Source organism: Oncorhynchus keta, chromosome 4 (genome assembly GCF_023373465.1).
Source record: "Oncorhynchus keta strain PuntledgeMale-10-30-2019 chromosome 4, Oket_V2, whole genome shotgun sequence".
NCBI classification, from domain to species: Eukaryota; Metazoa; Chordata; class Actinopteri; order Salmoniformes; family Salmonidae; genus Oncorhynchus; species Oncorhynchus keta.
The window spans coordinates 41,498,861-41,550,285 of record NC_068424.1 but is presented as its reverse complement, the minus strand read 5'-3'; the positions used below and the strand labels follow the sequence as shown (position 1 = coordinate 41,550,285).

General features: G+C 41.6%; 1 protein-coding gene across 2 annotated transcripts; it reads left to right on the top strand.

Moving 5' to 3' along the window:
- Window positions 1–1,649: 1,649 nt before the first annotated feature.
- Window positions 1,650–47,596, top strand: LOC118383509 (solute carrier family 22 member 4-like). Of its 2 annotated transcripts, XM_052506958.1 has the most exons (15): window positions 1,650–1,896; window positions 12,682–13,012; window positions 24,421–24,641; window positions 24,819–24,883; window positions 25,854–25,906; window positions 26,005–26,051; window positions 36,206–36,309; window positions 36,671–36,825; window positions 36,962–37,133; window positions 37,240–37,381; window positions 40,211–40,302; window positions 40,413–40,627; window positions 46,627–46,809; window positions 46,996–47,131; window positions 47,242–47,596. In XM_052506958.1, the coding sequence occupies exons 4-15, from the start codon at window positions 24,870–24,872 to the stop codon at window positions 47,327–47,329; spliced, it is 1,401 nt and encodes a 466-aa protein (XP_052362918.1). In that variant the 5' UTR covers window positions 1,650–1,896; window positions 12,682–13,012; window positions 24,421–24,641; window positions 24,819–24,869; the 3' UTR covers window positions 47,330–47,596. The 2 variants fall into 2 exon arrangements, with proteins under 2 accessions (XP_052362918.1, XP_035625906.1); XM_035770013.2 differs by lacking the exons at window positions 1,650–1,896; window positions 12,682–13,012; window positions 24,421–24,641; ... (1 more) ...; window positions 25,854–25,906; window positions 26,005–26,051 and adding an exon at window positions 35,588–36,116.
- Window positions 47,597–51,425: the final 3,829 nt, after the last annotated feature.

Below are 51,425 nucleotides of genomic sequence, written 5' to 3'. Positions count from 1 at the left end.
TGCCTTAAATTAACTTTTGACTTTTCAAATAAGTACTACAAGTTTAAACTATTCAAATACTCACTTTTCTAAAAGGCTACAAAAGTCACATGGATTTAAATACAAATGAATTCCAATTAGCGACATTGTCATGTAATAAAGGGCATTTGTATTAAAGAAAATAAGTAATTTACTTTCACTTCTCATGCCGAGAGGAGAATTTCAACTAATAGTAGACCTTGTATATTTAGTCTCCAACACCATTTGCAACAGGACAATCTGGTTCTTAAAGTATTTAGCTGAGCGCACTGTCAGTAAGAGCAATCTGTTTTCTTCTAGCGCCGCTAAGCTTTCGAAGCTGGGACCCATTCAGGCTTTTACAGTCCTTCAAATTGGGGCTGGAGCCGGAGAGGAAACACTAGTATCCTGTATATATAACTTCTTTCTGTCTGGAAAAAAAGAGACAGAGCAAATGGAAAGCAAGCTGTGGCTGCCAGGAATCAATCTCATCTTAAGCCGTTAGATTGAAAGAAGGTAGTGAAAATATAAAAATCGAGTTATTTGAATTGTTGAAAGTTTTTTTTATGTAGTGTAGATTTTATTCCTTACATCACCGATGTTCAGTTTTAAAGAACTTTTAACATATTATGCTCTCTTTTGAAAGTCTACAAGGTGAACTACAATAATAAAAACGACTGAATATTCACATCATGATAAAGAGAACATGATGTATGAATTAAAGAGGGGGGGATATGTTTACTTGTTTTGGGTCCTAAGGAAAACTTGACCTTGGCTAAGATCCAACACCCACAATTCAATTCTAATCTTAACCATTAGACTTTAAAACTAATCCTGCACTGGAAAATGGGGTGATAAAAACATGTTTTTGAAGCCCATGCATCTAGATGGATCTAGACTTTAGTATTTCCCACTCCATCTATTGGAAGAATAGCATTACTGCAGCAGGAGATTGAACTACTCTGGTCTTCTACAGAGGCACATTAAAAGGGTTCTGATATGTTCCATGACACAACCCCCCAAAAAACAGCTCAAACAATGTCAGTCTCTTTTCTTTACTGACAACCAGGTAAATTATGGTGATATTAAAAAAGAAAAACATAAGCTTGAAACAATTATAAATGATCAAAGTCATGTTGTAATCACAGTACAAATGTACATTAAAATGTTTAAAAAAACAAGTGTTGACAAAACAACCAAGACATCAGACATCTATTGTGGAAGAACAGAACATTAAACTTCATATCAAATCCATAAAAATATAAACATCTGCTAGTGAATCTTTTCATACTTACAAGAGACCTAAAAATATTTATGGGAACTATTTTTTGTTTTTATTCTGATGAATTGTCAATAAGCTCTTTATATATATCTTTTTTTTAAATGACATTTTAGCAGCAATTATACTTCAGGTATAGAGGGAATTGTAAATGGAAGTACTAGTACAGTATTTAAGCCTGTTGTTTCAGCTGAGCAGCAAAGTGTGCAGCTTCCTTGTTTTCCATTATGTTGCCCACATCTAGCCCATGCAAATGCCACATTTGCATGCATCATAGAAGAGTTTGCAGTCCAGTCAGAAAAGGTATTGACACATTTTTGATGCCCACAAAGGGAACAATAACATCTGTCAATATTGAGTTTAAGTCTGCCATCCCCTGGAAATAGGTGAGATAAAGGAAAGATAAACAATTTACCAACTGTATAAGGGCACAGGGCAGGGCACAGGGCAAGACCCAGAAGCAGACACAGGTGGACTAGCAAAAGAGAGATACGAAACGGCAGGTGCACAGAAAACCACACTGGTTGACTTGATAAGACAAGACAAACTGGCAACAGACAACCAGGGAACACCGGAATAAATACCCAGGGACTAATGGCGAAAACGGGTGACACCTGGAGGTGGGTTGAGACAATCGCAAAGACATGTGAAACAGATCAGGGTGTGACAAACTGGTATGATTATGTTCATTCCAACTCGTGGAGCACCTTTATCATTCTCCCTTTTATATCAGCGAAGTTAGGGCATAAAAATGTTTTGTAAGTCTGCTGTGTAATGATGTTATGTGTGCTGTGTAATTGGTGAAAGGTTGTCTGACCTGGTTCCAGCCCTAGAGACGTCCAACAGTTCCATCGCCATCTGTCTGATGATCTCCAGATTCAAGATCCGAAACTTTGATCAGTCTACTGGTATCCTTTTCCTTTGGCACCTTCTGCCAGGAAAACAGCCAGTCCCAAAGTGACTGAAACAAAAAACTAATCTGATGTTAGGCAAAGGAGCTGACAGGGTCATTTTTTATTTCAAATCACTAAGTCATGTCTGAGCTCTTTCCAAATTCAACAACCAAGCCTACCCATTACCAGATTAAATTCTGTGTCTTCACATTAATATTTTGATAATGTTTCTGGTGGTGGTCTTTGCAACTCACTACTCTATGTCTGTTGATCATTGCTCTGACCACTGCCGCAAACTGCAACTCAGGGTCAACAAACTCCCAGAACTTGGGGCATCCCTCCGGGTAACTCATCCGGATGGAGGTCCGGTTCCCCATGTCTTTACTGTTGTTCCGTAAAGGACCACTATTTAGCCTGTGGAGCAATGAACACTGTCAGCATGAGGGTGACACAGATCCACTCATGTAACGATTCACTCTATGGATGAATCAGCAATCACTTACAATTAGAGTATATAACAATTATACACTTCTTACTTAGGAATTTAAGCAAATCGAATTGTAATTCGTCACATGCTTTGTAGACAACAGGTGTTGGTCTAACAGTGAAACACTTACTTACTTACTTCCTAACAATGCAGAGAGAAATAAAATAGAGAAATAATAGAAAGTAAAACACGTAAAAAAAACTAAAGTAATAATAGATACACAATGAGAAACGATAACTTGGTTATTTGCAAAGTGTACCAGTACCGAGTCGAGGTAATTGAGGTAGATATGTACATACCAGCCTTCCTGATTTAACTTTTGTAAACTACTGTACTTATAACCCTTTCCTGTCGTCTACAATGCAATGCTCTGGAAGGAGATACGGTGCCTTCAGAAAGTATTCATACCCCTTGACTTTTTCCACATTTTGTTGTGTTAAATGGGTTAAATGTAGATTTTTTATCCCTGGCCTACACACAATACCCCATAATGTAAAAGTGGAATTATGTTTTTCAAATGTTGTACTAATTAATTAAAAATGAAAAGCTGAAACGTCTACAGTCACAATAAGTATTCAACCCTTTTTATAGCAAGCCTAAATAGGTTCAGAAGTAAAAATGTGATTAACAAGTCACATGATAAGTTGTATGGACTCTGTGTGCAATAATAGTGTTTAACATGATTTGTTAATGACTACCTCATCTCTGTACCTCACAATTATCTGTAAGGTCCCTCAGTCGAGCAATGAATTTTAAACACAGATTCAACCAAAGACCAGGGACTTACCCAGAATCAATCAATCAAATGTATTTATAAAGCCCTTCTTACATCAGCTGATCACAAAGTGCTGTACAGAAACCCAGCCTAAAACCCCAAACAGCAAGCAATGCAGGTGAAGAAACATGGTGGCTAGGAAAAACTCCCTAGAAAGGCCGGAACCTAGGAAGAAACCTAGAGAGGAACCAGGCTATGAGGGGTGGCCAGTCCTCTTCTGGCTGTGCCGGGTGGAGATTATAACAGAACATGGCCAACATGGCCAGAAAGACTCACAGCTATAATTGCTGCCAAAGGTACTTCTACAAAGTATTGTCTCAGGTGTGTGAATACTTATGTATACTACTGCATTTCATTTTCAATAAATTAGAAAAAATGTGTAAACACATGTTTTGACTTTGTCATTGTAGATGGGTGAGAGAAAAAAATGTTTCTATTTTGAATTCAAGTCAATCGGTATGAATACTTTCAGAAGGCATTTTAACTAAAATGCTTCGTCTGAGATGATGTCTGGCCGATAAGATCACTTATTAATATTATAGGAAGAGAACCATACACCTAAAAAAAGTCTAAAGTTCAAGGTGATATATTGTTATCTTTAAACAAAACAGGTAGCTAGTTGGCTAACATTAGCTAGCTAACAAGCTTTTTATCACATTATCACTAATTAGCTAAAGTTGGATTCTTAGTAATGCTGGCTTCAAGTGCACATGGGAAATGGGAAACTGGGAAGCGCTAAGTCGAACATGACAGTGTTCAAATGCTTTTGAAGTTGGAACAATTCTTCAACCAATAACATTATTTTATCTAGCTTTATAAGCTAGGTAACGTTGCTAATAATGAAGTAAACTGACATTGAAAACATGGTCAAACTAGCTTTACAGGTTTTGGTTTTCCATTTATGTTTTGAGGTTGTCACCTTATAACACAGGAGCACGAATGGCACACCAATTGGTTACCATCTCGTTAGTGGGAAGGTGTTTCACCTGTGCTGGCCCAGGTGCTATTTAAGAGTGTCTGGCCCAGTGTTCCAGTTGTCTTGAGAGATGTGGAGGGTCAAAACCTTTTATTTGGCTCTCCCTATTTATTTGTCTCTCATTCCTTTGTCTGATCTTCCCTGTTTTAGTGTTGCTCAACTTTCTGGTTTGCTTCCTGTCTTTAAGTTTGGTGTGGGTTTTTCTTTTGTTTTTCTCTTCTTGGGGAGATTTAGTGGGAGCTCATGGTGGCTGTCATGCTCTAGACCTCACGGTATAATTAACTTGACAATGGAGACTGATGTACTATTACTTTTAGCTTTATATCCTAAGTATGGTAAGAACCAACATTGTGTACACATCAAACTGCAAGACCGCTCATTTACATATCCCCTTGACCTTCAACCTTGAGTGACACTGATTGACTGTTAAAAACAACAGAGTTATGGACTATCATTAGGTATATAGCTCCATATACTACATCGCACTCAGCTTACAATTAAACAACTTTTTAATAATACTTTTTTGTTTATAGTCTTTTTTGCTGTAGTGCTCTAGTTTGTGAGTCTCTACGAAAGAGGGGTGCTTTGTCATTTGTCATGTTCCATCAGTGTTCATTTGTGTCGTCTCTTCAACCTCCTGGTCTGAATCAGAATCAGTGATTTGTGACTTTTTTTTTTATCCCTGTACCTGGCTGTTCTGTCAGGTCTGAGATGCTTTCTGTTTCTGCGGTAGCGAGCTCCTGCAGGTGTAATGATATCATAGGATCTCGGATCATCTCTGATTCTCAACACTGTTGCTGGCTGCCATTCTTTTGCCATCTCTATGCACACTTTTCCCCTCCCGGAACAAAGTGGTGACATTGTTTTGTCATAGCTTGTCTTCTGCTGCAGCTGTCTGTTTTTAAAGCCATGAATCCCCATCATTTTTGGGAGTCACTGGCTGAAGGGCTGCTTTAGGTAGGTTGGAGTGTAGGACACGTCCAATGAGCAGCTGAGGTGGGGAGTACTGCAGACCCGTGAAAGGTGTGTTTTGCAGGTTCAGGAGAGCTGCGTGAGGGTCAATACCTGTCTATGCTGTCGACTTCAGCATGTTTTTTACTGACTGAATGGTCCACTCAGACATTCCATTTGACTGGTGAAACCCTGGACTAGTAGAATGAATGATTTTGAAACCCCAATCTTTTGCAAACTGGGCCATTTCAGCACTTGCAAATGGTACATGATCTGCAGTCAGTTCAGCTGCAATACCATGTCAAGCGAACACGGCTTTAAACTTTGCTATGACAGTACCTGATCCGGCAGCCTGAGCACCTCTGAATTTTTGGAGTAGAAGTCCACTATCAGAAGGAATGAGTGTCCTTGGAGCTCAAAGATATCAGCAGTGATTTTTTCTTTGACATGGAGAGTCAAACACTGTGTGTGGTAGGATTGATTCCTTTAGGTTGTTGGGCAGTTTTTCTTGACAGGAAGTGCAAGATTCGACCACGCATGTGACCAATTTTATTAGTCATATGCGCTGAATATAAGTGTGCTCGGAATATAACAGGGGTGTGCTCGGTACCCTTTTCCTGTAGTCCACAATCATCTCCTTTGTCTTGATCATGTTGAGGGAGAGGTTGTTATCCTTGCATCACATAGCCAGGTCTCTGACCTCCTCCCTATAGGCTGTCTCATCGTTGTCAGTGATCAGGCCTACCACTGTTGTGTCATCGGCAAACTTAATGATGGTGTTGGAGTCGTACCTGGCCGTACAGTCATGAGTGAACAGAGAGTACTGGGGGGGACTGAGCACGCACCCCTGAGGGGCCCCGTGTTGAGGATCAGCGTGGCAGATGTGTTGTTACCAACCGTTACCACCTGGGGTTGAGAGCTCTGGCATGCGCTAAGGAGCATTGAATGCCCTGATGTGCAATGTGGAGCCTCTTTAAGTATCATCTCTAAAGTCTTTGGTAATGATAATGTTTGTTTACAATGAGTAGTCAATCTTCCATGTAAAGAGTCTCTGATGTCCCAGTAGGGTTGTGCTTTCAGTGGTGCACTTTTCTTCTTGTCTGGCCATCCATCTCTGTGCATCTCATAGTCTGCATCTGTGACTGCTCCCAGCTGTTGCGTAGTAACAGCACCCTCCAGTGGTTGATGTGCGGAGGCTGCGTGAATTACTTTCTCAACACTGAGGTTACACTTTGTGTGGCATTCTGGGGCAGAGCCCTGATTGGCGTGTCTGCTATCAACATGTCTTTACCTGGGGTGTCGATGTTGTGAATGTTATATTTCTGTATTTGAAGCAGCATCCTTTGAAGACTGGCATGCACCTTTCCAATAGGCTTGGTGATTATAGTCTTGTGGTTTGTGGTCAGATTGAACTCTGACCGGGACACCATAAACATACTGGTGGAAACTCTTCAGTGCGAACACGATTGCCAGGAGTTATTTTTCTGTGGCCATAGTTATGTTCTGCCCCAGACAAAGCTCTGAATGCAAGGGCTATAGGCTGTTGACCTTGCATCAGAGCAGAGTAGGTTAGAGCCTGTAAGTAAGCATTTCAATGTAAGGTCTACTACACCTGTTGTATTCGGAGCACGTGACAAATAAACTTTGATTTGATCCATCTTTGGATGCATCAGCTTGTATTTCAATCTCTTCCTGTGGATTGAAGAATTTCCAATGTTTCTTTCAGCCTGTCAAGCACAGCATATGGGATTTTCCTTCATCCATGAACAATAGGAGGGATTTGGATCAATGTGGATGTGTTGCTGGCCTGGAAACTCAAACCTTTAAACACAGATGCATAGTGCTTGAGTAGCTCTTCCTTGGAGCATGGCATGTACTGTCACACATTTTCTGATGAGGTCAAGCTGCACACAGGCCTCTGCCCAGTAGTGGTGTGTCAAATGCCTCTGTAACATAGAACTGTGGATGGGCTTGTTTGTGCTGCACTTGCAATGCCTTTGGTTTAATGTTTGTACTCATAGTCTGTGGAGGCACTGTCTGTCTCTTTCACTTTGAATTGCTTGGGCAATTTGTCTGCTATTGCTTGTGGAAGCACATAGGCTTCAGCTCCTGTGTCTAACTTAGTTGACCGTCTTTCCTCCTATACTCAAGTTGGGTGCCAGCCAGCATCTTTTTTTGCATGTTTGTGTCACTGCACTTATGAACATGTCCACTTCCTTGACATCTGTCCCTGACCTACACACTCCTGCAAATTTATTTCTCTTGCCACTTTTTTAAAGCTCAACATTGAATGCAGGACTCCTCTTTGGTTTGTATTTTTCCACATTTGCCACACGTTTTTGTCTGCGACTTGCTGGTTAAGCACACGGCCTGCCTTTGTTCTGACTATGCTCGTGATTACTTAACATGGCAGATCTTTTCTTCCCCATAGCATACACAAACTGTTCTGTGCTATTGCTAGCTGACAAAGGTTTAGCCTGAGCTGATGTAAACTTATTTTGCATGGCAAACATCTATGGCCTTAGCTAGGGTTAAATCTGAAATGGAGAGTAGTTTCTCACTTAGTTCACTGTCTGTGACGCAAAACACAATTTTGTCCCTGAGCATTAGATCCTCAGTGTCTTTGAACTCACAGCTGCGTGCTCTCGGTCTCAGTTCGGTTATAAACTTGTCAATACCTGCCTGTTCATTGAACTTGTGTGCCCAAAACTGATGTCTCTGGAACACAGTATTCCTACGTGATACACAGTAGTTTTCAAATGCTTTCATCACCTCGGGCCAGTTTCTTGTTTTCCGGGTCGGCATATGTGATCTCCAGCCGTTATAACAACAGAGATGGTGGTGTAAATGACTGCATTGCTGCTAATCCCAAGCTTGATAAATAACTATCAAGTATGTTGTTTCACTCACTTTAGCCTGCTAACTAGCTACTCGTCTTATTAGCCTACTGGTGAAGTCTACGTTCTCACTCATAGAGCTAGCACTGTAATCTTTTCCTCCGTTTTTTGTTTAACCTTGTGCCACTTCTGACACCATGTATTGCTCTAGACCTCACGGTAGAATTAACTTGACAACGGAGACTGAAGTACTATTACTTTTAGCTTGTATATCTGAAGCCTGGTAAGATCTAACACCGTGCACGAAGGGATGCATCAAACTGCAAGACCGCTCATTTACATATTCACTGACCTTCCCCCTAGAGTGATTCTGATTGGCTGTTAAGCACAAGGGAGTTGTGGACTATCATTAAGTGTATAGCTCCATACACTACAGTGGGTGTCTCTTAGGTCTTTCAGAACTCCTGTCGCGATACGAAACCTTCAGCCCCGCCCCTTGGCCAGCAGCGGGGTGCTAGAGGTGGTTAGCGTCCCGTTTCCTGGATTGGACAGGGCACTATAGATACTTCAGGTTATCTTGGTATAACCAGGACCGCTCGCGTAGCCCTGCCTCTCTTTCTATATCGAAGCGTTGTCCGCGTAGAGAGGTCTTTTGCCTTGTCACTCTCAACGGTCTAGCTCTAGCTGGGATGTGTGAACCCCACCTTTATCCTGTAGACTCTTTGCTTCACCACTAATTGTTCCTTAGGTTGTTATTAAGCTCTAGTCCTACCAGTCTCTATATGATTTCCCTGTGGTTGAGTATTTCCCCTCTGTGATGTATCTAGTTTAAAGTGTGAAGACCTTTAGTCAACTTAGACTCACTACTAGAATTTAGTTTATGTATTCCTCTCTCCGATGAGGAATCGTTGGTTCAACTAAATTTCGAGATTCAAGTTAGACTGGGTTCTCTAACCTGCCCTCAGGTTGGATAGTATTGTCAAATAACCTGAAACCGCGATTCCAGGGCAAGGCACTGTGTTACAACAGTACACGTGTCACTGGGTCAGTCGGAGACAGTCGATTCTAACAATTTTCCAACCGTTCTCAGCAGGTGGTAATTCTGCCGTTGATCTACCGCAGTGTCTGGGGCAAGCAACCCGGCCGGTGCTACAGTGTTCCTCGGTCAATTAAGACTTTGTCACAACGGTACACTCGGTCCAAACGTATGCTGCACACAGGGTCAACTGGTCGATAGGTAAACGGACTCTTACCCTGGTATCCAGCAAGTTAGAATCTTTAAGTAATTTGAGTCAGGTGGCAATTACCCGAAGTCAAATGGTTGTCTAAATTAATTCAGAATTCAAGAAGTCAGACACCAAAGTAATGGCAAATGTCTCTTTTCATACCTTTTGATCACCGCTCAAGTCCCACTTGTGGTTTCTGCACTACTGTGCCTCATAGGCATCCTCTAACCGCAGCAAGACAGTACATATATGGTCTTCCCCTTAAGGCGGTGCCTTTTACTCTATTAGCAGTGCTTCAAGCAGTTTCTCCCATTCTGCAGCTGCGTCAGATGGTGGAGGCCGTTCTACCTGGTACCATGTTGTTGAGGTGTGTGGTTGACTGGCGCCCTCTCCTGGTGACTGTGACAACTCTGGTAGCTCATCAGACCTGCTCATGTCTAACTGTACTGGTGGTACATAGGGTAGTGGCAGGGGGAGGGGGGCACTCCTCCTCATTAAACCCCACCTGTTTCATTTTGGCTGTTGTCAGTGACTCTTTTAGTTACCCCTTCCCTTTGAGCAAAATTACTTAGTCTTCTTGCTGGGAAACGTAACATTAGCTACATTATCCATCTTGATAAGGTTGTAGTTGTCAAACTGTCATCTTTTGGTTGAAATATAAAAGGTCAGTGGTGAAAAGTCGCAGCTCAGGCGCGACATTTTTTTTTAATGCAGTTTCCCAATTGTAATTACGACTTGGAGGGTTATTCAAGTGCAACTTCCCTGTCGGAACTAGGAATTGACTATAACTATGATAGCACGTGAATGCGGCATTAGCTATGTAATGTAACGTTTTTACCCATCAGTGGACGCTGACAGCCAGCGATAGCCAGTCATCTTGACAGTATCATTTAATATTTTATGTTATCTGCCAATATTTTGTTTGATGTAGCTAGCCAGCTAATGTTGATATTGTCAAAAGGAAGTCTTATTTCTGACAGAATAACCAGTTTCTTAACCACACCACACTACTGCCTTTGGAATAACCATTGTGCGGTGAGAAGATTCATCATAGCTTCCAGTATCCTTTAAAAAAACACCCAGAGAGGATGGACTCTATCAAATGATTAGTTATAATATCATTTCTGTGCTCTCGTTGGCCCACCAGAGCAGATGTCATAAATACAATTATAGCTTCTGCGATCAACAGCGGATTCTGGTACCGATACTACACTGAACAAAAATATAAACACAATGTGCAACAATTTCAAAGATTTTACTGATTTAGTTCATATAAGTAAATCAGTCAATTGTAATAAATTCATTAGGACCTAAGCTACAGATTTCACATGACTGGGAATACAGATATGCATCTGTTGGTCACAGATACCAACAACAACAAAAAAGGTAAGGGGGGTTCAGAAAACCATTCATTATCTGGTGTGACAACCACAATCCAGAGAATCCCAAACATGCTCAATGGGTGACAGGTCTGGTGAGTATGCAGGCCTTGGAAGAACTGGGACATTTTCTGCTTCCAGGAATTGTGTACAGATCCTTGCGACATGGGAATGTGCATTATCATGCAAAAACGAGGTGATGGCGGCAGATGAATGGTACGACAATGGGGCCTCAGGAACTTGTCAAGGTATCTCTGTGCATTCAAATTTCCATTGATAAAATGCAATTGTCTTCGTCGTCCGTAGCTTATACCTGCCCATACCATGACCCCACCAACAACATGGGGCAATCTGTTCACAACGTTAACATCAGCAAACTGCTCACCCAAATGGTGCCATACGTCTGCCCTCTGTCCAATACAGTTGGAGCTGGGATTCAACTATGAAGTGTGTCAGTGGTGAACATTATCCCACTGATGTTGGTTACGACGCAGAACTGCAGTCAGGTCAAGACCCTGGTGAAAATGATGAGCACGCAGATGAGCTTTCCTGAGACGGTTTCTGACAGTTTGTACAGATATGATTTGGTTGGAGAAACTCAACGTTTTATCAGCTGTCCGGATGGCTGGTCTCAGATGATCCTGCAGGTGATGAAGCCGGATGTGGATGTCCTGTGCTGGCGTGGTTACACGAGGTCTGCTGGGATTCCTAGGAGTGCATTCTGATGAAGATCATCAAAGGTAAGCGAATATTTATAATGCTATTTCTGACTAATGTTGACTACACAATGTGGCTATCTTTTTGGCTGCTTTGTTGTCTGAACGCTGTACTCAGATTATTGCATAGTTTGCTTTTAACGTAATTTTTTTTTTGAAATCTGACACAGTGGTTGCATTAAGGAGAAGTATATCTCTAATTCCATGTATAATACTTGTATTTTCATCAACATTTATGATGAGTATTTATGTGAGTTGATGTGGCTCTCTGCACAATCACCACATGTTTTAGAACTACTGAACGTAACTCGCCAATGTAAAATTAGATTTTTTTATATAAAAATGCACTTTATCGAACAAAACATACATATATTGTGTAACATGAAGTCTTATCTGATGAAGATCATCAAAGGTAAGCAATTCATTTGATCTCTATTTGTGCTTTTTGTGACTCCTCTCTTTGGCTGGAAAAATTGCTGTTTTTTTCTGACAATTGGTGGTGACCTAACATAATCGTTTGTGGTGCTTTCGCTGTAAACCTTTTTTGAAATCATACACTGTGGCAGGATTAATGTGAATTTTATCTTTAAAATGGTGTAAAATACTTGTATTTTTGAGGAATATAAATTATGAGATTTTTGTTGTTTTGAATTTGGTGCCCTGCACTTTCACTGGCTGTTGGCGAGGTGTTATGGTACCCTCCCACATATCCCAGAGAGGTCTAAGGCACTGCATCGCAGTGCTAGAGGTGTCACTACAGACACCCTGGTTCGAATCCAGCCTATATCACAACCGGCCGTGATTAGGAGTCCAACAGGGTGGTGCACAATTGGCCTAGTGTTGTCCGAATTTGGCCACTGCAGGCCATCATTGTAAATAAAAATGTGTTCTCAAATTACTTGCCTAGTTTAATAAATAAAAAATATATGACCATGGTTTGATTTCATTTGGCCTATTTAGCATAGCTCTGTTCTGCCCTGCTCCATTATGGAGCTCAACAGTTACTGTTTCTTACTTTTATAACTGAAATCTGTGAATCTGTGAATACAATGTATTATTTTCATAGCAGTGTTTATTATGTTACTACTTTGTAATATTGTTTTATTGCTTTATCCTGATATTGTATTCTAATTACTATTAATTCGTCTTTATTCTGTACTTTCAGAAACCATCATTTGCATTTGCCAATAACCAGCATTTGCTAATATCATAACTGGAGCTGGACATCTGACTGAGGCTAGCGTTTGTATGCTGGAGTACACGCCATAACAGTTTTACTGGATGAAAACACATTCCTCTGCTTCCTTCTCCTTGCGCCAGATGGGCAGACTTTGCAGTGACTCCGTGTGCAACTACCTTGAGCAGCAGTTTGAGGGACTTTGCAGGGTAAATCCTGCGCAGTGATTGTCTGCAGCAGGACGACCCCCAGTGAACGGGCGCCAAGGGGTGTGGTGCTCCTCCAGCAGCTCTCTCATTAGGATTTCTCTGTACTTTTGGTAGGCCATTTCTTTACCTATGAGGGAGTGGGGGGGATGAGGGAAGGGAGAGGATGATGAGGGAATGGGTAGGTGGGTGAGATACTGTCACTATGATTGCATAATGGAGCTGTATGTGATTTGTATGTGAACTGTACAGTGGTTCTTCCTTTTACCTGAGATTCCATCATCACACAGTCCTTTGTAGGTGCCCGCTATTACTTCCTTCATGTTGGAAAGAAAGTCTGAACTGTACTGGTTGTAGCCAAACTGACACTAAAAAAAATGGCAAAAATGGAGGGTGGTTGATAGCGAAATTAAATTTGGGTTTAATTTTCAAATATACTTTTTGTTCTTGAATTATTTTGGGGGGATAAAATGTATAAAGTTTTGCGCTCTTTATCAAAATATTTGATTGCAATTTTTTAAAAACGTTGAAGTTTCACGGTGGGAACCGTGAAGAACAATTATTCTTCATTGAAAATAGTTTTGCTCTCGACAAAGAGACACAAATGTACCTCCATATCATATAACAATTTGCCTGTGAATAACCAGGCCTTCATACAAACTTGCTATGCAGAAGCCTTGACGCACAACCGAAGGTGCTGCCATATCCTGCCAGCACACCCACCCGCGAGCCACTCGGGGAGAATGTCGTGTGTAAGAGGGCCAGTTAGGGAATAGCTGAACATTAGTCTATTCAACCTTTACTAAAGAATAGTCTAATATCCGAGCTAGGTGTGCTTACGAACCACATAGCATATAATTACAGAAGTACACTGCTCAAAAAAATAAAGGGAACACTTAAACAACACAATGTAACTCCAAGTCAATCACACTTCTGTGAAATCAAACTGTCCACTTAGGAAGCAACACTGATTGACAATAAATTTCACATGCTGTTGTGCAAATGGAATAGACAACAGGTGGAAATTATAGGCAATTAGCAAGACACCCCCAAAGGAGTGGTTCTGCAGGTGGTGACCACAGACCACTTCTCAGTTCCTATGCTTCCTGGCTGATGTTTTGGTCACTTTTGAATGATGGCGGTGCTTTCACTCTAGTGGTAGCATGAGACGGAGTCTACAGCCCACACAAGTGGCTCAGGTAGTGCAGCTCATCCAGGATGGCACATCAATGCGAGCTGTGGCAAGAAGGTTTGCTGTGTCTGTCAGCGTAGTGTCCAGAGCATGGAGGCGCTACCAGGAGACAGGCCAGTACATCAGGAGATGTGGAGGAGGCCGTAGGAGGGCAACAACCCAGCAGCAGGACCGCTACCTCCGCCTTTATGCAAGGAGGAGCAGGAGGAGCACTGCCAGAGCCCTGCAAAATGACATCCAGCAGGCCACAAATGTGCATGTGTCTGCTCAAACGGTCAGAAACAGACTCCATGAGGGTGGTATGAGGGCCCGACGTCCACAGGTGGGGGTTGTGCTTTACAACCCAACACCGTGCAGGATGTTTGGCATTTGCCAGAGAACACCAAGATTGGCAAATTCCACACTGGCGGCCTGTGCTCTTCACAGATGAAAGCAGGTTCACACTGAGCACATGTGACAGACGTGACAGAGTCTGGATACGCCGTGGAGAACGTTCTGCTGCCTGCAACATCCTCCATCATGACCGGTTTGGCGGTGGGTCAGTCATGGTGTGGGGTGGCATTTCTTTGGGGGGCCGCACAGCCCTCCATGTGCTCGCCAGAGGTAGCCTGACTGCCATTAGGTACCGAGATGAGATCCTCAGACCCCTTGTGAGACCATATGCTGGTGCGGTTGGCTGGCCCTGGGTTCCTCCTAATGGAAGACAATGCTAGACCTCATGTGGCTGGAGTGTGTCAGCAGTTCCTGCAAGAGGAAGGCATTGATGCTATAGACTGGCCCGCCCATTCCCCAGACCTGAATCCAATTGAGCACATCTGGGACATCATGTCTCGCTCCATGCATGTGTTGCACCACAGACTGTCCAGGAGTTGGCAGATGCTTTAGTCCAGGTCTGGGAGGAGATCCCTCAGGAAACCATCCACCACCTCATCAGGAGCATGCCCAGGCGTTGTAGGGAGGTCATACAGACACGTGGAGGCCACAAACACTACTGAGCCTCATTTGGACTTGTTTTAAGGACATTACATTAAAGTTGGATCAGCCTGTAGTGTGGTTTTCCACATTCATTTTGAGTGTCACTCCAAATCCAGACCTCCGTGGGTTGATACATTTGATTTCCACTGATAATTTTTGTGATTTTGTTGTCAGCACATTCAACTATGTAAAAGAAAAAAGTATTTAATAAGAATATTTCATTCATTCAGATCTAGGATGTGTTTTTTAGTGTTCCCTTAAAAGAAATTGAGCAGTGTATGTACCGGTATGTTAGCTAGCTACCTAACATTAGTAGTTAGCCTATAGTTAATATACTGGCAAGTTTGATGGATATCTAACTACCGAAATATAATAGACTTGATTATTGCCATCATTCTTAGCTTAGCTAAATGGTATAGTTGTTGTGTATTCTCAATGGACATTTGGGTGCTTCGAAAATTCGCTATCTACTGGCTATCTACTCCGATTTCAGAGCACTCTCATCTGAGTGTACCAGAGCACAGAATAATGAATTTACGAGCACTCAAAACCCATTGAATATGGCCGGTGTCAGTAAACATCAGCAAAAAAGCGTAATTAAATTGTTTCCAGCAGCACAGTTACAGTCAACAACGCTGTGGTTTACACGAAAACTGCCTAACCAGCTCTGCTAGGGCGAGTAAAATGGTCAGAGTGGTCTCATTTGTGTCTGGAAGTAGCTAGCAAGCTAGCCAAAATTAGCTTGGGTGCTTGACTGCCGTTGTAAGGCCAGAGCTCTCAAATCAACCCTACTCCTCGGCCCGAACGTCCAGTGTGCACTCCGAGTGAAACGGTCTGAATTTACAAACTGACGTTGCTCTGAATTTATGAGTGCAGGGACTCCAGAATGAATTTAAATACGCAAGTCAGTTAAGAACACATTCTTATTTACAAGGACAGCCTACTCCTTCCTCACGTCAGGGAATTGAACCCCGGTCTTCCGCATGCCCTGCCCACACAACACAGAGATTTTTTAGCTATAGTCCAGCACTGTATTGCCGACAGTTACGTTGTACAGCGCCATATTTTCCGTTCCATCCTAACGGAAATCAATAATGTTTTTATTTTTCCTTGAAATAGAACTAGACACTCTAATGTACTTGTCCTCTTGCTCAGTTGTGCATCGGGGCCTCCCACTCTTTCTATTCTGGTTAGGGCCAGTTTGCGCTGTTCTGTGAAGGGAGTAGTACACAGCATTGTACGAGATCTTCAGTTTCTTGGCAATTTCTTGCATGGAATAGCCTTCATTTCTCACAACAAGAATAGACTGATGAGTTTCAGTAGCAAGTGCTTTGTTTCTTGCCACTTTGAGCCTGTAATCGAACCCACAAATGCTGATGCTCCAGATACTCAACTAGTCTAAAGAAGGCAAGTTTTACTGCTTATTTAATCCAGCACAACAGTTTTCAGCTGTGCTAACACAATTGCAAAAGGGTTTTCTAATGATAAATTAGCCCTTTAAAATCATACAACTGGATTAGCTAACACCACGTGACATTGGAACACAGTTGCTGATTTATGGGCCTCTGTACGCCTATGTAGATATTCCATAAAAATCTTCTTTTTCCAGCTACAAAAGTAATTTACAACATTAACAATGTCTACATTTTATTTCTGTTCAATTTCATGATATTGTAATGGACAGAAATGCGCTTTTCTTTCAAAAACAAGGACATTTCTAAGTGACCCCAAACTTTTGAATGGTAGTGCCTTGCAAAAGTATTCACCCCACTTAGCGTTTTTCCTATTTGTTGCATTACAACCTGGAAAATTTCAAGACCTTTGACAGTTTCTTCAAGTGCAGTCGCAAAAACCATCAAGCGCAATGAGGAAACTGGCTCTCATGAAGACCGGCACAGGAATGGAAGACCCAGAGTTCCTTCTGCTGCAGAAGATAAGTTCATTGGTTACCAGCTTCAGAAATTGCAGCCCAAATAAATGCGTCACAGAGTTCAAGTGACAGACACATCTCAACATCAACTGTTCAGAGGAGACTGTGTGAATCAAGGCTTCATGGTTGAATTGCTGCAAAGAAACTACTAAAGAACACCAACAAGAAATGTGTCCTTTGGTCTGGAGTCCAAATTGGAGATTTTTGGTTCCAACTGGTGTGGTTGAATGGATGATCTCCACATGTGTGGTTCCCACCGTGAAGCATGCAGGAAGAGGTGTTATTTTCTGGTGACACTGTCTGTGATTTATTTAGAATTCAAGGCACACTTAACCAGCATGGCTACCACAGCATTCTGCAGCGATACGCCATCCCATCTGGTTTGGGCTTTGTGCTATTATTTGTTTTTCAACAGTACAATGACCCATCACACTTCCAGGGCTATTTGACCAAGGAGAGTGATGGAGTACTGCATCAGATGACCTGACCTCCACAATCCCACGACCTCAACCAAATTGAGAATGTTTGGCATGAGTCGGACCACAGAGTTAAGGAAAAGCAGCAAATAAGTGCTCAGCATATGTGGAACTCTAGTCCACATCAAGTAACTCATGCAAGCAGTAAAATTAGATTTAAAAAACAGATAAACACCTTATGGAACAGCGGGGACTGTGAAGCAACACAAACATAAGTGCATGTACACACACACACACACACATAATAGCATATGCACTATACACACACGTAAACAGATTTTGTACTGTATATATGTGGTAGTGGTGGAGTAGGGGCCTGAGAGGGAGGACACAGTCTAAATGAAGTGTAATGTTTTTCAAATTGTATAAACTGCCTTAATTAAGCTGGACCCCAGGAAGAGAAGCTGCTGCCCCCACATATATCGAATTAGCATAATACAAAAATCCCCAGAAAATGTGTCAGTTTAAGCTAGAGATATCTTCTTCTTTTTTTGCATTGGATGTTTCTCAATCCACACATCTGCCTACAATGCATTCGGAAAGAATTCAGACCCCTTGACATTTTCCACATTTTGTTACGTTACAGCCTTATTTTAAAAATGTATTTAATTGGGTTTTTTTCTCCCTCATCAATCGACACACACTACCCCATAATGACACAGCAAAAAATATATTTTTAAAATGTATTTTGTACAATTGTACAATTGTTTTTTGGGGGGGAATATCACATTTACATATGTATTCAGACTCTTTTACAACCTCGATTACAACCTTGAGTCTTCTTTGGTATGACGCTACAAGCTTGGCACATCTGATGCAACCAGTCAGGAAGCTTGGCCCCAGTGATCAAATCAAATGTATTTGTCACATACACATAGTTAGCAGATGTTAATGCAAGTGTAGCGAAATGCTTGTGCTTCTAGTTCCGACAATGCAGTAATAACCAATGAGTAATCTAACCTAACAATTCCACAACTACCAAATCAAATCAAATGTATTTGTCACATACACATAGTTAGCAGATGTTAATGCAAGTGTAGCGAAATGCTTGTGCTTCTAGTTCCGACAATGCAGTAATAACCAACAAGTAATCTAACTAACAATTCCAAAACTACTGTCTTATACACAGTGTAAGGGGATAAAGAATATGTACATAAGGATATATGAATGAGTGATGGTACAGAGCAGCATACAGTAGATGGTATCGAGTACAGTATATACATATGAGATGAGTATGTAAACAGTGGCATAGTTAAAGTGGCTAGTGATACATGTATTACATAAGGATGCAGTCGATGATATAGAGTACAGTATATACGAATGCATATGAGATGAATAATGTAGGGTAAGTAACATTATATAAGGTAGCATTGTTTAAAGTGGCTAGTGATATATTTACATCATTTCCCATCAATTCCCATTATTAAAGTGGCTGGAGTTGAGTCAGTGTCAGTGTGTTGGCAGCAGCCACTCAATGGTAGTGGTGGCTGTTTAACAGTCTGATGGCCTTGAGATAGAAGCTGTATACACACAAGTGTAAAGGGATGAAGAATATGTACATAAAGATATATGAATGAGTGATGGTACAGAACGCCATAGGCAAGATGCAGTAGATGGTATCGAGTACAGTATATACATATGAGATGGGTAATATGGGGTATGTACACATTATATTAAGTGGCATTGTTTAACTGTCTGATGGCCTTGAGATAGAAGCTGTTTTTCAGTCTCTCGGTCCCTGCTTTGATGCACCTGTACTGACCTCGCCTTCTGGATGATACCGGGTTGAACAGGCAGTGGCTCGGGTGGTTGTTGTCCTTGATGATCTTTATGGCCTTCCTGTGACATCGGGTGGTGTCTGTCACGATGCTGTCTGTGTGGGTGGACCCATTCTGTTTGTCCGTGATATGTAAGCCGAGGAACTTAAAACTTACTACACTCTCCACTACTGTCCCGTCGATGTGGATAGGGGGGTGGCCCCTCTGCTGTTTCCTGACGTCCACGATCATCTCCTTTGTTTTGTTGACGTTGAGGCCCTCACCTCATCCCTGTAGGCCGTCTCGTCATTGTTGGTAATCAAGCCTACCACTGTAGTGTCGTCCACAAACTTGATGATTGAGTTGGAGGCGTGCATGGCCACAAAGTCGTGGGTGAACAGGGAGTACAGGAGAGGACTCAGAACGCACCCTTGTGGGGCCCCTGTGTTGAGGATCAGTGGGGTGGAGATGTTGTTACCTACCCTCACCACCTGGGGGCGGCCCGTCAGGAAGTCCAGTACCCAGTTGCACAGGGCGGGGTCGAGAGCCATGGTCTTGAACTTGATGACAAGTTTGGAGGGTACTATGGTGTTAAATGCTGAGCTATAGTCGATGAACAGCATTCTCACTTAGGTATTCCTCTTGTCCAGATGGGTTAGGGCAGTGTGGTTGTGATTGCCTCGCCTGTGGACCTATTGGGGCGATAAGCAAATTGGAGTGGGTCTAGGGTGTCAGGTAGGGTGGAGGTGATATGGTCCTTGACTAGTCTCTCAGCACTTCATGATGACGGAAGTGAGTGCTTCGGGGCGGTAGTCATTTAGCTCAGTTACCTTAGCTTTCTTGGGAACAGGAACAATGGTGGCCCTCTTGAAGCATGTGGGAACAGCAGACTGGGATAATGATTTGATTAAATATGTCCGTAGAGACACCAGCCAGCTGGTCAGCACATGCTCTCAGGACGCGGCTGGGGATGCCGTCTGGGCCTGCAGCCTAGTTAACAAATTTAAATGTTTTACTCACGACGCCTGCAGTGAAGGAGAGTCCGCAAGTTTTGGTAGCGGGCCATGTCAGTGGCACTGTATTGTCCTCAAAGCGAGCAAAGAAGTTATTTAGTCTGTCTGGGAGCAAGACATCCTGGTTCGCCATGGGGCTGGTTTTCTTTTTGTAATCCTCCGTGATTGACTGTAGACCCTGCCACATACCTCTTGTGTCTGGTTAAAAGCAGTGGTTTGCGCGTTCAGTTCCACGTGAATGCTGCCATCAATCCACGGTTTCTGGTTTGGGAATGTTTTAATAGTTGCTGTGGGTACAACATCGCCAATGAACTTTCTAATGAACTCGCTCACCGAATGAGCGAATTCGTCAATGTTGTTGTTGGACGCAATGCGGAACAAATCCCAATCCACGTGATCGAAACAGTCTTGAAGCGTGGAATCAGATTGGTCGGACCAGCGTTGACTTTGTCTTGATGTACTTGGCTATATGCACTACCCTCCTTGTGGTCGCAGTTGCCATACCAGGCAGTGATGTAACCAGTCAGGATGCTCTCAATGGTGCAGCTGTAGAACCTTTTGAGGACCTGAGGACCCATGCCAAATCTTTTGAGTCTCCTGAGGGGGAATAGGTTTTTTCATGTCCTCTTCACTACTGTCTTGGTGTGCTTGGACCATGTTAGTTAGTTTGTTGTTGATGTGGACACCAAGGAACTTGAAGCTCTCAAGCTGCTCCACTAAAGCCCCGTTGATGAGAATGGGGGAGTGCTTGGTCCTCATTTTCCTGTAGTCCACAATCATCTCCTTTGTCTAGATAACGTTGAGAGAGCGGTTGTTGTCCTGGCACCACACGGCTAGGTCTCTGACCTCCTCCCTATAGGCTGTCTCATCGTTGTTGGTGATCATACCTACCACTGTTGTGTCATCGGCAAACTTAATGATGGTGTTGAAGTCATGCCTGGCTGTGCAGTCATGAGTGAACAGGGAGTACTGGTGGGGACTGAGCACACACCCCTGAGGGGCCCCCGTGTTGAGGATCAGCGTGGCAGATGTGTTCTTACCTACTCTTACCACCTGGGGGCGGCCTGTCAGGAAGTCCAGGATCCAGTTGCAGAGGGAAGTGTTTAGTCCCAGGGTCCTTAGCTTAGTGATGAGCTTTGAGGGCGCTATGGTGTTGAACACTGAGCTGTAGTCAATGAACAGCATTCTCACATAGGTGTTCCTTTTGTCCAGTTGGGAAAGGGCAGGGTGGAGTGCAATAGTGATTGGAGAGGGTCTGGGATAATGGTGTTGATGTGAGTCATGACCAGCCTTTCAAAGCAATTCATGGCTGCAGACGTGTTCTTGGGCACAGGGACTATCGTGTTCTGCTTAAAACATGTTGGCATTACAGACTCAGACAGGGAGAGGTTGAAAATGTCAGTGAAGACACTTGTTGGTCAGTGCATGCTCAGAGTACATGTCCTGTTAAAACCTGTTAAGTCGACCCTCTACTTTTTCGAACATTCTGTTAAAAATCGCGCAACATTTCAGCGCCCTGCTACTCAGGCCAGGAATATAGTATATGCATATGATTAGTATGTGTGGATAGAAAACACTCAGACGTTTATCAAACTGGTTAAATCACGGCTGTGATTAAAAGAACGTATCGAAAAGTGCAGGAATATCTGATCACTGAAAATGGAAAAAAATATCCATCCGACTTCAAGGAATTGTTCAAAGTTGAATCGAATTAAATGAGGCCGAGGTTGCAGTGCCTACAGCTTCCACACGTTGTCTAGAGTCTTGTCATTTGATTCGCAATTGATTCTTGGTCTAACCGAATCAAGGGAATCGATTCCCTCCGGTCTCCGACCGGATGTTTTGGTCGAGCTCTCTCCAAGACATTTTTTCGAAACAGACACCTATAGAATTGACATCGCCTCCTGATGAATTTTATCGCTTATTAACGTGTACTAATACCTAAAGTTGCATTACAAAAGTATTTCGAAGTGTTTTGTGAAAGTTTATCGTCGACTTTTTTCATTTTAAAAAATGATGTTACGTTATGAAACGCTATTTTTTTCCGTTTATCACACAGTCTTCATAGATCGATATCTAGGCTATATATGGACCGATTTAATCGAAAAAAAGACCCAATAGTGATTATGGGACATCTAGGAGTGCCAACAAAGAAGATGGTCAAAGGTAATGAATGTTTTATATTTTATTTGTGCGGTTTGTGTAGCGACGACTATGCTAATTATTTTGTTTACGTCCCCTGCGGGTCTTTTGGGGTGTTACATGCTATCAGATAATAGCTTCTCATGCTTTCGCCGAAAAGCATTTTAAAAATCTGACTTGTTGCCTGGATTCACAACGAGTGTAGCTTTAATTCAATACCCTGCATGTGTATTTTAATGAACGTTTGAGTTTTAACTAATACTATTAGCATTTAGCGTATCGCATTTGCATTTCCAGAGCTCTAGATGGGACGCCTGCGTGCCAGGTAGGACCAAGAGGTTAATCCGTGAACACAGTCGTCCGGAACAGCTGATGCTCTCATGCATATTTCAGCGCCTCGAAGCGAGCATATTTAGCTCATCTGGTAGGCTCGTGTCACTGGGCAGATCGCGGCTGTGCTTACCTTTTGTAGTCTGTAATAGTTTGCAAGCCCTGCCACACCCGACGAGCATCGTAGGCAGTGTAGTAAGATTATGTTCTTAAAAATGTGTTCTAAGAGTGCCGATCTCGTAATGCACTGAGATTAGGAGGGTCAAATCCCACAAATAATTCCTCATTAAAACAACTCATCAGGTGAGTCATGGAAGTATATTGTGTATGTTTTCCATGGTTGTCACAACTTCTGCCGAAGTCATTGCCTCTCCTTGTTCGGGCGGTGCTCAGCGTTCGACGTCACCGGTCTTCTAGCCATCATTGATCCATTTTTAATTTTCGATTGGTTTTGTCTTACATTTACATTACATTTAAGTCATTTAGCAGACGCTCTTATCCAGAGCGACTTACAAATTAGTGCATTCACCTTATGACATCCAGTGGAACAGCCACTTTACAATAGTGCATCTAAATCTTTTAAGGGGGTGAGAAGGATTACTTTATCCTATCCTAGGTATTCCTTAAAGAGGTGGGGTTTCAGGTGTCTCCGGAAGGTGGTGATTGACTCCGCTGTCTTGTCTTGTCTTCCCACAACTGTTTTCAATCCCATTCATTACCTGTTGTGTATTTAACCCTCTGTTTCCCCTCATGTCTTTGTCAGAGATTGTTTTATTGTCAGTGTTGTTTATTTGTTGTGTTGGTGCGCGACAGGTCCTCGTACCCATGTCTGTACTTTTAGTGTTATAGAGCATGTTCCGTGGACATTTATTAAAAGACTCCATTTACACTCCATTTTGACTCTCCTGCGCCTGACTTCCCTGCCACCTATACACACGGCGCTGACAACGGTATTCACATGGTATTCACAACCACCACTATGTTAATAAATGAATCTGCCAAGTGCTTTCCAAGCTTCTCCATGCAGTTCATATTTTCATTGACTATAAAGTTGGAGCAAAGCTAATGCAGTGTCATCAACTTGTGCATTTGGTTGTTGCTGTTTGTGAGACACCAGTTTAAGATTGCATTCTTCAGTGAACTCAAGCATGATACACAGAATGGACTCTAGTAAGTCCAATTCAGCTCTGCTGGCTTGTGTCTTGTAAATTACCAGTCTTACAATGCATCCCTCTAGTGAATGTATGTATTTTTGATAACCGTGCAACACGTCATTAGTACTATTTGCGATCCTAGTACTACAGGACTGAATTGTACATAAGCTGAGAGCCCATGTGACCAATATGATGGATTCATAAACTACAAGGTATTTTGGAACATTATGAACTGTAATGCGGACGTTGTGCTACATATACAGTTTGCTATAATCTTGTGTGCACAAGTAAACCTGTTGGGTTACATGTTTAACATACAAATATTTTCCGTTTTCAAATCTGTCGACTATGCTTCCAACACAACACACCTTTGGATGCCATCGCTCAGTTCAGGAAGCATATTGATTTGTGCAAGAAGAAGATTAGCAGAGCTGGCGTTTGAGCACAATGCTTGGATGTCAAAGCAGTAAGAGGTCAATTCCCACTCCACTTCCATTCTTCCCTGAAGCCATCCTTAATATAACCAATCTTCACCCATTTCCTCACTCCCAGGTTCCAGTCCTTTTGTGACCTGTTTGATGCCCAGGAACACAAGCAGCAAGCAACTCACCTTTGTGCCCATGAGGTTTGGCAATGCATGTGTGACGCAGAAGCCTGTCATTTAAAAGACAGTACAATCATTCAAGCTTACACACATCCACCCATGACAGTTATCATCTGTTGAGACTATTTTGTTATCCCGACCCAGAGACCCTGGAGACAGGGCCACAGGAGTGAGTATGCCCACCTCTACACCAATTTTAGATAATACTAGGTACTGAAAGTTCATATTTTTGTGTTTAAACTTGTGTGTACAGATATTATGTTTTTAGGCGTGAAACCAAGAATGCTGTCTAAGAACAGTTGCTCAGTTTTTTAATATTTTGTATTTGCATGTGTCGATCCCCCAGATGCAGGGAAGGAGAAAGGAGGCATCCTGGCACTGCAAGTGAAAGAGAAGGATGTTCCCCACTCGGTTAGCGCATGTTTATTAATTCACTCATTCATTCACCACGGCACAAACATTGTCATGTTCTACAAACTCTGAAGCCTCTCTCAGGGCACAAAGGCTACACATTGCTGCACAGGGTAGCGCATGCAAAGTCAATGAGTGTAGACCTACGGTAGGTTAATGGATACCAAGTTCTAAACCTCATGGTAAATACACTGACTTACAGTGGAACAAGCCCTGCAAGGTTCTCAGGTCAAGTGAGGTCAAGTTTTATGTTGTATGACAATGAATAAAACCACTAAGCACATCCAATTCAACATTTTGATGCAATTTGATGATACTGCAAATACTGTAACATTAAGAACTGAAAATGACTGGTTTTGACCTGGAATTTTCAGGTTTTCTCCATGAATGCTGAGGTTTGAATATTTATTAATTAAGTGTTAGCATTTTGCCAGGTCTGAAACATATTTTGTTTAGGGCCAAAGACATCCCTCTCTAGGGATGTAAGGCAGTATCTGGTTATAGATTATTCACTTTTAGTAAGAAAACCATGAGAACTACAGCCGGTACATGATTTCTCAGAACAATGTTCTCTTCATCTCCTATGACAAAGGAGGAAATTAAGAAATTTAATAGGATATAGGATTATTAGGCCAAGCAGATACTGATTATTCTTGGTTTAACTTGGTTTATTATGCCAAAAGCTACTTCAAGAAATATTCTGCTGCTTCCTCAGATTGATACAAATGTTCATATCATTTTTTGATCTATAGCCTATACCTTATAATCACTGAATGACTTACATGTATGCCTTTATGATAAGATCTCCATTACCTGCTAATCAATTTATGCCTATTTCATTCCAAGCAAATTGTGTTTGTGTGTGTTTGAGAGTCTGTCTGTGTGACAGTCTGATTTGCTCTTTTCTATGTGTATATGTGTATATATATATCACACACACACACGTGCTTATCATTGCTTTGCTCAGCAGAGCTGTGGCTCAGTTCAAGAAATACAAGTGTCCTCGCATGAAAAGCCACCGGAGTGAGTTCTACCTGGGTTGGAGGGGCAATTTTAAAAAATATCAAAAATCATCACTTGTGTGTGTACATGTGCTCATCAATTTCTCTGTCTGTCGCCAGTGGCGCAGATGGGAGAGAAGTACTACCAAGCCAAGGACTACACCAAAGTAAGCCTTACTCAGCAGACACAGTGGGACAAAAGTCAAATGTGTTACTAAGTAAATTAGGGTATAATATCAAATCCTTAGTGTCAGGGGCGCATGCCTGAGACTTAAAGGCAATTACTATGACTAGACAATTCCTTATCGTTCTGAAAGAAAACATATGTGGAATAGAATTTGCACAATCATGACTGCCAACAATTTATTGAAGTCACCGTTTACTGTGCATTTCAGTGATTAAGCCATAACTCACTTATATTGGCAGTCATATCTGCAATATTATAAATGTAATCAGGTTGAAAATATAAAGTTCTAGGTAAGAGAATAATTGTGCAACTTACCTATCTGTGTTTGGGTCCTGAAAGATTCTTCCTTTCGTTATTAAATACGTTTTCCTTTTCACACCCAAACCTACATTTTTTTATGTAAATGGATTGTTATTGAAGAGTCCAGACACTTTTTTTGTGATATTACTTGTTTTTGATGAACTTACCCCAAAGAGCAAATCACTTCCTCATCCTCGTTGTGCAGTATGGGAGCCCTGAAAATACATTATCAAAGGTTTCAAAAACACCCAAATACATCATTTTAGAAATTGCAAAGCTCTCAGTATAGTGATGCATGTGTTTAGATGTTGTATACATTAATTTTGCGACTAGCAATCCCGGATCCGGGAGCGTAATCATAGCCTCAAACTAATTAGCATAACGCAGCGGACATAAATACCCCTTGAAACTTTTCCTATTCATGAAAATCGCAAATGAAATATATTCAAACACAAGCTTAGCCTTTTGTTAATCACACTGTCATCTCAGATTTTCAAAATATGCGTTACAGCCAATGCTAGACAAGCATTTGTGTAAGTTTATCATGGCATAATGCTATGCTAGGCTCTGCTGGCAGCAGGCAACATTTTCACAAAAATAAGAAAAGCAACCAAATTAAATAATTTACCTTTGAAGAACTTTGGATACTTTCACTCAGGAGACTCTCAGTTAGATAGCAAATGTTCCTTTTTTCCAAAAGTATTATTTTTGTAGGCAAAATAGCTCCCGTTTGTTCATCATGCTTGGCTGAGAAATCGACCGGAAAATGCTACCACTACAATGCCAAACTTTTTTCCAAATTAGCTCCATAATATCGACAGAAACACAGCAAATGTTGTTTAGGATCAATCCTCAAGGTGTTTTTAACATATATATTCGATAATATATCCGTCGAGGCAATTGGTTTCTCATAAGAAGCGATTGGAAAAAGGGCTCCTTTTGTACTTTATGCAAGATTTTTTTGTGGGAGACACCATGTGACCACTTGCTAAATATGGTCCCTTACGGCTATTCTTCAACGGAAATGCGTAAAAAGACGTCACAATGCTCTAGACACCTTGCGCAAGACGTAGAAAACGTAAGCTCATTGGTAGCTCATTCACATCCATATAAGGAGTCATTGGTATGAGTAGGTTTCAAAAAATGGAAAAAATGGATTTTAATCTGGGTTTCACCTTGTAACATCAGTTCTGTGGCACTCACAGACAATATATTTGCAGTTTTTGAAACGTCACAGTGTTTTCTTTCCAAAGCTGTCAATTACATGCATAGTCGAGCATCTTTTCATGACAAAATATCTTGTTTAAACCGGGAACGTTTTTCATCCAAAAATTAAAATAGCGCCCCCTATATCCAAGAAGTTAATGAAGTTTAAACACGCAGTATCTTTAGATCCTTAGATTGCATTCGTTGCGTTGATGCATTGCATTTCCACGTTAGGCCAAATATTAGACATACAATTTGGCTACATTTTGCATAGGATCTCAGTGTTTCCCAAACTTTAACTTCTTAATTGTTCTGAATTCCATTCCCAAGTTGATCAAACATGCCAATTAAAAGCACATTTGTGCTTCCATAATATGCATGATCAGACGATCGCATTGAACAGGGCAGCTCATTCATTCGCAGTGGATACTCACGGCTTGCGAATTCTAGGAGTTCAAATCCTTCCAAGCGAGCTGTCCTTACGATCAGAATGCAATTACAAATAGAACAATATCCAGCGTGTGTCCGAACGGGAGATTTCCTTCCGATAGTAATCCTTCACCGAGTTTTTTGACTTGATTGTAGTGGCTTCCTTTCGTCTTTACCATAGCCACTGCCCAAGCCTGAAGCGGGGTTGTTTGGTACGCATACAGTCCACACTCACGGTTCCCAAACGGCCAAACATTCAATGACATCCAGGGACATGGTGCAACAAAAATGTTTATTCTTCTTATATCTAACAAATAAATGATTCTCCAATCAACTTAAAGCATAGAATACTTGATATGGAAAATACATATTATGACCTGTCTGTATGGTCAAAAAACTATACCGCTCCCCGCATTTTGGAAGGACTCCCTCCCCCGAAGGCCCAACTTCCTGCCTTTATTCGAACACACTTACCACAATACAATGAATGGGCAAGAGGGGGCAAAAACTGAGTTACACTAACAACAAATGAATATATCTCAATCAGGTAAATATAAATCATAAAGGTATGTACCTAATATTTCATCATGTACACTAATATTTTATATATTTACACAAATATACATGGAGCTCCGGATGTTCAGTCTTTTATACAAATATGTCCAAATCTGCTCTAAGACTCTCTGTCTCTTACTGTCTCTCTCTCTCTGTCTCTGTCTGTCTCGCTCTCGGTCTCTATTTGTCTCTGTCTCTCTGTCTGTCTCTTTCTGTCTCTCTCTGCCTGTCTCTGTCTCTCTCTGTATGTCTCTATGTCTCTGTCTCTATTTCTCTCTTTCTGTCTATGTGTCTGTACGTCTCTTAATGTCTCTGTCTCATTCTGTCTCTCTGTCTCTGTCTGTCTGTCTGTCTGTCTATTTCTGTCTCTGTCGGTCTCTGTCTGTCTTTCACTGTCTCTTTCTGTCTCTTTCTTTCTCTGTCTCAATTTCTTTCTCTGTGTCATTCTGTCTCTGTCTGTCCCTTTCATTCTGTCTCTGTCTGTCTGTCTGTCTGTCTGTCTGTCTGTCTGTCTGTCTGTCTGTCTGTCTGTCTGTCTGTCTGTCTGTCTGTCTGTTTCTCTGTTTCTCTGTCTGTTTCTCTGTTTCTCTGTCTGTCTGTTTCTCTGTCTGTCTGTTTCTCTGTCTGTCTCTGTGTCTGTCTCTGTGTCTATGTCTGTTTGTCCCTGTCTGTCTGTGTCTCTGTCCCTCTCTGTTTGTCTCTCTCTCTGTTTGTCTCTGCCTCTGTCTCTCTCTCTGTCTCTGTCTGTCTCTGTCTCTGTTTGTCTCTGTCTCTGTTTGTCTCTGTCTATGTCTCTCTGTCTCTGTCTGTTTCTCTGTCTCTGTCTCTCTGTCTGTCTCTGTCTCTATCTCGCTCTGTCTCAAGCTGTCTCTGTCTGTATCTCCCTGTCTCTGTCTCTGCCTGTCTCTGTCTCTGTCTGTCGGTCTGTTTCTGTTTCTGTCTCTTTCTCTGTCTGTCTCTGTCTCTGCCTCTGTCTGTATCTCTCTGTCTCTGTCCCTCTGTCTCTCTGTCCCTCTCTGTCTCTCTGTCTGTCTCTGTCTCTGTCTGTCTCTGTCTGTTTCTGTTTCTGTCTCTCTATGTCTCTCTGTCTCTGTCTGTCTGTATCTCCCTGTCTCTGTCTCTGCCTGTCTCTGTCTCTGCCTTTGTCTGTATCTCTCTGTGTCTGTCTCTGTCTCTTTGTCTTGGTCTATGTCTGTCTCTGTCTGTCTCTGTCGGTCTCTCTCTGTCTGTATCTGTCTCTGTTCGTCTCTGTCTCTGTCTGTATCTCTCTGTCTCTGTCTGTATCTCTCTGTCTCTGTCTGTATCTCTCTGTCTCTGTATGTCTCTCTCTCTCTCTCTCTCTGTCTTTCTCTGTCTGTCTCTCTTTGACTCTGTCTCTGTCTGTCTCTGTTTCTATCTCTGTTTTTGTCTGTCTCTCTGTCTCTGTCTTTGTCTCTGTCTCTCCTTCTGTCTCTCTTTCTGTCTCTCTCTCTGGTCTGTGTCTGTCTATATCTGTCTCTGTTTCTTTCTCTCTCCCCGTTTCTTTCTCTCTCCCTGTCTCTGCCTGTCTCTTGTCTGTCTCTGTCTGTTTCTGTCTCTGACTATCTGTCTCTGTCTCTGTCTCTTTGTCTTGGTCTATGTCTGTCTCTCTCTGTCTCTCTCTGTCTGTATCTGTTTCTGTATCTCTCCGTCTCTGTCTCTCTGTCAGTCTCTGACTCTGTCTCTCCCTGTCTGTCTCTCTTTCTCTCTCTCTTTGTCTGTCTCAAATCAAATCAAATCAAATTGTATTTGTCACATACACATGGTTAGCAGATGTTAATGCGAGTGTAGCGAAATGCTTGTGCTTCTAGTTCCGACAATGCAGTGATAACCAACAAGTAATCTAATTAACAATTCCAAAACTACTGTCTTATACACAGTGTAAGGGGATAAAGAATATGTACATAAGGATATATGAATGAGTGATGGTACAGGGCAGCATACAGTAGATGGTATCGAGTACAGTATATACATATGAGATGAGTATGTAGACAAAGTAAACAAAGTGGCATAGTTAAAGTGGCTAGTGACACATGTATTACATAAGGATGCAGTCGATGATATAGAGTACAGTATATACGTATGCATATGAGATGAATAATGTAGGGTAAGTAACATTATATAAGGTAGCATTGTTTAAAGTGGCTAGTGATATATTTACATCATTTCCCATCAATTCCCATTATTAAAGTGGCTGGAGTTGGATCAGTGTCAATGACAGTGTGTTGGCAGCAGCCACTCAATGTTAGTGGTGGCTGTTTAACAGTCTGATGGCCTTGAGATAGAAGCTGTTTTTCAGTCTCTCGGTCCCAGCTTTGATGCACCTGTACTGACCTCGCCTTCTGGATGATAGCGGGGTGAACAGGCAGTGGCTCGGGTGGTTGATGTCCTTGATGATCTTTGTGGCCTTCCTGTAACATCGGGTGGTGTAGGTGTCCTGGAGGGCAGGTAGTTTGCCCCCGGTGATGCGTTGTGCAGACCTCACTACCCTCTGGAGAGCCTTACAGTTGAGGGCGGAGCAGTTGCCGTACCAGGCGGTGATACAGCCCGCCAGGATGCTCTCGATTGTGCATCTGTAGAAGTTTGTGAGTGCTTTTGGTGACAAGCCAAATTTCTTCAGCCTCCTGAGGTTGAAGAGGCGCTGCTGCGCCTTCTTCACGACGCTGTCAGTGTGAGTGGACCAATTCAGTTTGTCTGTGATGTGTATGCCGAGGAACTTAAAACTTGCTACCCTCTCCACTACTGTTCCATCGATGTGGATAGGGGGGTGTTCCCTCTGCTGTTTCCTGAAGTCCACAATCATCTCCTTAGTTTTGTTGACGTTGAGTGTGAGGTTATTTTCCTGGCACCACACTCCGAGGGCCCTCACCTCCTCCCTGTAGGCCGTCTCGTCGTTGTTGGTAATCAAGCCTACCACTGTTGTGTCGTCCGCAAACTTGATGATTGAGTTGGAGGCATGCGTGGCCACGCAGTCGTGGGTGAACAGGGAGAGGGCTCAGAACGCACCCTTGTGGGGCCCCCGTGTTGAGGATCAGCGGGGAGGAGATGTTGGGGGCGGCTCGTCAGGAAGTCCAGTACCCAGTTGCACAGGGCGGGGTCGAGACCCAGGGTCTCGAGCTTGATGACGAGCTTGGAGGATACTATGGTGTTGAATGCCGAGCTGTAGTCGATGAACAGCATTCTCACATAGGTATTCCTCTTGTCCAGGTGGGTTAGGGCAGTGTGCAGTGTGGTTGAGATTGCGTCGTCTGTGGACCTATTTGGGCGGTAAGCAAATTGGAGTGGGTCTAGGGTGTCAGGTAGGGTGGAGGTGATATGGTCCTTGACTAGTCTCTCAAAGCACTTCATGATGACGGAAGTGAGTGCTACGGGGCGGTAGTCGTTTAGCTCAGTTACCTTAGCTTTCTTGGGAACAGGAACAATGGTGGCCCTCTTGAAGCATGTGGGAACAGCAGTCTCTCTCTCTCTGTCTTTCTCTGTCTGTCTCTCTTTGACTCTGCCTCTCTGTCTCTGTCTGTCTCTGTTTCTATCTCTCCCTGTCTGTCTCTCCCTGTCTGTCTCTCTCTGTTTTTGTCTGTCTCTGTCTCTGTCTCTCTCTCTTTGTCTGTCTATGTCTGTCTCTGACATGCTGTTCCTTCTTTTTCTGTAGTGTATTTCTGTATTGTTTTAGTGATTCACCATAGTGAAGGCGTAGACTCAGGTTTTCCTGGTCTCTATGTTTTTGGTTGGACAGGTTTCTCAATTTCTTTCTTAGATTTTTTGCATTCTTCATCAAACCATGTGTCATTGTTGTTAATTTTCTTCAGCATTCTATTTGAGATTTTTAGATTTGATAGGGAAGCTGAGAGGTCAAATATATTGTTGAGATTTTCTACTGCCAAGTTTACACCTTCACCTTCACTAGTCTCTCTCTGTCTCTGTTTCTTTCTCTTTCTGTCTTTTTCTCTGTCTGTCTATGTCTGTCTCTGTCTCTCTCTTTCTCTCTCTGTCTCTCTGTCTGTATCTCTCTGTTTCTGTCTGTCTCTCTGTCTCTCTCTCTGTCTGTCTGTCTCTGTATGTCTGTGTCTCTGTCCCTCTCTGTTTGTCTCTCTCTCTGTCTCTCTGTCTGTCTATCTCTGTCGGTCTCTGTCCCTCTCTGTCTGTCTGTCTCTGTCTCACTCTGTCTCTGTCTGTATCCCTGTCTCTGTCTCTATCTCTCTCTGTCTCTGCCTGTCTTGTCTGTCTGTCTGTTTGTCTGTCTGTCTCTGTCTGTCTCTGTCTGTCTCTGTCTGTCTCTGTCTGTCTCTCTCTGTCTGTGTCTGTCTCTGTCTGTCTCTGTTTCTCTGTCTGTCTGTCTCTGCCTGTCTCTCTCTGTCTCTCTGTCTATGTTTGTCTCTGTCTCTATCTATCTCTATGCCTGTCTCTGTCTCTGTCTCTCTGTCTCTGTCTCTATCTCTCTCTGTCTCAGCCTGTCTCTGTCTGTATCTCCCTGTATCTGCTTTATCGCTCTCTGTCTCCGCCTGTCTTGTCTGTCTCTCTCTTTCTCTCTCTGTCTGTGTCTGTCTCTGTCTGTCTCTGTTTCTCTGTCTGTCTGTCTCTCTCTGTCTCTCTGTCTATGTTTGTCTCTGTCTCTATCTATCTCTATGCCTGTCTCTGTCTCTGTCTCTCTGTCTCTGTCTCTATCTCTCTCTGTCTCAGCCTGTCTCTGTCTGTATCTCCCTGTATCTGCTTTATCGCTCTCTGTCTCCGTCTGTCTTGTCTGTCTGTCTCTGTCTGTCTCTCTCTGTCTCTTTATGTCTGTCTCTGTTTGTCTCTGCCTCTGTCTGTATCTCTGTCTGTCTCTCTTTCTCTGTATGTCTGTCTCTGTCTGTTTCTGTCTCTGTCTGTCTCTATCTGTCTCTATGCCTGTCTCTCTCTCTACCTGTCTTGTCTGTCTGTCTCTGTCTGTCTCTGTCTGTCTCTTTATGTCTGTCTCTGTCTCTGTTTGTCTCTGCCTCTGTCTGTATCTCTCTCTCTGTCTGTCAATGCCTCTCTTTCTCTGTCTGTTTGTCTCTGTCTCTATCTGTCTCGATGCCTGTCTCCGTCTCAGCCTGTCTCTGTCTGTATCTCCCTGTCTCTGTCTCTATCTCTCTCTGTATGTCTGTCTCTCTGTTTGTCTCTGCCTCTGTCTGTATCTCTCTGTCTCTGTCTGTCTCTGTTTGTCTTTGTCTCTGTCTGTTTCTGTCTCTGTCTCTGTCTGTCTCTCTGTCTCTGTCTCTCTCTGTCTCTCTGTCTGTCTGTCTGTCTGTGTCTGTCTCTGTCTGTCTCTATGTCTGTCTCTGTCTTTGTTTCTGTCTCTGTGTCTGTCTGTCTCTGTCTGTCTCTCTCTTTGTCTGTCTCTCTCTTTGTCTGTCTGTCTCTGTGTCTCTGTCTCTGTCTCTGTCTCTGTCTGTCTCTCTGTCTCTGTCTCTCTCTGTCTCTTTCTCTCTGTCTCTGTCTATCTCTGTCTGTCTCTGTCCCTCTCTGTTTGTCTCTCTCTCTGTCTGTCTGTGTCTGTCTCTGTCTGTCTCTATGTTTGTCTCTCTGTCTGTGTCTCTCTGTCTCTGTCTTTGTTTCTGTCTCCTTGTCTGTCTGTCTCTGTTTCTGTCTATGTCTCTGTCTGTCTCTCTCTGTCTCTGTCTCTGTGTCTCTGTCTCTCTCTGTCTCTCTGTCTCTGTCTATCTCTGTCTGTCTCTGTCCCTCTCTGTTTGTCTCTCTCTCTGTCTGTCTGTCTGTCGGTCTGTCTGTGTCTGTCTCTGTCTGTCTCTATGTTTGTCTCTCTGTCTGTGTCTCTCTGTCTCTGTCTTTGTTTCTGTCTCTGTGTCTGTCTGTCTCTCTCTCTGTCTGTGTCTCTCTGTCTCTGTCTTTGTTTCTGTCTCTGTGTCTGTCTGTCTCTGTTTCTGTCTCTGTCTCTGTCTGTCTCTCTCTTTGTCTGTCTCTCTCTTTGTCTGTCTCTCTCTTTGTCTGTCTCTCTCTTTGTCTGTCTGTCTGTCTGTCTGTCTGTCTGTCTGTCTGTCTGTCTGTCTGTCTGTCTCTCTGTATCTCTGTATCTCTGTATCTCTGTCTCTGTCTGTATGTCTCTGTCTGTATGTCTCTGTCTGTTTCTGTCGGCCTTTGTCTGTCTCTGTTTGTCTCTGTCTATGTCTGTCTCTATGTCTGTCTCTCTGTCTGTGTCTCTGTTTCTGTCTCTGTCTGTCTCTCTCTGTCTCTCTGTCTATGTTTGTCTCTGTCTCTATCTGTCTCTATGCCTGTCTCTCTGTCTCTCTGTCTCTGGCTCTGTCTCAGCCTGTCTCTCTATATCTGTCTCTGTCTCTGTCTCTCTGTCTATGTTTGTCTCTGTCTCTATCTGTCTCTATGCCTGTCTCTCTGTCTCTCTGTCTCTGGCTCTGTCTCAGCCTGTCTCTCTATATCTGTCTCTGTCTCTGTCTCTCTGTCTCTGTCTATCTCTGTCTGTCCCTCTCTGTTTGTCTGTCTGTCTGTCTGTCTGTCTGTCTGTCTGTCTGTCTGTCTGTCTGTCTGTCTGTCTGTCTGTCTGTCGGTCTGTCTGTCTGTCTGTCTGTCTGTCTGTCGGTCGTCTGTCTGTCTGTCGGTCGGTCTGTCTGTGTCTGTCTGTCGGTCTGTCTGTGTCTGTCTGTGTCTGTCTCTGTCTGTCTGTGTCTGTCTCTGTCTGTGTCTGTCTGTGTCTGTCTCTGTCTGTCTCTGTCTTTGTTTCTGTCTCTGTCTTTGTTTCTGTCTCTGTCTCTGTCTCTGTCTCTGTCTCTGTCTCTGTCTCTGTCTCTGTCTCTGTCTCTGTCTCTGTCTCTGTCTCTGTGTCTGTCTGCCTGCCTGCCTCTCTCTCTCTCTCTCTCTCTCTCTCTCTCTCTCTCTCTCTCTCTCTCTCTCTCTCTCTCTCTCTCTCTCTCTCTCTCTCTCTCTCTCTCTCTCTCTCTGTGTGTGTGTGTGCCATATTGAGCAGTTCAATAATCCACTGTGAATTTAGTTTTGTTGACCTCTTCATGCTAGGTTGAGTATTGTCTATTTATTAATTTTCCTTTACCTTTCTAAGACGCCACCCACTGGGTGTCATGTTTCACTGATCTCGTGGATATCAGTATGACACAGTGACCTGCAGTTTAAAAGATAGACTTGTCTCTAGGTCATTCATAGATAGTTAGTTCAGCATTCCATACTTTACTTGAAAATGAAGGACTATGAAGAAATTACTTCCTTTTTGGGAGAATGGGGACCTTTCCAAAAGGTTATTTTTCTTCTGCTCAGTTTAAGCAGTATTCCTAATGGCTATGTTGGGATGGCCATGGTTTTCCTGGCAGATATCCCCCCACACCGGTGCAGGGTCCCCCAGCTGAACTTCAGTGGTTTTGGACTGGATTTGAATTACTCCATACCATTACAGGAGGTAAAGGGAGAGGTAATTTTAAGTCGTTGTACTCGGTTTAAAGAACAATTGGACTCTGCTACTGGCTTTGGGAATGAGACAGAGGGATGCCTGGATGGATGGGAATTCAGTAAAGAGCAATACAGGTCCACCATAGTGACAGAGGTAAAACATCCTTAGTAGTTTTTATATTCATGTTTCCCTGATCTGGGGAAATGTCTTCATAATCATTCTAACATTATGTCTACCCACAGTGGGATCTGGTGTGTGACAATGCATGGAAAACCCCTTTCACCGTCACAATATTCTTTTTTGGAGTGCTGTCCGGGTCTTTTTTGTCTGGGATCATCTCCGATAGGTACGTGTTCCGGTCTGAACACTACCATCTCATTAGATCCCTCCACACATGATGTGACTTGACAAACAGCGGTGGGATTTATTTTACTGTAGGCAGCTTTAATGGGGAACCAGTAAGACATGTTGAGAAATATATTTGATCAAAAAGTGTGCCAGTGGATGTGGTGGATCAGGCTAGTTGTTCACTACATGAGTAAAAAGTTAGTGAAAACACAGTGATCGATCAATTGTTTATTTGTTTACATTTTATTGCAGCCTCCATCTCTAGAACTTTACATCAAGTCATCCAGTGCATCAATAGTTTCTCAATATTCTACTATGATAATAACAGAGCAAGCAAGATCAAACGTATTTCTCCTCAGGTATGGGAGGAGGTTCATTTTCTTTGCTACTTTGGCACTCCAGACCGTATTCAGTATACTCCAGGCTGCTGCCAACAGCTGGGAGTTGTTCTGTGCCTTATACTTTATCGTTGGGATGGGACAAATTGCCAATTACTGTGCTGCTTTCATACTTGGTGAGTAAGGTCATATACAACTTCAACAACAGTAAAAACAGAATGCAATAACTTGAAAAAGTCAGGCAAAATCCTAAGTGCTTGAGAATGTTGTGAGGTATTGAGCGTTTCCTATATTTATGTCCTTAACCTTTAGGTTCTGAGCTTCTTATCAGAAATGTACGCATCAACTTTGCCTCACTGGGGGTCTCTATGTGCTATGCAATCGGATACACCGCTCTGCCAATGTTTGCCTGGTTCATCCGTAGCTGGAGGATTCTGCTGATAGCCCTGTCTATACCTGGATTTCTTTATATCCCACTTTGGTGGTGAGTATGAGTTAGGTACAGTAATCTCCTTGTCCTTTTTGTGTGACAACATATGTCCTTATCACACACAGTATTTGGGTACTTTATTCCTTGTCTCCTCTGTTAGGTATATCCCTGAGTCTCCTCGGTGGCTGTTGTCTCAGGGCAGGGTAAAGGAGGCAGAGGACATCATACGAGCTGCAGCAAGAAAGAACGGCATCACTCCTCCAGACGTCATATTCAAACCGGAAGACTGTGAACAACTCATGGTACAGTAGTTAGCTACAGTCTGTTTTGAAATGTATGGATGTAGGAAATGTGTGTCAAATCCAAGAGATTGACAAGTATTTTGCAGATATAATACCATGTGCGCGCAAAAGAGAAGCAAGTTCAGAGGGACCTATAAAGTCTTCTTTCAGCTTATATCCAGACAGGGGTGGAAAAAGAACCCATACTTAAGTAAAGAAACATAAAAAGAAAATGACTCATGTAAAAATGAAAGTCACCCAGTAAAATACTACTTGAGTGTAAAAGTATCTGGTTTTAAATACACGTAATATCAAAAGTAAATGTAATTGCTAAAATATACTTAAGTGCCAAAAGTAAAAGTATACAGTGCCTTCGGAAAGTATTCAGATCCCTTGACTTCTCCAACAAGTCACAGCCTTATTCTAAAATTTATTTAAATGTTTTTTTCCCTTGTCAATCCACACAATATCCCATAATGACAAGCTAAAAAAAGGTTTTTACAAATGTTTGCTAATTTCTTAAAATTAAAACTGATATCACATCTACATAAGTATTCAGACCCTCTAGTCAGTACTTTTTTGAAGCACCTTTGGCAGCGAATACAGCTTTGAGTCTTAAAAAAATTGTACCTTTATTTAACTAGGTAAGTCAGTTATGAACAAATTCTTAATTTCAATGACGGCCGAGGAACAGTGGGCTAACTGCCTGTTCAGGGGCAGAAGGACAGTTTTACACCTTGTCAGCTCGGGGATTTGAACATGAAACCTTTCGATTACTAGTCCAATGCTCTAACCACTAGGCAACCCTGCTGCCTCTTTTTGGGTATGACGCGACAAGCTTTGGCACACCTGTATTAGGGCAGTTTCTCCCATTCTTTTCTGCAGATCTTCTTAAGCTCTGTCAGGTTAGACGGGGAGCGTTACTGCACAGCTATCTTCAGGTCTCTCCAGAGACGTTCGATTGAGTTCAAGTCCGGGCTAAGGCTGGGAAACTCAAGAACATTCAGAGACTTGTCTCGAAGCCATTCCTGCGTTGTTTTGGCTGTGTGCTTAGGGTCGTTGTCCAGTCTGAGGTCCTGAGCTCTCTGGAGCAGGTTTTCATCAAGGATCGCTCTGTACTTTGCTCCATTTATCTTTGCCTCGATCCTGACTAGTCTCCCAGGCCCTGCCACTGAAAGACTTCCCCACAGCATGATGCTGCCACCACCGTGCCTCACCATAGAGATGGTGCCAGGTTTACACCAGATGTGATGCTTTGCTTTCAGGCCAAAGGGTTCAATCTTGGTTTCATCAGACCAGAGAATCTTTTGGAGCTTTTTTGGCAAACTGCAAGCGGGCTGCCAGGGGCGTTTTACGTCTGGCCCCTCTATCATAAAGGCCTGATAGGTGGAGTATTGTAGAGATTTAAATATGTATATATTTTTAAACTTCTATTTATCTAGGCAAGTCAGTTAAGAACAAATTATTATTTTCAATGAACTTTCGGTTACTAGTCCAACACTCTAACCACTAGGCTACCTGCCACCGCTAGAACCTTCTTGCCCTTCGATAAGTTACTCCCATCTCCACAGAGGAACTCTCGAGCTCTGTCAGACTATCACCTCCCTGGCCAAGGACCTTCCCCCCCGATTGCTCAGTTTGGTTGGGCTGCCAGCTCAAGGAAGAGTCTTGGTGGTTTTAAACTTATTCCAGTTACGAATGATGGAGGCCAATGTGTTCATAGGGACATTCAAATGCAGCAGACATTTTTTGGTACCCTTCCACAGATCTGTACCTCGACATAATCCTGTCTCAGAGCTCTACGGACAATTCCTTCGACCTCATGGCTTGGTTTTTGCTCTGACACGTAATGTCAACTGTGGGACCTTTTAATAGACAGGTGTGTGTCTTTCCAAATCATGTCCAATCAATTGAATTTACCACAGGTGGACTCCAATCAAGTTGTAGAGACATCTTAAGGATGCTCAATTTCGAGTCTTATTGCAGAAGGTCTGAATACTTATGTAAATAACGAATTTCTGTGTTTAGTCTTTTATAAATTTGGAAACATTTTGAAAATCTTTAGCTTTTTCATCATGGGATATTGTGTGTTTGCGGGGGATTCTTTTTTTTACCAAAATGTGGAAAAAGTCAAGGGGTCTGAAAACCTTCTGAAGGCACTGTCAATCATTTAAAATTCCTAATTTTAAGCAAACCAGATGTTCTTGTTTTTATTTTAGTTTACAGATAGCCAGGGGCATACTCCAACACTAAGTGTTTGTGTTTTGTGAGTCCACCAGATCAGAGAGAGTACGGACGGATATTCTCTTGATAAGTGCGTGAATTTGACCATTTTCCTGTCCTGCGACGTATTCAAAATGTAACGGGTACTTTTGGGTGTCAGGAAAAATGTATGGAGTAAAAAGTACATTATTTTCTTTAGGAATGTAGTGGAATAGAAGTGAAAGTTGTAAAAATTGAAATAGTAATATCCACATACCGCAAAAAATGACTTAAGTAGTACTTTAAAGAGTATGTCTCCTTTATTAAGCACTTTACACCACTACATCCAGAAAATAAACCTTGTGAAATACATTACTACAGCAGGTAATTACTAGAGCACAGTAAATGTTGGCAAAGACCTTGGCTGATCTCCCTAGACCAATCTAAAGACATGAACTGTCATTATTCAAATACACTGATAAGTCAAGGTGTCTTGCTTAGTGACTTATATTTGTCTATGCATTTGTCTTTATTCAGCTGTGTGTGTTATTAGAATGTGTGTGTTAATCAATTTGCCATTTGATAATTACATCCAATATTGGTCTGAAAAATCTATTACTAACAGCCTCATTTTTGGTGTGTTTCTAGGAAAACAAGGAAAGTCAGCGACTGTACACATGGCTGGATCTCATCAAAACAACTAACATAAGGAACATCACACTCATCAGCATTATTATTTGGTAAAAACTATTTCCACTTACAAAAAAATACTAATTCCACTGACATGTTAACCATTTTCCTCTAATTGAAAGATTTTTCATTTCTTAAAGTTATCTAATCTTCTACCCAGGATTGTCATATCCATGACTTACTATGGGATGTCCCTAAACACCCCCAACATGGATGGAGACCCTTATTTCAACTGTTTGGTGGCTGCATCCTCAGAATTTCTGGGTTATGGAAGTATCTGGTTATTTATACGCTACACTCCACGGAGATTCACTCTTCCCTTCACCATGATCCTCTCTGGGACCCTGCTTCTGATCATCAAGTTTATCCCTCAAGGTATGAACCCTCCCACCACACGGCCATTTCCAATTGGTCAATATTTTATATAACTTTGCAAGATTGTAGACCACATCAACAGTAACTGGCATTCCATCATTGGCACTGATTCATTTGATAACATCACAATGTTGACAAAAGGTTTTCCTAGTAATTATTTACATGTATTTACAATTATTTACATTTACATTATTTAATTATGTCAATTCTCTTTCAAGTTTCAAAGTTCATTTTCCACGTGCACAAGATAAAACAGATTTACCATTAGTATTCTTTCCAAACAATGCGACGATAATAATAATAATAAGATCTAGGAGAAGAACATTTTAGTAAGAAAAAAGTAAGAACTACGATGAGAATGAAAGAACACAAGAATGCAAGTATGTACAGGTCAGTGCCAGTATCCTATTCAATGTGTAGGGTTACCGGAGTGGTGAGGTGGGTTCATACATAAAGTTACTGGGAGAAGGATACACATGTAAAGAGGGCGGAAAATGACAGGTAGCAGGAATATATACAGTTCAAGTCGGAACTTAGGTTGGACTCATTAAAACTCATTTTTCAACCTCTCCAAAAAAAGAATGTCAACAAACTATACAAACTTTGTGCATGACACAAGTCATTTTTCCAACAATTGTTGACAGATGATTTCACTTAAGGTACCACATTCATCTGTACAAACAATAGTACGCAAGTATAAACACCAATGAGACCACACAGCCGTCATATCGCTAAGGGAGGAGATGCGTTCTGTCTCCTAGAGATGAACATACTTTGGTAGCGTAAAGTGCAAATCAATCCCAGAACAGCAGCAAATGACATTGTGAAGATACTGGAGGAAACAGGTACAAAAGTATCTATATCCACAGTAAAACGAGTCCTATATCGACATAACCTGAAAGGCCGCTCAGCAAGGAAGAAGCCACTGCTCCATACTATGGTTTGCAACTGCAAAGATCATCGTTTTTGGAGATAGGTCCTCTGGTCTGATGAAACAAAAATAGAACTGTTCGACCATAATGACCATCATTATGTTTGGAGGAGAAATGGAGAGGCTTGCAAGCCGAAGAACACCATCCCAACCGTGAAGCACAGGGTTGACAGCATCATGTTGTGGGGGTGTTTTGCTGCAGGAGGGACTGGTGCACTTCACAAAGTAGATGGCTGCATGAGGTAGGAAAATTATGTGAATATATTGAAGCAACATCTCAAGACATCAGTCATGAAGTTACAGCTTGGTCGCAAATGGGTCTTCCAAACAATGAACACAAGCATACTTCCAAAGTTATGACAAAATGGCTTTAAGGACAACAAAGTCAAGGTATTGGAGTGGCCATCACAAAGCCCTATATAAAATGTGTGGGCAGAACTGAAAGTGTGTGCAAGCAAGGAGGCTACAAACCTGACTCAGTTGCACTAGCTCTGTCAGGAGGAATGGGCCAAAATTCACCCAACTTATTGTGGGAAGCTTGTGGAAGGCTACCCGAAACGTTTGACCCAAGGTAAACAATTTAAAGGCAACGCTACCAAATACTAATTGAGTGTAAGCAAACTTCTGACCCACTGGGAATGTGATGAAAGAAATAAAAGCTGAAATAAATCATTCTCTCTACTATTATTCTGACATTTCACATTCTTACAATAAAGTGGTGATTCTAACTGACCTAAAACAGGGAATTCTTACTTGGATTATATGTCAGGAATTGTGAAAAACTGAGTTCAAATGTATTTGGCTAAGGTGTATGTAATCTTCCGACTTCAACAATAAATACATATTGTAATATACGGATGGCAATATATACATTTAAACAGGAGTAATATTGACGAGTATCAGGATAAATACTAATAGTAATGCCAATCAATAATCAATGGACAGGATCATAATGGAGTAATAATCGAATCAATAATAATTTTAGCAGCGACGTAGGTTGTGTCTGTGTGGGTAGAGACCTGTGGATGGGCAAAGAGTCAGTGTGGATAGTCTGTAGGAGAGGGAGAGAAGTAGTTGTTAGACATTTAACTTCTTATGGCTGCAATATGACAACAGCCAGTGAAAGTGCAGGGCGCCAATTTCAAAACGTCAAAAATCTCATAATTAAAATTCCTCAAACATACATGTATCTCATACCATTTTAAAGCTAATCTGTTTGTTAATCCCAACACAGTGTCGGATTTCAAATATGCTTTACAGCAAAAGCACCACAAACGATTATGTTAGGTCACCACAAAGCCACAGAAAAACACAGCCATTTCTTTTTCCAGCCAAAGAAAGGAGTTTCAAAAAGCACAAATAGAGATAAAATGAATCACTAACCTTTGATGATCTTCATCAGATGACACTAATAGGACTTCATGTTACACAATACATGTATGTTTTGTTTGATAGAGTTCATATTTATCAAAATATGAGTTTACATTGGCGCGTTACATTCACTAGTTCCAAAAACATCCAGTGATTTTGCATAGCCACATCATTCAACAGAAATACTCATCATAAATGTCGATTATAATACAAGTTATACACATGGAATTATAGATATACCTCTCCTTAATGCAACCGCTGTGTCTGATTTGAAAAACACTTTACGGAATAAGCCAGCCATGCAATAATCTGAGACAGCGCTCAGAAAAATAGTAAAAATAAACGCCATGTTGACGTCAACATAAACAAGAAATTACATGATACATATTCCCTTTCCTTTGATGCTCTACATCAGAAAGCACTCCAGGAATCCCAGGTCCACAATAAATGTTTGTTATGTTCGATAATGTCTGTTATTTATGTCCAAATACCTTCTTTTGTTAGCGGTATACATATCCAAACGCTCATTCTGGTCAGCGTTACGTCAGAAAAAAACGTATAAAAGTTATATTACAGGTCGAAGAAACATTTCAAACTAAGTACAGAATCAATCATTAGGATGTTTTTAACATATAGCTTCAATAGAGTTCCAACCGGACTATTCCTTTGTGTCTTCATGAGCAATGGAACGCAAAGTGGATACCATGAAGAATGCGTGTGATCAGAAAATGGCCGACTGCCAGACACATGATTGATTCTGCTCTCATTCACTCCCACAACACAGCAGAGGTCTCATTCAAATTACTATAGATGGTTGACATCTAGTGGAACCCCTAAGGCAGTGCAGATATCATTAATATCTCAAGGCGAATTCATTGAGGACTGCAGTGAATACATACACACCTCAGATTTCCCACTTCCAGGTTGGATTTTTCTCAGATTTTCACCTGCCATATGAGTTCTGTTATACTCACAGACATCATTCAAACAGTTTTAGAAACTTCTGAGTGTTTTCTATCCAATACTACTAATAATATGCATTTATTAGCATCTGGGACAGAGAGGAGGCAGTTCACTCTGGGAACGCTATTCATCCAAAAGTGAAAATGCTGCCCCCTATCCCAAAAAGGTTAATAAAATGCACGTTTTTTTTATTTATTTGGGGATGCTGCGAACCCTGAAACATATTCCAGTCAGAGCTAGCAAAGCAGTTCTGCAACATAGCCTCTAATTCGGAGGACCATTTCTATACGGAGCGTTTCACAGGTACTTCCTGTTTGAGCTTCTGTATAGGGACATCTGATTTGCCGAAGGGGGGACGATGAAGGGCCTTTATAAAGTGCCTTCAGAAAGTAATCATACCCCTTGACTTATACCACATTTTGTTGCGTTACAGCCTGAATTCAAAATGTATTAAATGTATGGATCCCCCCGTCTACACACAACACCCTATAATGACAAAGGGGAAACCTTTTTTTACAATTTTTCGTACTGAAAATGAAATACTGATATATATCTCATTTACATAACTATTTTGTAGAATCAACTTTGGCAGCAATTACAGCTGTGAGTCTTTCTAGGTAAGTCTCCTAGAGGGTTCCACAAATTGTTTGTTGATCATTGCTAGACAACCATTTTCAGGTCTTGCCATAGATATTTAAGTCAAAACTGTAACTCGGCCACACAGGGACATTCACTGTCTTCTTAGTAAGCAACTCCAGTATAAGTTTGGCCAAATATTTGCCCCAGTGTCTGGTGGAAAGCAGACTGAACCAGGTTTTCCTCTAGGATTTTGCCTGTGCTTAGCTCCGTAAAAAAGAAATCCTGAAAAACTCCCCAGTCCTTAACAATTACAAGCATACCCATGACATGTTGCAGCCAACACTATGCGTGAACATTTGGAGAGTGGTACTCATTAATGTGCTGTATTGGATTTTTCCAAAACATAACAAATTGTATTCAGGACAAAAAGTTAATTGTTTTGCCACATTTTTTGTAGGATTAGTTTAGTGCCTTGTTGCAAACAGGATGTATGACTTGGAATATTTGTATATTTGTATTTGTATATCTCTATCTATATTTCCTTCCTTTCACTCTGTCAATTATGTTAGTATTGTGGAGTACCTACAATGTTGTTGATCCATCCTGGTTGTTCTCCTATCGCAGGAATTAAACTTTGTAACTGTTTTAAAGTCCCCATTGGCCTCATTGTGAAATCCCTGAGCGGTTTCCTTCCTCTCCGGCAACTGAGTTAGGAAGGATGCCTGTATCTTTGTAGTGACTGGATGTATTGATACACCATCGAATGTGAAATGAATAACTTCACCATGCTCAAATGGATATTCAATGTAAATGTTTTTGTTTGTTTTACCCATCTATCAGTAGGTGCCCTTATTTGGGAACCAATGGAAAACCTCCCTGGTCTTTGTGGTTGAATCTGTGCATTAAATTCACTGTTCGACTGAGGGACATTACAGATAATTGTATGTGTGGGGCACAGAGATGGGGAAGTTGTTTAAAAAATGCAACTTATTATGTGACATGTTAAGCAAATGTTTACTCCTGATTTTATTAAGGTTTGCCATAACAAAAGGGGTAGAATACTTATTGACACAAGACATTGCAGATTTTTCTTTTTTATTAATTTGTAAAAAAAAAAACAATGCTACTTTGACATTATGGGGTATTTTGTGTAGGCCCGTGACAAACTATTTTGACCATTGTTAAATTCAAGCTGTAACACAACAAAATGTGGTAAAAGTCAAGGGGTGTGAATACTTTCTGAAGGCACTGTATGCTTGCTTGTGGGATGAGTAACAGTGTTCTAGGACTTTATCATCCCTAGTTGTGAAGGAGACGTGTTGATAAAAGTTGGGCATCACATGTCTTAGTTAAGCAGAATTACAATTGCCGGAATTACAATTCAAATCCCAAGCCATCTACTGCACGATAGATAGATAGATAGATAGGTAGATAGATAGATAGATAGATAGATAGATAGATAGATAGATAGATAGATAGATAGATAGATAGAAATAATCAGAACGACATAACAGCAATCCATTGGTCATTTACTTGTCCAAAGACACTGGAAAGGTTTGTCAAACTGGCTAAAGATTGTTTGTGGTTTGTTGTTATTCTGCAGGAACGGACATTAAACTCTCAAAGGCACCTGCCCTTTTGGTAAGTCAGGAGATGGTAGATGTCACAGGATTTTTTCCATCTTGAACTGAGCGCACTGAGATGGCACACTGAGATGTCAGATAGGATTTTTTAGATTTTAATGTAAAAAAATATATATATATACTTCCTGGGTTTAGCCAGTTTCACAAACCTTTTAAGTTTATTTGGACAAGTACATTTGTTGGTATGTCTGCCAAGGGGGAAAAAAAGCAGAAAAAGCATGAAATGATATATCCCAAGACAGCCAAAAAGTTGTCCCATCAAAAAATGTGTTGAGATTTCAAAGACAAAGATGGCCTCTCCAGGCCAGTTGAATGCCCACATCACACTATAACTTCTGGACTGTTTAACTAGCGGAACAGTAAGACGAATATTGTGGGGCTCTGTCCTTGTGCTAGGACCACAAAATTCTGCTTGCTGCACACTGGAGTTCGAGTGTCTCTGGTTCGTCATTCTTGTCATCGGCCTACACTATATTTAACTTCGTGGGACCTTTTGTTTCTGTCCTTGTCAGACATGCACGCCCTGTCTCTCACCCTGGTGATGATTGGAAAAACAGGTGTCACTGGAGCGTTTGGATTCCTCTATCTGTACGGCACAGAACTCTTCCCCACAGTCGTGCGCAATATGGCCTTGGGTGCCACCTCCATGGCTTCCAGAGTAGGTAGCACTGTGTCTCCATACATCGCCTACATGGGTGAGTCTCCAGTCCGTATGTCTGCTTGGTTTTATTATCCCAGTGGGGACCAGAAGTCCTCACAAGGATAGTAAAACAAGGAAGCATTTTGGAAAAAGGCTATTTTAGGTTTAGGGGTTTAGGGTTAAAGCAATGATTTGTGATTTGTGGATCCAAATAAAGTGTCACACTATCTTCTGATTGAAGGCACGTATAACAAGATACTACCCTACATTCTAATGGGAGGCACCACAGTCATCGCTGGTGTGTTGAGCTTGTTGCTACCAGAAACAAAAGGAGAACAACTACCAGAATTCATCAACCAGGTTAAACCCCTCAGATGGTAAGTTACTGGCTGACTAGATTTGCGTTGTCAGTCACAGTCTGGCAGACATTTCTACAGTTTTTCCTGTTATCCCACCTTCTTTAAACAAAGTCCTCTCTGCCCCTTAGCATGGGCACAAACCGGGCTTCTCGGGATGGCCAGAGGCAGAAAGGAAACGCACAGGTGGGGAATAAAGTCAACAACATCCAAGAGTGATTCTGCACGAGCAACTCAGTACAAAGCAAGTTGCAAAGACAAGCTGTATTGAAGATGTTTCCATAATTGTGTGTGTTGCTTAGTTTTAATGTCTTTTTAAATGTACTAATAAGTTGAGAATGTTTTAAATATTATTGTAATGATTTATTTGTGTACTGAAGTGCTTCGGAACACAACAGATGACCATGAGGAATTTCAGTCTGGTATAGTCATTGATTAAAACCGCATTTTCTGCGACTGAAAAGAGCCTCCATAATAAACTCAAACAGTAGAAAATGTGTTTTGTTTATTTTTGGTCATATTTAAGGAATGTGGAATGAACTTTTCCTTTTACATCATTGACAACCATACTCTAGTTTAAAGATGCTTAGAATTTCAGGGCAATTTAATTCACAACTTCAGGTTGCTTAACATTTGAACACTTGAAGCGATTATCAGCTGACATTTACAGTGCCTTGCGAAAGTATTCGGCCCCCTTGAACTTTGCGACCTTTTGCCACATTTCAGGCTTCAAACATAAAGATATAAAACTGTATTTTTTTGTGAAGAATCAACAACAAGTGGGACACAATCATGAAGTGGAATGACATTTATTGGATATTTCAAACTTTTTTAACAAATCAAAAACTGAAAAAATGGGCTTGCGAAATCATTTGTGGCTAAATTATGCTGGTGGAGTATTTTCAATGATTTAATACATTTTTATGGAGGCAAGAGTAATTAAAAAATTGGCAAATTTGTTTACATTTATCTGCAGCACTTTCAGCACCTCTTCATGCAGCATTGTTTTCTATTCAAAAGATTGTGGTCAGTAACCCATCAACACAATCTCACCCTGTCACGTTCATTGCAGAGTAGCCTAGTGGTTAGAGCTTTGGACTAGTAACCGAAAGGTTGCAAGTTTGAATCCCCGAGCTGACAAGGTACAAATCTGTCGTTCTGTCCCTGAACAGGCAGTTAATCCACTGTTCCTAGGCCGTCATTGAAAATAAGAATTTGTAAAATAAAGGTAAAATAAAAATAAATTGTAGACCAAGGCACAGGCTACATCTTTCTTTTAATGAAGAAAGAACACTGAACAAACTAACGAAACAAACATGCTGCTATACAAGATACAAGAGTGCTGACAGGCAACTACACATAGACATATATACCCAAGGGAAATGTCTACTGAAATATGGTCCCCAATCAGAGACAATGATAAATAGCTGCCTCTGATAGGGAACCAATTCAGGCCACCATAGACATACATATACCTAGACTTACAAAAACCTCTTGATATAAAAAAAAATAAAAATAAACAAGACAAGAAAAAACAAGCATACCCACCCTCGTCACACACCGACCTAACCAAAAATAATAATGAAAACAGAGATAACTAAGGTCAGGGCGTGACACACCCTCGTTTGTGCTAGTATGTACAAAAAGTATTTCAGCAGATTTCATGTGTTTTGTGCATTTTTGTGTTGCTTCATTTGTGGGAAAATAAACGTTGTTGTGCAACTTAATTTGTAGGACAAATACCATTTTTGCAGGGCAAACGTCAGAACAATCTTTCAAACGTTATTGGAGCAATGTATTTTGGGCAATGTAGTTCTACACTTTTTTTGTGTCCCACATGTATTTATATATTTTAAAAAATGTGTTAACAACCCAATATTGTTAATCAACCAGGTCACCGAAATACTTTTAGTATAATAGTAGCCTTACATTTATTATTTGCTCTTTTTTTGCTTAATACTTTGGGATACTGGTGCTATGTTAGATTTTATGAAGGTTGCCAGATTGAAGTGAAAAGCTGTATTTGTCTTTTTTTTAATGGTATCGATGAAGGTATTTGATTGGGGAGTGGGGATACATTTTCATGATGGGAAATTAACTCATCACATAAATGTGGGGAAACAGAAGACCTGCAAAACATTATCTATTTTGTTTACATTCCCCTGGTGCAACTGCATGGTATTTGCAACTATAATGAGTCTGGACTATTATCAATGAACATCAATGCAGTTAAAAACAGGTTCATGTAAAATAATGAATTATGTTGGCTTACACTTATGGTACTTCCAAGGCCATTTCATTATGATTATTACGGTCTTGTCAACCATGTTACACATGTAGGCTATTGTAACGTGGCATATGTCGGCACTGTAGGCCTAGTGCCTCTGCCCAGAGGTCTACTAGGCGTTCATGGAAACGGCCGTTACAGCTCACTTTGCCACATATGAGCCCTGGTTAGTCTCAGTTGCAGCTTTCACTTTCTTCGTTGCATTGGTGGCAGAGTTGGGATCACATCGAGCTCACATCTTTGATATATCTAGTGAAAAACAGATAAGCAACAACGGGCATGACGGATAGAAGTAGTCACAACAGGTTTGATCAAGCTTTTTCCAAGTAGCCTGAAGCGGAATGGAATGTGTTAAGCCCTGAGCAGGGTTTCATAAGAAAATCCTCTGTGACTGTCTAATTGGCACAAGTTAACCACTTCCGGTTGCTTCAGGAAGCTTAGAATCGACACAGGTAGACCTCATGGTGGCCTGATGGATTGTCATCAAAGACAGGTTCATACGGCATTCATAACCCACATCGGTTTCAGATTGAATTTAAGGGTGCAGGCAATGTATTCCTATGGGGAGAGAAGTCATTGAAAACTGTTTGATGTAAATACCTTATTTTACCTGTTAATGCCACATGGTCAAGGTTAGGCTTGCACAGTCCGGGAGGACCTCAGGAATGTTCCTGAGTTCGAATTGTGCTTCTAACCCTAATTGTTCTCCCGCTGTCACCTGCAATTTAGGGCCAGGCTTCATTATGAGCTCAGACCAAGCAAGCTACGGTCTAGCGGGGCATCTCGTTGAACTCGGCACAGCCTAGAGATTATGGTAATGCCATTGCAGGCTCTGAGTGTCTTTAAGCACCGCACTTTGTCACTCCATCCTTGTGTGTGTGAGAGAGCTTTTTCTTTGACATCTGTTGGGAGAAATGACTGACTTACAGTTCAGGAAGGTTGCCTAATCACGGATATGAAGTTTTGAAAAGATCTGACCTTTTTAACCCTTCGAAACAGCAACTATGACACCATTTTAAGGCACTTCCGGTTGACACAGGAAGCTGAAAGTGAACACATATCCTCCTTGGGGTAGGCACTTAAAACTCAATATTCTATAAGTCTTTATGTTAAGAACTGACTTATTTACGGAGGGTTTAATGAGTGTGTGTTAAGAAAATCACAGAAATCTCGCAGAGCTCCGAAACACTCTTCAAAAAGATTCGTATTGTAACGGTTTTGACTTGACTATATTATTTATAGGGGTGCCAGGTAGGTTGTGCCTACCAGAGAAAACATTGGTTTCTCTTTTTGGTTTGGGAGGGAATGAGTCCCATCTGGTCCGTCAAGTCTACACCAATACAAAGGACTTATGTAAAAGTCAGGATGGAAATAAACTTTTCATAAACCCTTAAAACATTGGAAAGAACTTCAAAAACAACTAGATTATTTTGCGTGGGTTGTATTAGCAACACCAATGATTACACACAAACATATAATAATATCACAATGAGTTCTGGTTCTTCTAGAAATGTCCTGTACCTCGGACCTAAAAAGAGTCCAGCCCGGTAAAGGAGTTCAGGGAACTCCCGTGACCTTGTCCGTTCATTCCGTGTAGCGTTAACCCAGTATTAATCATACAATCAATATAAGAATGATTTTACCACAGAACTTTGAAGCGTATCAACTCTTACCAAGTCCTCAACTACAACTAACGACATAAATCATCACTGTATACATCACATCAAAACAAATAAAATACTGTATACAAAAAGGTGGTAGTCAGTCAGACAATCCAATCCGCCAATAGATCTCCAGCGGAGAAAGGCCACGAAGAATGGAGAGGTGTAGTCCACAGATGCAAAGAGTGGATCCGAACCTGGGTAAACTCTCTTAGGCTACAAAACACACGTTTAACGGCAACAAAACAAACGGAATAGAGAAGATTCGGAACTGAGGGTTGAACACATCCTCATTCATGTCTCCATCACAAAACCCCACTTTTGCGCAGCTGATGCTGGCTATTTAATTGGGAATTAAAGGGAAAGC

Bases quoted from the DNA above. Each gene is read 5' to 3' on its own strand.
- LOC118383509 (XM_035770013.2), top strand. From the start codon at position 35,757: ATGAAGGACTATGAAGAAATTACTTCCTTTTTGGGAGAATGGGGACCT. The intron at 36,117-36,205 runs GTAAAACATCCT...GTCTACCCACAG, and splicing joins GGTCCACCATAGTGACAGAG to TGGGATCTGGTGTGTGACAA. The intron at 40,628-46,626 runs GTATGAACCCTC...TGTCCTTGTCAG, and splicing joins CATCAAGTTTATCCCTCAAG to ACATGCACGCCCTGTCTCTC.